At 37.7% G+C, this 67136-nt stretch overlaps 2 protein-coding genes and 1 non-coding gene across 3 annotated transcripts; 2 read left to right on the top strand and 1 right to left on the bottom strand.

Annotated features, from left to right (window-relative positions):
- Window positions 1-12804: 12804 nt before the first annotated feature.
- On the top strand, window positions 12805-14824 carry LOC104108257 (ethylene-responsive transcription factor RAP2-4-like). Its single transcript, XM_009617245.4, has one exon. The coding sequence runs from the start codon at window positions 13415-13417 to the stop codon at window positions 14480-14482; it is 1068 nt and encodes a 355-aa protein (XP_009615540.1). The 5' UTR covers window positions 12805-13414; the 3' UTR covers window positions 14483-14824.
- A 4979-nt stretch (window positions 14825-19803) lies between these two features.
- Window positions 19804-20625, bottom strand: LOC104108256 (NDR1/HIN1-like protein 13). Its single transcript, XM_009617244.4, has one exon. It carries the CDS (start codon window positions 20623-20625, stop codon window positions 19804-19806), a length of 822 nt encoding a protein of 273 aa, XP_009615539.1.
- Window positions 20626-29850: 9225 nt separating this feature from the next.
- TRNAM-CAU (transfer RNA methionine (anticodon CAU)) lies at window positions 29851-29935 on the top strand. The gene is given in 2 exon segments: window positions 29851-29888; window positions 29900-29935. It is a non-coding gene; the product is annotated as a tRNA-Met (tRNA).
- The last annotated feature ends 37201 nt before the right edge of the window (window positions 29936-67136 follow it).

A 67136-nucleotide genomic window follows, 5' to 3' on the forward strand; every position in this document is an offset into this window, starting at 1 on the left:
CTCCCTGGGTCCACCAAAACATATTTAATTTTAAAATCTAAGGCATTTAAAGAAATTACCAAGGCATCATTGTGCGGCAGCAGCAGTCCATCTGCGTCTTCCTCTGTGAAAGTAAAGTCATCCTCAGTGACTTACCGGAGTCTCTTACTGTGGGTTATTGATACCTTCATCTTTTTTGCCGCCGAAAATGTCATACCATTAATCTCGTTCCCCCCTCCTCCCGAAAATCATGTTAGTCGTCAAACGAGGAGGGTCTTCTCCTGCTTTCGAGGGTTCTGCGTTATCACGATTGCAGCCGTAGTTGTTTTTAGCCCGATCACTTAAGAATTCTCTGAAATTACCGTTTTTCAGCAATGTCGCCACCTCCTCGCGCAAATGTCATCATTCCCCTGTCCGATGGCCGTTAGTCCCATGGTATTCGCACCACAAATTAGGATCCCTTTGGCTGGGATCGGATCTCATTGTATTCGCTATTCGTGCTTCTTTAATGTTCCTCAGAGCCGACACTAGCTCCACTACGCTGACGTTGAAATTGTATTCGGAAAGCCTGGGGTGGGAGGAATCTCGGGAACCCGATATCTTTTTGTTTTGTAGTGATCTGTTATTCCGGCTGCGATCATCTCTCCTATCGATAACGAATCTATCCACCGACCGGAAACCTCTGTTGTGTCTTTCGGCCCGCTCTTAGGATGAAAACCGACCTCTTGAAGACCGTCGATCTGTGTCAAAATCTTCCTTTAATTTCTCCTTGTTCTTCTTCCGGTCCCGGCCCTTGGTTGATGCATCCTCAATTGTTATCTTTGACTCGTACCGGTTGTGAACATCCACCCATGTTGTTACATGAAACTCGAGCGAACTTTCTTTCAATTTTGGGGAAGCATCTGAACTTCTCGGATTCATCCCTTTAGTAAATGCTCCAGCTGTCCATTCGTCTGGTACGACCAGTAGCAACATCCTTTCTTTCTGGAATCTGGTCACAAACTACCGTAGCCATTCGGACTCTCCTTTTGCAATCCTAAATATATCGGCCTTTCGGGCCTGTACTTTTCTGATCCCGGCATGATCCTTTATAAAAGAATCTACGAGCATCTTGAAGGAATCTATTGAGTGCTCGGGCAAGAGCGAATACCATGTCAGGGCCCCCTTCATGAGGATCTCCCCGAATATTTTCAGTAAGACTGACTCAATCTCGTGGGAAGCTAAATCGTTCATTTTTACCGCCGTTGTATAGGTGGTGATGTGCTCCTGAGGATCCGAAGTCCCATCATACTTCGGCACGTCTGGCATCCTGAATCGCATCGGGATCAACTATAGTGTCGCGCTTGGTTTGAACGGCAATTGAGTGTATTTTCTTGAGTCTGGTCCTTTCAACACCGGTGGTGCGCCCAGAATCTGATCCATTCGGGCGTTTATTTCCCTTATAAACCGCATGAGTTTGGTTTTAAATGGATCACTCTTATTGTTATTACCGGATCTGCTACCGTTCCCCCCGACCTTGTCGAAGCCGACTTCGCCCCTCGGGTGTGTTGTTGTTCACCCTCTGAGTTTTTTGGTTTGCGGGAGCACCGGGAGGAACTGGACCTCGTCCATTCACGTTGTTGGAAGCATCAGACAACGCCTGCCTCAACTCTGTCATGACCTGATCTTGTCGTGAGAGGTGGCCTATAATGGCTTTTTGCTGCTCCCTCAGGATCCTTACTGTTTCAACGATGCGCTCTTCTTCAGCATCATCAGGAGTTGCTTCCCGAACATGACATGGATATTGCCCGCCATAGACCAACGTGACTTCATCTCCATCGTTGCGGGTATCACTGATCGAATCCTCGTGCTAAGGCTGATTTCCTTGGGCCTCAATATTGTATGCGATGTTGACATTGTTATCTGCCATTTTCACTTATTTTTCTAAGAACAAAGAATCAAACAAGTTAGTAATAGATGCAAGGATCAACTCAATTACACAACTGTCTAAGCCCCAGGGTGGGCGCCAAACTCTTTACCCGTAAAATGGTACAGTTGAATTTATATGTAGTTTATAGATAAGTGAATCGATTTGATCCCAAAAATGGTATATAAATTAAACAAGAATGTAAGACTTAGCGTTGAAATTCAGATGAGACAGCTGAAATACTGTTTGCGGGAGCAGAGCTTCCGGAGGTAGCAGTAACAATATCAATAAGCAAGAAGATAAAATATTATTAAGCTTTGAACAGTGTATAGCATAAGTTTGTCAGAAAAATCGTGTCTTTACAATGGTTGTTGAGCTCACTATTTATAGTTGCACCTAGGGAACAAGGTCCTAGGATCAAGCCCCTCTTAAATTACAATTATGAGGGTCATTGAAGAATGTGTAACGGTAGGCAGCGAATGTCTTATTCTCTCTAACGAACTACGTACTTAATGATATAGAATATTTTTCATTAAATGCTACCGGGTGGCAGACATTTATTTCGCCTTTATGAATATCATTCCCTTCGGGAACAAACGAGATTGTTGCCTTCGGACCTGATTGCCTTCTGCCTTCGGCTCCACGTATCGCTTTATTATGCGAGCATTTAATATGGACATATTAGGGTGGCAGACATTTATTTCGCCTTTATGAATATCATTCCCTTCGGGAACAAACGAGATTGTTGCCTTCGGACCTGATTGCCTTCTGCCTTCGGCTCCACGTATCGCTTTATTATGCGAGCATTTAATATGGACATTTTTACCCTATATATATATATATATATATATATATATATATATATATATATATATATATATATATATATATATATATATAAAGCAAATAGGATTCTTTCGCCCTTATTAATAGTAGTAATATCTGAAAACTTATGTTAATAATATCTTGAAAAGAATTACAATCGTGGGTTATAAATCAAAATGCAAAAGACTTTTAGAAACTTAAAACAGCTAAAACTTTATTTTATCACTTGCAGCAAAACTAAAACACGTATATTTATTCTGAAATTGTCCAAAAACTATTACTATAATGTTATGATTTTGACTGTTTGTAGTTTTTACTTATTCAAATCTTTTATGTTGAAATTCCTACATAAAGCTTCTTTAGTTTTATGCTACTTTTAGCCTCAGAATTTAAAATATCATTTACGTTTTACTAATGCTTGTTATTGTACAGTCAAATACTCTCTCCGTTTATTTTTACTTGTCCATAATAAATTTTAAACTCCCTTTAAGAAATAATAAATAAAATATATATTTTACGATAATACCCATAATAATAATAGCATTTTAAAAGGTCTTGAGAAATAATTTTAAGAATGAATGACTAATAATAAGGGTAAATCAGAAGAAAAAAAATTATCTTTCTCTCGATTGCTAAAATGGAAAAGTAAAAGTAAAAAATATTTTTAGTATAATAAACAGGTAAAAGTGAACGCATGGAGTATAATTATAAAATGCTTCTTTGACAAATAGGACTTTGCTTAGATGGTTTGGCACGCTTAGCTTTCGATCAAAGAAAGACTTTTTTGGATTCTTTCTCTTGTCTTACTACTGTTTATCAATAAATATCTAAGGATGAGGTTAGTTTTATCCTTCCTTTGTATCAAAAGACGGTTAAAACTCCATACAACCTAATAGAAATTTTTGAGTTGACTCCCGACATGTTCAATAGTGATCTTTTGGCCATTGAAAGGGCACCCAACGGTAAACCATGGTTTACTGATATCAGGGAATATATTTCGTATCTTGTTCGTGTTCGGTGACCTTCGCTGAAGTTTTTGATGTACCTCCGAAACCTAAATCCATCTTTTTAAATGGCTAATACCTAGATTAGGTCTTAAAAAAAAGGTTAGTCCATAGAAAGAATTAACTCCATGCTGGCATGGCTTTGAGGTTCACTCAAGATCCGGATTCCTTGGAAAACAAAACATCTTTTCTATATATGCACAACAAATTTAAACATATGGTGCAACGTGAAGATTGGTCTGTGTCTATTTGCATATCAAATTAATGGCTTAATTAGTAAGCATCTCAAAATAATTATGGCTTAAGTAACCTGATTTTATTAGCTATTCATTGCATCTACATCCATGACAAAAAGTTTCTGGGGAGAACAAATCTTCATTCACTCTCTCCATATTATTAAGTATCATTAAACCCTTTCTCACTCTATTTGTTGTTAATGTAAAAAGGAAAAAAAATAGAAGAAGATGGCAAAGAAAAAAATGAATTTTTTCGTCTTTCCTAGTAATTTTACTTTATTAAACTTTGTTCTCCTAAAAGAAGAAGTTTACTTTTAAAACCTTTTAAAAATGCAGGTGATATTTATATAAGAATGGCATTGAAGATTTGGATTCAAAGAAGCTAGGACTAGGAGGACTTTAATTTTAGAATTCCTTTAGTTATTGGAGAACAATAGCCAGTATGGAAGATAATACCGTAGTAATAGGCTAATTAAGTACTTTTCAACTTGCAAATGATATAGCAAGTCAAATTTCAGAAAAGGAAAGAATCAGCCAATCAGATAAAGCGTTAATTGATAATTAATTCGAATGATTACTTGGTATATAATTTTTAATGAGTCAATTATTACTAATATTCTTTTATATTTGGCAAACGAGCTACGTGCAAAAGTATGATGCACATCATTGACATTTTGATTGGTTTCTGAAATAATCAGCTTATCAGATACTAAGTAGAAGCCCATGAGACATGCCCCGAGTTTCATTCTCCTAAATAAAAAAGAAATTCAAGAATATTTTCGTTCCTATTTTCATTCAATTGGTCAACTAACTTAACCACACTTCAACTCCGGTTTTCGGCTGCACACTCGAAAAACCAAAACTACAACAACCCAAAAAGACACACACAATCAAAAAGAGTTTAAATTCTGTCCACTATAACTCAACCAGAGGAGGGATGACCCATGTTGAGCATGGGCCAACACTTTTACAAAAAATAAATTTCTTAATTTTATTTCTTTAGTTATTTCGTAAAGATTATTTATATTAATTTAAATAATATATTTAAAGATAGAAAATCTATAGCATCTTTATTTAATAAAAATATTATTTTTTTCGAGTTAACCATCTGATTTTAAACTTATTTTGTTGGAATTAAATTAGCGAAAAAGATATAAAAAGGTTTCCAATATTTCATTAGTTTTTTTTTTTTTGTGTGTGTATTATTTTTTCCTCATATTTTAATTTAAAATTTACAATATTTTTTTTTTTAGCAAAATAATAAGTAGGCTTGTTGGTAACACAAAACAATTCATAGGCAACACATGTTGATAATTTCTTAGTGAGTTAAATATAAGAGAAAAAAAATACCCTAATTTATTTAAATCTCGTCAACTTGTGAATAACTAAAGAGTTTGCACTTTTTCCATTGATAATTCATTTGCTAATAGTTTTAGATAAGATGAAATGTCCTCTTCTAGCATAAGGAAAACCATGTGTTACATTAAAAGTGGACCTGAAAATATAAAAACAAATATTTCTAAAAGAATACCAGCTCTACTCTTTCTTTTTAGAGACTTTTCTTATTAAGTGCTTGAATTAAAGATAATTATTTGAGCAATTGCACCTTAAATGTTTACTTGACCTTCAAAATAATCATGAAGATAGTAAAGTTATTATAGTTTGAATAGTAATATCGTGAGTTCTAATTTGAACCCATGTTATTTTCTAATCAGATTACTTTTTTCTTATTATATATACAAAAAACATAAATTTACTACTAATATTCTATTTTCATTTTCCTTTTTCACGTGAAATATCGTCATCGGGTTTTCCTAATACTGCAGTACTATGCTATTTTACAAATTTTAGTATATTCTCTATTATTATTACTTTATTATTGTGTTTCCAATTAAAATGAGAAGTTGAAATATAACTGTGTTGCAATGTCGCCAAAAGGAAAAACATGTGCACATGTTGATAATTTTTGACTTAACATCACATGCAAAACAAAAAGTGATGGATGACATTTTGTACACTTTTAAGGGCCTGCAAAGTTGCCTTAATTACCAAACTGTATTATGGTAACTCACGTAATAACGGACCATATCAGGGTATATTTTTGAGTGAACAACTGTCCTTTTTCAGCTACAGAAGCACGAAGCACTGTAATTTCCAAAGTACCCCTTTTGATCCAAAATATAACCGGATATACCTCAATTTGTATTAGGACAACTAAAACAATAAACTAAAATACTATTGTTTTTCCGTCATTTCACTTTGACCGGAAGCTCCTCCCGATTCTCTCTTATTAATAGTAGTAATAATGACAATATTTACCTAATCTCAAATTATAATTAAAACATATTCAGGATTTTACATTAATGAATGTGACCTACTACTACATACAATATTTCTTTGTATCAATCATGGACGAATTAGTATAGATATATATTTTTAAATAAGAGTTTAAGTTTTATATATACACACTGAAAATGCAAAAATATTTACATAATGGCAACTGTAAGTAAATTTATATAAATATTATGTAATTTAATAATAAAAATAATTAATCTGTTGTCACATATTAAACTACACTGTGTGTATAAAATCTTTATAAAACTGAAATCTTAAAATCAACTGCATGTAAAAGTTGGAATACACAACTCGATTACTATTCCGGCATAAAGTCACGTGAGAGAGGGGATCGAATCCATTTAGTGTCGCCGCAAATCAATGATTCTGTACCACGCGCAGCTGTCCACGTGGAACAAAAATCTCTTTTGCACGCCGCAGCCACCTGATCTCCGCCGTAACCTCCGCCGTAATCAATAACCTTACTTTATAGTTTATACTGTACACCATCGGATGCTGAGTTGTTGACTGTTGCAACTTGTTATAATTTAAAATTTTGTGTACTCTTTAATTAGTTTTTTGGTTCTTTTTGTGTGGAGACCGGATACAATTTGATCCTTCTAACATCAAAAAATCTCAATCTAACTTATAGAATGCCTTCGACGGCTTCCTTATGAAAACTCCTGCCATTAACCGTCTATGGAGATCTTGTATTCGGTATTGATCCAGATTCGCAGTAAAAATTTTATTATGAAGGATTTTAACGTTATTTATCAAAGAAGATTTTATTTCAAGTATTTAAATTTAAAACTTCTAATTAAGAATGAAAGAACATTTGTCATTGGTCGTCCCAGTGTCAAGGCACTTTAGTTTTTATTTTTAAAGTACAACATCAACGGTTTGCGTGGAGATTAGAAAAAGGCATACTAAATTCCCCTATAATAACAAAAGCATAACATGGCAAATGCAAGGTCCTCATTACATCAATTATCACATATTTTCTGAAAAAATAACTCATCGAAAAGCTAAATCATGACCAACACATGCATTTTAATTTCGTTAGGCTTGTGGTTAGGAGCTAATGAAGATGTTAATATTATCTCTAATCACTTCATTCATTAAAAATAATCACATCTTATGGTTGTGGTGGTTGGTGATTTCTCATTGAAAGACTCAATCAAACCCCATTTGTTTATAATTAAGTATAATATGCTTACAATCGTGCCACCAAAATGAAGCCAATGCTAAAAACAAAAGCTGAAATTCCAAATGGTTGCATCTTGAATTGGACCATTTCCATTTTCCACAAGCCCCTCCACTGCCCTCAAACACTATCATGTGACTACCCCATGATTGTTTGCAATTAAATTACTACAAAATGATTTTGACTATTGGTTATTTATTTATTGTATCATAAATTCATGTATATACATTATACTTGCCTCCTCTCCCCGTCTCATATTATCTGTTATGATTCTTTTATACACGCTTTTTAAAAAAAATTAGTTAGGATGAAATTTTGACTATTTTATCTTTATTCATGTCTTAATATTTAATCTTTCTTCATTAAATATTTTCTCAATTTATGTGTCAGATGGTAGAAGTTGTTAGAATTCCGGTGTTTATTAATTGCATTTGTGTAAAACATGATAAAGTGTTTAAGAAAACAAGGTTGACTTATTGGTATTTGAACAAAGTTATTCATAATTGAGATGTTTGTAGTTTTCAAAAATAATTATTACTAAGGATAAAAAAAGAAAAAAATAATCAATTTTGTCTTGAATTTCTAAAATGACAAATAATTTGAGACAACTATTTTAGTAACCACAACTGATAATATGAGACGGATTGAGTATTAAATTTAGAGTTTCTTGAAAAAATAATTAATTTTATCTTAAATTTCTGAAATGACAAATAATTTGAGACAACTATTTTAGTAAACATGACTAATAATATGAGACATATTAAATTTAAAGTTTCTAACTTCTTTCTTTTTCTAAATATAATATTCACGCATTCCAACTATACCTGTTAATCGGGCCGGGCTGACCCGTTTATAACACGGTTCAGCCCGGATCAGCTCGGTACTGTAGCGTGGGGGCGGGCTGGGACGGGTTGGGCGGGGAGCGGGTTTCAAATGAACAGTTTTTTGATACCGGTGCACCGGAACCCGCTAAGCCCGTTAACCCATTAACGGGTTGTTAACGGGGTTCAGCCCGATTTTTAACCTTTTTTTTTTTACCATTGCCAACGGTCAAATTCAAATATGACCGTTGGCCAACGGCCTTTTTTTTTTTTGCAGAAATGGCCATTTCGGCCTACCCTCTTAAGAAAATAGCCCCCACACCCCTAGTATTTGATAAATTACAATTTTAATCTTTTAAAAACTATAAATAGCCCCCTTCTTCTTCATTTTTCCTCACAATTCACTCTCTTACTACTCTAATTCTCTCTTGATATTATTGATTATTGTTCTTAAATTCTCAATTACTTATTATTTCAAGTTTCATCAAATATTTAGTTTAGCCATTACAAAATTATTATTATCAAATATCAAGTATTCAAGTGAAGTGTGGTATCAACTATCAAGTATCGATCTATTAATTGAAGTTTGATTTTTGATATCAAATTTAGTGCGGCATCCGGAATCTCGGTATACTCGTTCTATATCTTTCTCTTCTTTGGTGTACATTTATTTTATTACTTATAATTATTAATTTAATTTACATAATGGATATATTTAGAGCAGTCAAAAAAGCGTGCACTAGTAGAGGTGGTACTAAAAAAACTTCAAAAAGATCAAGAGGTGGTGCTTGTTCTTCTAGTAGCTTTACACATATTTCTGAAAGTTCACGTGAAAATTTAAATGTAGATTATGAGGGACTTCAAGAAAATTATGGTATAGATGATGATTTAGATGATAATTTAGATGATATTCCATTTCCATCACCTGATAATCTTGAAACACCACCAGCTACATCTGGTAATGCTAGTCAAACTCAAAATATTAGGGGTGGAAGTCGTGATAATACAAGTAGGCCTCCCCTCCCTATTAAGAAGAATCGAAAATTAAGAAGTAAGTGTTGGAATTTTTTTGACAGACTAGAAGAAGATAAAAATTATGTAAGATGTAGAATTTGTAAGGATATTTATAAACATGAGATCGGTAAGGGAGGAGAACGGATCAACTTCGTAGGCACATGGTAGACAACCACCCTCTTGATTGGGGAGTAGATGAGGAAGATGGGCAACAAAAACTTAACCCGGGTACTGGAGGGTTAATGGGTAAATACGATATTAAGAAAGATGAGGAAGAATTAGCTAAAATGATTGTTTTAGGTTGTTTACCTTTTAGTTTTGCTGCTTTACCATATCTTGTTACTTATATTCAAAGAATTTATAACCCTTTGTTTAAAGGTATTCCTAGAAGTACTCGTAGAGCTGATATCTTTAGACTTTTTGGACAATATCAGACATATATATGTTATTTGTTCGCCAGTCTTTCTTGTAGAATTTCTCTTACTTCTGATATTGGTCGTGCTGTAAATGATAATGATTATTTGACTGTTACATGCCATTGGATAGATGGTAATTTTTATATGCAAAAACGTATTATTGTTTTTAAATATGATGAAGATCAAAGTCATACTGGTGCATTTATAAGTAATACTATCCATGAAGTTGCTATATTTTATAAGCTTGCGGAAAAAGTTTTGTGTGTGTCATTTGATAATGCTTCTAACAACAATGTTGCTATTACAATATTAAAATTGCATCTACACCCACCACTTCCTGAAATATTTCATGTTAGATGTGCATGTCATATTTATAATTTGATTGTGAAGAGTGGCCTTGAATTATTTAGAGATGATATCACTTTAGTTAGAAGAGTTGTTGGTGTAATTCAAGAAAATAATAGAAGTGCTAGATTAAATGCATTTAAAGAAAAATGTCTACACTATGGACTAAAACCAAGACTCATGCCTGAAGAAATAGTTATTAGGTGGAATTATACTTATTTATTCTTAAAATATTGTTATAAATATAGAATGCCTATAACTGAAGTTGCTAATTCTCATTGTACTGATCCTAGCCGTTTGTTAACATCTAGAACTTGGGATGTCATTAAAGATGTTGTAAAGTTTTTACAAAAATTTTATGTGGCTACACTTGAGTTTTCTGGAGCTTCTTATCCTACTATTGCAAATGGTTTAGTTCATATTGCTGAAATTTCTCTTTTACTACATAATTTGAAGAGGAAAGAAGGATATACTTCTGTTGTTGAATCTATGCTAGATAAGTTTAAAAAATATTTTTACCTAATTCCCCCTATTTTATCTAATTGGTGCTATTTTAAACCCTTCTATCAAAATGGCCACTTGTCGCCAATTAATCACTACTTTATATTCTTATATGGATATTGGACCAACTGAAACTCCTGATATTGACACTTGTATTTCTGATCTACACAAACATTTAGAAACATTATATAATTATTATGCTAACATTGTTGATGCTTCTTCTGCTGTAGATGCAAATATTCCTTCAAGTTCAGTTTCAACATCTAGGACCAGTGCTTTGGATGATAATGATGGTGTTGAAGATTATTTGATTTGGTCTACAATAGGGGAGCATCAACAAACCAGTAACAGGAATATTGGTGAAGTTCAATTCTACTTGCAAAAGTCACCAGAGCCCCGCACAAAGGAATTTCTACCACTGGGCTGGTGGAGGAGCAACTCAAATCAATTTCCTGTTCTTTCGGCCATGGATCGAGACGTGCTAAATGTGCCGATTTCAACAGTCGCATCAGAGAGCGTATTTAGCCAAGCAAGACAGCAACTAGGAGATACCCGTCATTCATTGGGTAGCAATACTTTGGAAATTCTAGTGTGCTTCAGAGATTGGATAAGATCAGAACGACGAAATCAAGGGCGTGACGAGGTAGATGAAGCGGAGGACTAAGAAATTGGAGATATAATGATTTATGGTTCTGATTCAACCAATGCTGGAAACAAAGAACCTCATTTTGACATGGATGAACTTACAAAAATGATGCAAAGCATGTGATGTACTATTTGTTTTTTATAATGTTGTAAATTTTTAATTTGCAAGTTCAAAAATAACAAAATCAAAAAAGAACTTGCAACTTAATTTGAAGTATTATATATTATTTAATAAAACTATCAAATGAAAGTCTTCGGAGCTTTATCCTTACATATAGGTCTTATTAAATAATTTTTTATAACCACTTACTTTCAAATTTTAATTTTAACATTATAAAATTCAAATTTTAAATTTCAAATTTTAAACTTCAAAGTTTAACTCTAAGCCTTAAAAGTTTGCAAACACTTAAGTATCAATAATATTGAATAAGAAAAATAAAATTTAATTTAAAAAAAATAAAATCCACGGCCCGCTAATAAACCGCTAACAACCCGCTAAGCCCGAACCCGGACGGACAAAAAAAAAATTCGAAAAAATACAGCCCGCTAACAGCCCGCAACGTTAAACGGACGGGCTGATTTTTTTTGTGTCCAGCACGTCCCAGCCCGCCCGTTAAACACCCATAATTCCAACCTCATTGATACAGCCTTATATTATTGTCTTTGGCAAATTTCGTTCAAAATTTATCCTTCGCTGGCCTTTGGATAATTCTTACTGGTTTATTTTAATTTTCAATTTCCTTCTTGAAAAATGATTGCGACAGAGTGTGCAAGTTACACATATACCTGGGATGATAACACAAAATATAGTAGAACATAGTGGACCAAGGGGTCATTTGGTTACTCAAATAATGATACTTATCCCTAGAATATGAGATTGTATTTAATTTTATGTTTGGTTATAAAAATTAGCTAACGGCGAAATAAATTTTATAGCAAATGATGAGGATTAATTATCTCACATACAATGTGAGATAACTAATCTTATGAGATATTAAAATATATTTGTTTATTCCATAATTGAACCAAACGACCCCTACGGTTTTATTTAAGTAGTACCAATGGACGGGGATAAAATTTGTTATCGGTAAAATAAGTGTGAAACTTAAAAGAATATAACCGGAAAAGTGAAATGAAGGTAATGATGCACATACGTACTATTCGTATAATTTAAAATTGAGACGTAATTAATTGCAATTTAAGTTATTTTAAAACAAAAATAGTACTTTCTGAAAATTAAATAAAGAAAAGCCATAAATTTTGGCATGGAAATACAATGAAACAAAAGAATAAGAAAAGACAAACAAAATTAACGGCCATGCAGCAGCTAGTGTGAACTTATCTTGGTCAATAGAATCCTCGCGATAGAGAGAGTTGAACGAAAACTGACAGGTGTACGCTAGCAAATGACAGGTGTCAGTAGACTATCCAAATGTCATCTTCTTATTGGTTCCAAATCCTAGTCTGAAGAATTCTTAGCTAAGCAAAGACCGGTAGATAGAAAAGAATTAAACGCAGAAGGATGGTTAAAGGTGTAAAAACAATGGGCGAAAAGGCTATAAAAGGAGACATATGAGAAGATAAAGGCCACCAAAAAAAAAGAAAGAAAAGAGTGAGGCTGAGAGAGAGAGATATACACATCTATTTCTCACACCTGCACACACTACACACACCAAATTAAATTCTTCAAAAAAACTTCAGTTTTTCATTAGGGTAATCTTTGTTTTTTGTTTTCTTCCCCCTTCTGTATCATCCCGTTTCTTTAATCCCTTTCTGTAAACAATCTGTCTTTTCAAGAAGGTTTTATGGGTTTGTGTTTTTGAGGTTTTTGAATTTGTAACAAATTGGAGAAAATGCAAACTTAAAGGATTTTTTCTTAAAAGCTAGGTGTTTTCAGAAACGAGATTCAAGATTTTCAGTAAATTTGTAGAGTTCATTCATTCTTTCTTTTATATCTATTTTCACCAAAAATCAGCTTAGAGGGCTTATTAGTTGTCCCTTCTAAGGTTGATTTTTTTCTTAACCACCAGAAAAAAGGGGTTGTTATTTGAAGACCCTCTTTGAATCCACTTATTTGATTATATTTTCATTAGTTCTTTTTTTTCTTCTTTGCAATCAACCCTGTTCTTTTATTTGATAAGAAACAGGTTGGTCTTTTAATTAAATTTGTGTGAAGATTTAGGCATGGCAGCTACAATGGATTTTTGGACTAGTACACTTTTAGATCTTAACTCATCAAACTCTTTGCAGGGTGGTGGTGAGCTGATGGAAGCACTTGCACCTTTTATCAAAAGTGCTTCCCCTATCAATTATCCTCCTATTTCACCTCCTTCTTCTTTCTCTTTTCCCTCTACAAATTCTCAATCTTCTCCTATTACTACCACTACTTCTACTTCAACTTCATATCCCTATGATTCATTTTCTTTAATATCTCAGCCCAATATGATCTATGATGGTTGCTCTACTTCTACGACCATAAATCCTACTTTTTCACAAGGGTTTTCTGGCTTCGAAATGGAGCAACCGGGCTCAATTGGGCTGGATCAATTAACACAAGCCCAGGTTCACCAGATCCAAGCTCAAATCTACCTCCAAAACAACCACCAACAGCAACAAATAATGTCATCAGCTGCTACTTTCCAAGATTCTTTATCACGTCAGCATAACCATCATGCTTCTCTTTTGAGTCCAAAGCCGGTTTCGATGAAGCAATCAGGCTCGCCACCCAAACCCCCTAAGCTTTACCGCGGTGTTAGACAACGCCACTGGGGAAAATGGGTGGCAGAGATCCGATTGCCCAAGAACCGGACCCGGCTTTGGCTTGGTACCTTTGACACCGCTGAGGAGGCCGCCTTAGCTTATGACAAGGCGGCCTTTAAACTCCGGGGTGACTTTGCTCGCCTGAATTTCCCCCACCTCCGCCATAATGGCTCGCTCATCGGGGGTGAATTCGGCGAGTACAAGCCACTTCACTCCTCAGTGGATGCTAAGTTACAAGCCATTTGTCAAGACTTAGCTCAAGGGAAAAGCATTGACAGTACTAAAAAGAAGCGGAAAGTTTCTTCCAAGAAAGAGGAAAGCAAGATGGCAGAAGTCGGGTCAGAAAGTGATGGAACGGGCGGATCGTCCCCCATTTCTGATTTAACGTTCACGGAGTTTGCCGAGGAGGAATCTATTTGGGACATGTGTTCGGAGAATTTTATGTTGCAGAAGCATCCATCTCATGAGATTGATTGGGCTTCTCTGCTATAAATTTAGTCAAATTTAGAAATTGGGATAATGTAATCTTTATAATTCTTTGTTTAAAGATGTTTGTCAGTAGGATTAGGGGACAGGCCACTGCAATGAGTTTTTGGTAATTGCATGGCTAGTCCTTAGATTTATTGGGAAAATCCTGTTATTAAAGTTGTTTTTTTTAAAAAAATTTCCTTTAAGCTTTTATAGGAAGGATCCAAACAGGCCAGCTGGTGTTTTTTGTCTGAGCTAGGCCAGTGGATTTTGGTGCTTTTTTATATGTTGTAATTTTGCTTTGTATTCATTGTTTTCTGGTTGTATTCATGTCTTAGCCGTATATTCAGTGCTCATCCTTCCGTATTTGTGAAGTTTCATATTCTATTTTAACAAGTAAAATCTACTCACAAATTAAGCCAATTTGGAGATAGGACAACAGATAACTACAAAATTTTTAGCCAAGGCCTGTTAAAGTTAACCTTTTATGTTATTTTTGAGCTCCAAAATCTTAAAAAGTTGTGGTTTCACTTTTGGAAAAGTATTTTTTGGTCCGTTTCAAAAATAATGATTATTTTTTAAATTTGATAATAATTTAGTTTAAACTTATAATTATACCCTTAATGAGAAGTTTTTATAATCACACAAATACTCTGGATTCATTTTTGACTTATTTAGGACCAACAAATTTCAAAAGTCTTTCATTTTTTCTTAAATTCCGTGTCCAATCAAACAGGTTCACATAAATTGAAACGGAGAAGTAAGAAGCTTTTTTCCCAAATAAGAAGTGGCGTTTGGCTTTAGTTATTGAATTGAATAATTAACCCAAATAAGAAGTGAGCGTGAATATAAGTATAATATGTGTATTCTCTTATTATTCACGGGTTCATCCCCGTCCCAAAAAATTGAGAAAGGAAAAAGAAAGATAAAGGTGCTGATATTTCTCAAACCTTGAAGCAAAAATAGGTTGAATTTTGAATTTTGAAGGCTCTAAAACCTCAACAAATGGAAATGGGGAGACCAATCCAACTACCATATCTTCCCAGATCGTAAGGATAGAGATAACTTTCACTACTTGACAAGTGTTTGGGCCTTAGTTAAGATTGCAATTAGCTGTCAACTTTTCCTAGTAAAGCAATAAAATCAGCTGGCAACCATCTATTCTTAATTGCTTTCACAAGTTAGCTTAATTAACATTAAAAAGAAGAAGAAAAAGAACATAAACACAAATGTATACAAAAAGTTACAGCTTAGTTTTTATGACTATTTTGTATCCAAAGTTTATTGGTAAGGATTAATTTTAAGTTTATATTGAGTAAGCTCAATAAGAGAGCTAAGGCATTTCTTATCCCTGAATCTTAGTGAAAAATTCAGGGATCCAATAATTCTACCACAGCCTTCGATGGTAATTAAATTATAGTAATCGTTATTGTTACTTTATACTGCATTCAAGGCAATAAGGTATAAATATCACAAACTCCTTCTGCTTGCTTAGCTTTTCCTTCTCCTCTTTACTGATCCAATGTGTGTGTCTATTTCAATAATTGCATGGAGTTGTACTCATCGTTTTCACCATCATTTCAACAAGGGGCAGAGCTAGCATTCTGCTTACGAGTTCGGCCGAACCCAATAACTTTTGTGCAGACTCTGTATTTGTCTTAAAAAATTCATGGAATATCTATAAATTATTATTATAGAACCCAGTAATTTAAAAGAACTAAAATCCCGAAACCATAAGCTTCAAATCCTGGCTCCGTCTTTGAATTTTCAACGTCTTCCCTAGAGTTGGTTACTAAGATTACCAAACGAGTTTTTTCTATTAAAAATTACTATGTCTTACAAGTTTCGTATTAATGTATTTCGATACGTGTCAAATCGATAATCTTTCTTATCACATTATCGTTTTCTACTTGCGGTATATTAAGTCCCAACTTCGCGTATTATTCTCATTATAATATGACACTTCATAACTCAAGATGGAAGCTTAAGAATTTGATACATATTCTCTGTTTGGAAGTAGTAATGGGAAAAGCAGCTTATAAGTTCGTGTAAAAAATAATAATTGTTGTGATGTATTAATTGTACTGATAATGCTAAGAGCTTTTAGTGTTTGGACATGGTTATAATGGTTGCACTATGTCTGTTTAATTTACTCCCCCACACGAACTAGCATTATACTGCACGTCCCATGGGTCCTACATTTGTGCAATAATTTTAGCCTTTTTCGTTTTTAGCCAGAAACTATTTAAATTCGGTAGCAAAAAAAGTATATAATATTTGTATAGTTTTTGTATATAACATATAAAATGCATATATATACAAATAATTATACATTCTTTTGGCTATTATTTTAAGAGTGGCTATACAATGTCATTTTCCCAAAAATTTTACAGAGTTTCCAACAAAAATTAATGAGTAAAAAGATATTTATACATATAATTAGGTCATTTATAAGACTAAAAAATAAATTTTTTGATAAGTATTTATTGATAACTTGATAAAAATTGTTACCTAGTATGTTAGTGTAAACTTTTTATACTTTCTATGTATATAATTTAAACCAATACTAAATTAACATAAAGTTTGACTATTTCGCCACTTTTTACAAAAACATGTGCTCAAAATAATCATTCATAGAAGTGAATTTCTTTCTAACCCGATCAATAGTCTCATCGTTTATACTGAAAAAAATTTCCAAGTTCAACGCATAATAACACCAAATTAAATGAACAAAAAAAGGAAGGCATCCGAATCATAGAAAATATCTCTTTTCTTCATTTGCTTATACTTTATATATCTTGTTTTGTGCTTCACATTTGTAGGCTTGTTCCTTTGATATCCAATCAAATTAAGGCCTACTTCTTCATTCTGAGTGAGAGATGGAAAAAGTAGCCTTTATCCTAGAAGGCCTTGTATTCAATGTTGAAGAAAAGGATATGTCAAGTGGGATGATGCCTATCTTCTTTTGAAATATCAATGTAAAGGATATATATTCATCCTTTTACTAAGGGGCGGACCCACACTGTCGAAAAAAACGCCACTACTTTCATGTGAAAATTATTATGAATCTTTACGTAAATAGCCGTCCATATTGATAGTTTACTTCTTCTAGTGATATACATTATTTATACATTGATTATATATAATTATATATATAATATATAAATTATGCATATATTATATATCGATCGGTTATTTCAATTGGTTTTTGTTTTTAATATTTATGTTCAACAAAAATATTAGTTTATGTGGCGGATGTAGTTGCATAAATTATGAAACATGAGTATATACGGTAAAATTGTGTATAGTTTAATAAATAAATAAATAAATAATTATTAAAAAATAAAGATTCCTAAATTGAAAAGGATTTCAAAGTGCTCGTTTTTTTCCTAATATAAACGACTCCTAAATAATTAAATCATATTGATAAAACTACAAAGAAAATATGAATTTAAATTGGAATATGCATTTATGACATAAAGGTCACTAAAGAATCTAATAGGGAGAAGAATAACTATTAAATTTTATCAAGGTAGAGATTAATAGGATTAGAATTCAATGGAATTTTACACAATGATCTTTTGAAAATGATTAAAAGTTATCCATCATAGAGGGTGTTTGGCTAAGCTTATAAGCTGGTCAAACTAGCTTATAAGCACTTTTCGGCTTATCTACGCGTTTGGTAAAGTTAAAAGTGCTTATAAGCCAAGTGCTTATAAGTCAAAAATAAGCCAAAAGCCGTAAGTTGGTCACCCCCAGCTTATAAATTTTTAGCTTATAAGCACTTTAAGTTTGACCAAAATTTTTACTATTTTATCCTTAAAATATTCTTTTTAAGAACAAAACTCTTGCATTGATACTCACTACTTCAAGTACTATTTCAACCTAACCCCCCCTCTCTTTAAGTCTGCAATGTCCATTGACTATTTAAGATAAGCAAATTCTTTATTCCTTTGCATATTTATATCTATGTGATTGTGTATTAATCTTTGAACTGTATGTAATAAATGAGGACATATCAAATTTTTGGTGTGTTGCTTTTTAAATATTGTGGTGATAAAGATAGTGTTTGTTTCTCTTCAAATATTTTATCCTATTTAGGTTTATTTTTTACTGAGAAACTTTTATTAATTTATTAATTATTATAACTTATGATTTATGCTTATCATAAAATAAATAATATTTATCATAAAAATTATCTTATCTAAGCACAGTTGTATTTAAAATAAAATGACAAATAGAATATTTTGTATTTGGATCGATTTGGAATCTAAAATTTTGAATAAATTACGCCCTTATAAGTATAAACACTTCTAAGGTTATTTAAGTCATTTTAACAGAAAAAGAGCTTATCAGCACTTTTTTTTTAATCAAATACAGCAACAGCTTATTATCAATTTCAGCACTTGTATCCAAACACATAACTGCTTATTTATTAAATCAGTTTCAGCACTTAAAAGTGCTTTTCAGCACCTAATGCTTATCAGTTACTTCATATCAGCTAATCCAAACGGCCTCATAGTTCGCTTTAGGAAAAATAAAAGGAGTTTTAGATAACGTACGTCTTCTTAATATTTACTTTCTATTTTATTTTGTTTTTCTTCAGTTCTTTATAGAATTGAGATGAAGAAACAAAAATTTAATACTCCTAATTAAAAATGATGTTGAAAGTCAACAATTTTTTTGCGTGAATTGAAAGTGCTTGAAATTCTAGAACTAAAAGAAATTTAAAGATTAAAGTTCTAATACTAGGGGAATAATTAAATGACTATTCCTAAAGAGCAGAAAATTAATTATATGACTATTTCTAAATATTAAAAAAATAATCAAATAACTATTTTGTCTAGTTTGAACTCTATTTTATTTTTTAAAAAAAACACGAATAATATTTAGCTAAGGACCATCGTGCTTTTAATATAATTTAATATAGATAGATAAATAGATAGATATTATATATCTGTCGGTTATTTTTTGTTTAAGTAATTGGGTGTGTGGCTATTTAGATTAATAGTTCTAGCATTATTTCTCAATTTGAAAATACTTACGCGCATGGTCCGTTCACTAAACCAATGGTAGCAATAGCAGGGGCTAACCACTTTTAAGTGAAAAATAATCATTGTCATGGAATTTCAAATTACACAAGTAAAACTCAACCATATGGAAACTCAACTATAACTTAACTATGGAAGAATAATATATGTGTTTTTACTTCAATGTAATTCAACCATGGTAATAGTAAACTTGTTTTAAAACAAGAAGAAGGAAACTTTTGCTATATAAACAGAAATTTCTCTTGAGAAAATCTAATACCCAAGAATTTATCTTAAAGCTAGACAGCTAGCTAGCTACGACTTGCTAAGACATTTCTGGTTGTTTACATGACTATTTTTCGTCAAGGTATTCACAGTTAAACTGCAACACAACTCAATATTCTTACGCTTGGAACTTATCCCCCAAACTTTAAATTTGATAGGCACATCCATTGAGAGAGACAAAGACAAATGTTGATTTGAATTCGTGCTATTCATGTTCTTTTCAACTTCCTTAGGCAATTGATCGATTTTCCCGTTATGAAGAATAACCTTAATATCCGTCGAACTCTTGGGACCTTGGTCTAAATCAGGAAAATTCCCTTGAGCAATTTTTTTCTGCTTAAAATACAAAGAAACATCACCATCCTCTTCATAATACAAAATTCTTGACCTTTGATTCGGATTCTTGGCTTCAATTGTAATGTCATATTCATATTGATATTGAGGACGTTTATGCTGAAGTTGTAATTTCTTGAGTAAGACTTGTTTCACACTAAATTGTGGATCATCATGCTTGGTAAATAATTTGGTAAGACCTATTATCAATCCAATAATAACTCCAATAAAAACTAACATTACAACTATGTATATACAACGACGAGAATAACAACAAGAACGTCGAGGTTTTCGGTTCTGATTCCGGTGGCTTTCGACGATTAGAGCATTTTCAGGTGGTGGAATGCGATAGATTTGATCTTTTGGGACTTGAACAACGTAAGTTCCTGAAGCGAAAGGCGGTTGAGTATTACAAACTGATATAGCTAAAGGTTCATATTGTGTGGGGGAATTATTATTTGTTGTAATTTGATTTTGGGGAAATCCATCGCCTTTTTCAGATTGGGACCGCTCCTCCATGGAAAAAGGGAGAGCGGTGAAGATGGATGCCTAAGGTTGGTAAGGCTAATGATGGACAAAAGGCTAATGATGAACATATGTCTTTCAATTAATTTGTAATATTTCTAGTCTTTTGTACTAAATATGATTGGTACTCAAGCAATGACAAACAAGAAAAACAAAACTAGAAAAAGAAAGGTGTTTAAGTTCTGTGAGTTGATGGTGTAAAGTATATTATACAATTTATATATATATATATATATATATATATATATATATATATATATATATATATATATATATATCACTTATAAATTAAAGCAATAACAAATAAATCCTTATGATATTAAACTAATAAATATGATAACTAACGTATTGTCACAAATAAAAATTCATATACGCGTGCTCGAATACCAAGGAGTTGCTAGTAAAAATCAAATAAAAACCAAGTGCACAAAATGTCCGTTGTGTGAAACATATGCTTAAAACTATGAGATAGTATCGTTTTCTCAAAATAGATTTCTACTTGAAGACTTCAAAAACTTAGCAGCATAGACTCAAAATCAACGCTTTGCTAATCTTCATCTGGTAATTTATTCTTATTTCTAAATAATAGGAACTAAAAGTGAAAAGAACATTATTTCTATCAACAACAATGTTTCGAAATCCTGCTGTTGTTAGTGGAATGTTTGTGATCCAAAAAAATTCAAACAATAGACTACTTGAAGCTTCAAAGAAGAGACAACTTATTTTTAGGTGAGAATATTGTACATCATATTATTACTAATAAAGAAGTAAGGACAATCGGGGGATATTCAGTGCAGAGGCTATATATTCATTTGAACCCATAACTTTCGTTCATACCTTATATTTTTGCTCAAAAATTATTAATATGTACAAATAATAAATTTTGAACCTATTAAATTAGATGGGATGTGGTAGAATTGAGAACCCGAATGATGTTTGGCTTAATGTATGCATATTTTGATGTATATTGACTAACATTGTGCTCATGTCTCATAGATTTGAGATGTATAATATAATAATTTGTGCTAATTTGTGGTATTTCTATGTGTAGGAATCATTCGGATGCGATTTGCGACCAAAGTACGCGAATTGGAGCGAAAATGGGACGAAAAGGCAAAAGTGCACGTTTGAGGGCCACAGGCAGCGTGGGCCGCTGCTTGTGGCACACTTTACAGAAGCTTGGGAAGCCGAGCGCCAGGGCCAGCGCCCCACGCTGCCTTGGGCGCCCAAAACGCAAACATGTCCTAATTCGACTAGGACTCGGTTATTTCGACCCTAAGAAGCCCCCAACTCATATAAAAGCTAACCTAAACCTATTTTGAGGGGAAGGACGTGACTTTGAGAGAAGAACCAAAGTACGAAACACTCGGAAGCACGGATTTGATCACTTCTTCCATTCTTCGTCTAGTATTCATTGATTTTATGTTTGAAAATATTATTTTTGATGATTGTATGAGCATGAGTGGCTAAGAACCCTATTGTTCTGGGGTCATGGGTGCTACATGAATGTTGATGCTTGAAGTTTAATTTGACGTGTCTGAGTTTATCATATTGGGTTGTTTATTTAATTCTGTTTTTAATTATTTTGCTGAGTAGCTAACAGTGAAATACTATTTGCGAATCTAGAGTTGAACTCGAAAGTGGGAATTCTGGATTGCATATAGAATTAAATAGAGCAAGTTCTTGAACCTGGGCATCGGGGAATGGATTCACAATTAGGATAGACATATACCTAATTTCCTTGCTTGGTTGAAATGCAGGAATTATAAATGCATTCTTATTAGTCTTAATTCCATAGACATATAGGCATTAATTTAGCTTGAATACGCGAGTAAGAACTCGACAGATTCATATGAGTAATATCAACTCTATCAATTAATGATCCAGATAAATCAATTTGTCATTTTAAGCTAATAATGCAACATGATTGTTAGCTAGCCTATGACCCTGGAAAATCCTCTCCTACTGATTGTTAACCGAAATTGCTTAAGTGTTGTGGTTGATTTCTAGTTATTTCATTGCTTGATAGTTTCTTCGGTAGTAAATTAGTCAATTCTATATTTTTTGATAAATCTCTTGAATCGATAAGTTGTTTGAGCTTGAATCAGTCAAAAGTTACTTATAAGTCTTCATGGGAACGATACTCTACTCACTACTCTATTACTTGACAACCACGTATACTTACGTGAGTGTGTTTGGTCGCAACACCGGACCATAAAGATAAAATCATAGATTCGCCTGAGTCGACAACCCTGCATTGGAAATATTGGAGCAAAATACCAACACCAAAAATAAAAGCAATATAGCATAAATCTTCCTATAGATAACAACATGGTCGACAAATCGACATAATGAATAACATATTTTGAACTAGTTATGTATATTTGTGTCACGACCCAAAACTTAGCATGTCGTGACGGCGCCTAACGTGATACTAGGCAAGCCGACACCTAAAATATTTCCAAGATTTTTAAGTGAAAAATAAAATAACACAAGTTTAAATAATTAAAGCTTCCATAAACTAGATAGAAAGTCAAAACTCAATACGAAAGTTCCCAAAACGAGGGTGTTACTGAGTATAAGAGCGTCTATACAACACAAGTCTGAAAATACTGTCTATGAAAAACTGAAACTAAATACATAAATCTGAAAGATAGGGAGAGAGAGTCAAGGTCTGCGAACGCCGGGCAACTACCTCGAAATCTCCGAATGATCAAGCTGCTTAAATGATTAGCACCCACCATGTCCGGAAACACTTGAATCTATACACGAAGTGCAGGGTGTAGCATGAGTACAACCAACTTTGTAAGTAACAAGACTAACTATTGGACTGAAAGTAGTGACAATCTTCACGAAGGCAGTACAGAAAAATAGGCATGCTTTCAAGTTCGACATTTGAAGCCAAAACTGTTAATTCATGTCAAAATCTATTGAAACAGGATATAGTATCTCTCAAAAACTACATGATAGTCATATATGCCAGCTAAAGTACACAGTAATGAAATCAAGCGCATAATCTAAGCGTAACAGTCACTCAGTCCTCCCATCCACTCCAACCGCACAATCACTCATTCCTCACAGTCACTCGGCTCGTGTGCGCTCGGCACTGGCACTCGCACTTAGTAGGTACCTTCGCTCACTGTGGGTGTGCAAACTCCGGAGGGGCTTCTTCAGCCCAAGCGCCATAATAAGCCAATCATGGCATAAATCAAATAAACATGATGTGGCGTATAACCCGATTCCATAAATATCCTCATAATCAGGCCCTCGGCCTCACTCAGTCATCAATCTCTTCAGTCTCTCGGGCTCTCAATAATTATGATAAACAGCCCAAACAGGGATGATATAATGCATCAATAAAGAACAACAGAGATCGAGATATAATATGCGAGTAAAAACTGTGACTGAGTACAGAGTGGCAATTGAACAGATAATTCAACATGTAACACGACTTTTGGGGGTCCCTACAGTATCAACACATAGCCTAAGCATGATTTCTAACATGATTTGCAGTTTAATTTCTATAACACATGGAGAATATACAGATAACAACAAATTATTCAACTATACAATTCCATAAAATTGACTGAGTCACAATTACTATGGTGCACGCCTACACACCCGTCACCTAGAATATGTGTCACCTCAACACCAATCACATGACATAACATTCGGGATTTCATACCCTGAGAACCAAGTTTAGAACTATTACTTACCTAAAACCGTGCAAATCCCTACTCCAACACACCCTTGCCTCGCGAATCGGCCTCCAAATTCCTCGAATCTCGCCACAAACAGTTCGATACAATCAATACGAGCTAAAGGAATAATTTTCATAAGAAATAACTAAGTTATTAATCAAAAGTCAAAAAGTTGACTCAAAAGCAGCCCCGGGGCCCACGTCTCGGAATCCAACAAAATTCACAAAAATCGGAAGCCCATTCCGCCACGAGTCCAACAATACCAAACTTACCAAAATCCAACACCAAATCGACACCCAAATCCTAAATTTAAACTCACCAAATCCTTAGTCTCAAACTCCCAAATTACACCTCAAAACTACACAATCTAGGTGGGAAAATCAATGGGGATACATAATTATTGCATCAATTTAACTACAAGTGACTTACCTCAAGAACCCCCCTCGAAAATACTTTCACAAATCGCCTAATCCTGAGCTTGAAATGTTCAAAATGAAGAAAACCACGGAACCCTCGTTTTTAATACACTGCCCAGGGCTTCTCGCACCTGCGACAACTTACCCGTTTTTGCGGTGTCGCAGAAGCGACCCTTCTCCCACTTCTGCGTGTTCCTCCTCTCATGCGGACCATGATTCCGCTCCCGCGGACTCGCTTCTACGAGCCACACTACCGCTTTTGCAAACCCAACCCCCATTTCCATTTTTGCTTCTGTGCTCCAGTCGCCGCATCTGCGGCCATGCAAGTGCGAAAAGTTCCCTCCACCTGCAACCAATGCACCTTATCCCTTTAAAATCGCTTCTACGCCCCCAGCCCACACCTGCGACCAAAGCTCCACGGGTGCGTTTACACCAGAAGGTTTCAGTTACAACACCTCTTTTAACTCCAAACTTGATTCGAAAATATCCGAACTCAATCCGAGGCCCCCAGGATCTCCTCCAAGCATACCAACAAGTCCTAAAATACGATACAAACTTAGTTGAGCCCTCGAATCACATCAAACAACATCAAAAACACGAATCATACCACAATTCAAGCCTAATGAACTTTTGAACTTCTAACTACTACATTCGATGTCGAAACCTATCAAATCACGTCCGATTGACCTCCAATTTTGCACATAAGTCAAAAATGACATCACGGACCTACTCCAATTCCTGGAACTCCATTCCGAGCATGGTAACTACAAAGTCCACTCTTGGTCAAACTTCTAAATTTCCAACTCTCACCATTTCAAGTCTAATTCAACTACGGACCTCTAATTCACAATTCAGACACATCCTGAGCCCAAAATCACCCAACGGAGCTAACAGAACCATCAAAACTCTATTACGGAGTCGTTTACACATAAATCAACATCTGGTTAACCTTTTTAACTTAAGGTTTAAACCTTGAGACTAAGTGTCTCAATTCATTCCGAAATCTCTCTGGACCCGAACCAACTACCCCGGCAAGTCACTTAACAAAAATTAAGTAGGAAATGAACAGTAAATGGAGGAACGAGGCTACAAATCTCAAAATGACCGGCCGGGTCATTACATCCTCCCTATCTTAAACAAATGTTCGTCCTCGAACGGGTCTAGACGCGTACCTAGAGTCTCAAATAGGCGTGGATATATGCTCCGCATCTCCCACTGGGTCTCCCACGTAACCTCCTCAACTGGTTGACCTCTCTACTGCACCTTCACTGAAGCTATGTCCTTTGACCTCAACTTTCGAACCTGCCGATCCAAAATGGTCACCGGCTCCATATCATATGTCAAGTCACCATCCAACTAAACAGTGCTGAAATCCAAAACATGAGATGGATAGGTGACATACTTTCGGAGCATAGAAACATAAAATACTGGAGGCATACTTGACAAACTAGGTGGCAAGTCAAGCTTGTAAGCAACCTCTCAAATACTTTGAAGTACCTCAAACAACCCAATATACCGAGAGCTCAACTTGCCCTTTTTCCCAAACCTCATAAAACTCTTCATGGGTGACACCTTAAGTAGTACCTTCTCCTCAACCATAAAGGCAACATCACGAACCTTCCTATCAGCGTAACTCTTCTGTCTAGACTGCGCCATGTAAAGAGGATCCGAAATCAATTTAACCTTGTCCAAAGCATCCTGAACCAAGTCAGTACGCAATAGTCTAGCCTCACCTGATTCAAACAAACCTACCGAAGATCGACACCGTCTCCCATACAAAGCCTCATACAGAGCCATCTGAATACTCGACTGGTAGTTGTTGTTGTAGGCAAACTCCGCGAATGGTAGAAACTGATCCCAAGAATTCTCAAAATTTATGACACAAACGCGTAGCATATCCTAGCATACCCAAAACTTAGTCTATCGTGATGGCACCTAACGTGGTACTAGGCAAGCCGACACCTCAAAATATTTCCAATATTTTTATGTGAAAAATGAAATAACACAGATTTAAATAATTAAAGCTTTTATAAACTGGATAGAAAGTCAAAACTCAATACGAAAGTTCCCAAAACCAGGGTGACACCGAGTACATGGGCGTCTATATAACACAAGTCTAAAAATACTGTCTATGAAAAACTGAAACTAAATACATAAAGCTGAAAGATATGGAGGGAGAGTCAAGGTCTGCGAACACCGGCAACTTCCTCGAAATCTGTGAATGCTCAAGCTACTCAGATAATCAGCACCCACCGTATTTGAAAACACCTGGATATGCACATTAAGTGCAGGGTGTAGCATGAGTACAACCAACTCAGTAAGTAACAAAACTAACTATTAGATTGAAGGTAGTGACGAACTTTACGGAGGTAGTTCAATTACAGAAAATACAATACAGGAAAATAAGCATGCATTCAAGTTCGACATTTGAAGCCAAAACAGTTAATTCATGTCAAGTTCAATTAAAACAGGATATAATATCTCTCAGAAACTACATGAAAGTGATATATGGCAGCAGAAGTACACAGTAATGAAATCAAGTGCATAATCTCAGAATAACAGTCACTCAGTCCTCCCATCCACTCCAACCTCACAGTCACCCAATCCTCACAGTCACTCGGCACTCGCGCTCGACACTCGCACTCGCACTCAGTAGGTACCTACTCTCTCGGTAGGTGTGCAGACTCCGGAAGGGCTCCTTCACCCCAAGCACCATAATAAGCCAATCATGGCATGAATTAAATAAACATGCTACGGCATGCAGCCCGATTAATTAAATATTCTTACAATCAGGCCCTCGGCCTCACTCAGACATAAATCTCTCCAGTCTCTCGGGATCTCAATAATCATGATAAACATCCCAAACATGATGATATAATGCATCAATAAAGAACAACAGAGACCGAGATATAATATGCAAGTAAAAACTATGACCGAGTACAAAGTGGCAATTTAATAGATAATTCAACATGTAACACAACATATGGGGGTCCCTACAGTATCAACACATAGCCTAAGCATGATTTCTAACATGATTTGCAGTTTAATTTCCATAACACATGGAGAATACATGGATAACAACAGATTATTTAACTATACAGTTCCATGGAATTGACCGAGTCATAATTACTATGGTGCATGCCCACACGCCCATCACCTAGCATGTGCGTCACCTTAACACCAATCGCATGACACAAAATTCAGGGTTTCATACCCTGAGAACCAAGTTTAGAAACTGTTACTTACCTCAAATCGCAAATCCCTACTCTAACACGCCCTTACCTTGCGAATCGACCTCCAAATGCCTCTAATCTAGCCACAAACAGTTCGATACAATCAACACGAGCTAAAGGAATCATTTACATAAGAAAATACTAAGTTATTAATCAAAAGTCAAAAAGTGGACTCAAAAGCTGGCCCCCGGACCCACGTCTCGGAATCTAACAAAAGTCACAAAATCCGGAAGTCCATTCTGCCACGAGTCCAGCTATACCAAACTTACCAAAATCCAACACCGAATCGACACCCAAATTCCCAATTTAAACTCTCCAAATCCCTAGCCTCACACTCTCAAATTACACCTCAAAACCATACAATCTAAGTGAAAAAATGGGAAACATAATATCTCAAGAAACCCCCTAGAAAATCCTCTCAAAAATCCCATAATCCCGAGCTTGAAATGTTCAAAACGAAGAAAACCACGGAACCCTCATTTTTAATACACTGCCCAGGCTATCTCGCACCTGCGACAACTTACTAGCTTCTGCGGTGTCGCAGAAGTGACCCTTCTCCCGCTTCTGAGTGTTCCTCCACTCCTGCAGACCATGATTCCGCTCCTACGGGCTCGCTTCTGCGAGCCACACTGCCGCTTCTACGGATCTAGCCCCCATTTCCATTTTCGCTTCTGCGCTCCAGTCGTCGCATCTGCGGCCACGCAGGTGCGGAAAGTTCCCTCGCACCTGCGACCAATGTACCCTCTCCCTTCAAAATCTCACATGCGCTTTCCCAGCCCGCACTTGCAACCAAAGCTTCGCAGGTGCGTTTACACCAGAAGGTTTCATCTACAGCACCCCATTTAACTCCAAACTTGATCCAAAAATCATTTAAAATCCACCCGAGGCTCCCGGGACCTCCACCAAGCATACCAACAAGTCCTAAAACACGATACGAACTTAGTCGAGCCCTCGAATCTCATCAAACAATATCAAAAATATGAATCGTACCACAATTCAAGCCTAATGAACTTTTGAACTTCTAACTTCGACATTCGATGCCGAAACCTATCAAATCACGTCTGATTGACCCCAAATCTTGTACACAAGTCACAAATGACATCGCGGGTCTACTCCAACTCCCGGAACTCCATTCCGAGTCCCGGTAATCATAAAGTCCACTCTCGGTCAAACTTCTAAATTTTTAATTTTTGCCATTTCAATCCTAATTCAACTACGGACCGCCAATTCACAATCCGGACACACTCCTAAGTACAAAATTACCCAACGGAGCTAATGGAACCATTGAAACTCTATTCCAGTATCGTTTACACATAAGTCAACATCCTGTCAACCTTTTCAACTTAAGCTTTCAACCTTGAGACTAAGTGTCTCAATTTATTTCGAAACTTCTCCGGATCCGAACCAACTACCCCGACAAGTCACATAACAACAATTAAGCAGGGAATGAATATTATAGGAGCACAAAGCTACAACTCTCAAAACGACCGATTGGGTCGTTACAATTTGAAAAGAAAACGTATTGCACATCAACAACCAATATAAGAAGGGTCGCTGGAAAACTCCAAGCTCCAACAATAAGCCAAAGAATTCTGGCCTCCCTACACATCAGCCAAAAAATATTATACCAAAAATCGAAAGACCATTCTTTTCAGCTATCTCTCTACTCTCTTAAGAGAAAATGAAAAACAATAAGCATATGAGAGAAAAGCTTAAAGTTGTTTGATTGTTAAGCCTATAACTAGGCATATAAAAAACTGTTTTCAGCTCTCTCTCTACTCTATTAACCTTTATTCTTATTATTCATCTTCTACTTAAATTTCCATGAGATTTAATATATGATAATTCTGGAGGTGAGGATGTAACATTGGGGTGGTGGCGCAGTTGGCTAGCGCGTAGGTCTCATAGCTTCTGAGTAATCCTGAGGTCGAGAGTTCGAGCCTCTCTCACCCCATTTCAATATCTTTTTTGTATCAACAGTTTACAGCTCTGTGCTCCAGCTTGTTTGGTGTATAAGAAATAGTATTAAAAATAACATACATGTATTAGTTATAAATATGTTAAAAATACTACTAAATAAGGGATTAATAATACCAAATCTAATACATATATTATTTTCCCTTAATATATACTACTAAATGACCCCCAAGAGAAGAGATATGAAATGATTGTATGGGATAAAAAGGAGCAAGATTAATTTCTCGAACGCCAATCTTTCATAGTGGATAAAAGTAGTTTAGTGAAGCAAACAGCAAATGTGTAATTTATGATCTATTAAAAATGTTTAGGGGTCGTTTGGTAGGGTGTATAAGAATAGTGCGGAATAAGTTGTATTAGTAATGCATGAGTTAGTATTGCAAGCATTAGTTATGCAGATATTATTTTTTATCTACTGTTTGGTGTGGTGTATTAAAATTATAATGCATTGCATAATGTTTAAGAAAAATAATTGTTTACAAAAATGTACTCCATATTCTCAAGCTTTAAGAGACTTTAAGGATAATTTTGTCTTTAACCAACCTAATGCATGCATTAGTAGCCTTGGTATTACTAATGCCATGATTTTCTATGCATTACTTATACATATGATAATACCAAGTATGATGTAGTATTAGTTATACACAGGTTGAAAAAATGTATCAAACAAGGTATTAGTAATGCACAAAGCTAATGCTTACATTATTTTTTCTAATACCTCTTACCAAACGACCCCCAAGTGTATTGGTTAATTAAAAGGTGTAAGCCATCCTTAAACCCCACATAAGATACGGTTACCTATCGTGATTAGAAGATAAAAAAAGTGCTTAAGTCATTCGGAAAAGAAGAAAAAACAAGAAATAACTATTGCAACTTAATCAAATATTTTTTCTTGTCCATTTTAATTGATTTTAATCATTTTTTACGCATATTAAGGAATCAATCTTTTATTATTAATTAACATCGTTGGAAATATAACACATGCTTCTAGGCTCTTTACTCCAATGACAACTTTGGGAAAAAAAATTACTTCCTTATTAATTTCTGAAATATTAAATATTATGAACCATAGAAAAAATTATAAAGGTTGTTTTGCATAAAAAGATGTCATAACCACACTACGCAAGTGAATGCGCAATCGAGACAAAATTTATTAATTTCGCTATAACAGCGTTACGCAAGCGAATCCACTACCATGACGAAGGATTATTAGCACATTATTAGTTTTTGGAAAAACATTACTACATTTATGAAAATAAATTTTGGAAATTAATAAATATCGACTAACATGCTACACAAGCGAATCCGCGATTTATAACAACAGATTGACTAATTTAGGAATTAATTAAAGATAATGAATATGCTATGAGATTATTGAATTAGTTGAATGTTAAATATCACGCGCTGTGCAAGCGAGTCCGTGAAGTAAAAGCGCGACTACTAATTGCCTGACGTTTAAATTAATTACTAAAGAAATGAGTTAATTAACTAGTAACAAAAATCTAATTTTTATTGGAATTAATTAGTGGAGACATGACACTTTAAAGTCTGGTCTAACTTATGATTTTAAGGAATGGGCAGCTTTGTTATCAAAAGAGAACGTATCAACTCTTAATTGTATTGGCCAATAAAAAATGAAATGGGCCATCCATTTGAGTATTTAAACTGGTGGCCAGTTTTAGACAATCTTAGCATTGGGCCTAATCAAGAAGAGAAATCTTTTAGCCCACACTTGTTCATTTTGAGGCAAAGGTTAAAAGGCCCAACAACCTCTTTAAACCCCAGATTTGCAATAACAGCCTGTTACTATGCTGAAGATCTGGCCTCTTTATTTTACAGCCATAGCCCATTTTTAACAAAACATAATGGCAGGCACAATCACTTTACAAAATAGCCACTTTAAACTCAAGTTAATAACTTAAACAAAGATGAGTTGCACCTTGTAAACCAACACCTTAAAACCTCTCACATACATCCGCTAAACCTGTTTTTTTGTTGTTGCAAATAATAACTCCTCTTTCATCAACTCAACGTCACATACAAGAAACAAAAATCTTAAGTTTGCATGTTTCGAATCCATAACTTATTAATAATTAAACAACCTTTAACGGACTAAACATGAAATATTTATAACTTCAAATCCTCAACCAGATACACCGGAATACAACCTCAACTATAAACGTAATGGAAAATATGATGTTCCAACTAACTTTAACATATTTACATCCTCAAACAAATGCAACATTCATTTTTAGGAAAACTTCAAATGTGTCATGCTCCAACAGTTCAAAAACGAGTTCACATCTTCATTAATGTGAAAGAATCTGCAATACAAGGTTAAAGAGTTACCTGAGTCGCAGAATTATAAAAAATACAGGAGTGAAATGAACAGAAACAACAGCAGAAACAACACATAAAACCAATAAGGATGCTTGAAACTAGTAGCTAAACAACTTCACAAATTTTCAGCTTACTATTAGTATTCAACTGCTGATTTTTCTCAAGGATATGTGTTTTTTTAGAGTGTAAAAGATGTCTTGTAAGTGTCAAAGAATGTGTCTATCAAGTGTGGGAAGAGCATCCCCTTAAGTAGGCAAAGAAAGTCATTTTTAGACTGATTTTGGTTCCCCCAAAATCTATCCAAAAAGGAATGACTTTGTATGCTAAATACTGTTCAAAGGTTGTCCAAAATGTGAAAAGACAGCCTGAAAATCTGTTGTAGCAGAAGCAAGAAAGAAAAGAGTCATTTCAGCTACCCTACTAAAGGCTACTAGTACCCTATTTTATGATAAAATTACCTAAACTTCAGCTTTTACAATATTAGTACCAACCTGTGTAACTCAAAACAAATCAAGAAACAAGTAACTAGAATTGATTGAATTGATAAGGCAAACATACTTGGATTGCAACTAAAATGAGAATTCAAACGAACTAGATTAAAACCACTTCAACTTATGCAAATTAATGTAGAGGGACTGAAACTATAGCCTATTGCACTAAACAGATTCAAACATAGCACCGCTGCACTATTGGACAACAATTAATAGCAAGAAACGACTAGACAATACGACTATTTCAAAATACACTAATGCAACCAAACGAATCAGCAATGACCAAAACGAGCGATGAAATCAAACGAAACCTAAACCTAAATCGCAAAAACAAAAACAAAAACAAAAGAGGAACAAAAGAAAATAAAAAGTAAGGGAGGTAGGGTTTTACTACATGAGGGAAAGTTGATGCCAAATCGAGCAACAAAGAGATACCGGGGACCTCGAAGAATAACTGTCCACCTTGGAACACTCGTTTCATTTTGGTAGACGCTAAATTCAATGAATTCGGCATCATACCAAAAGGAAATGGGTTTCCTTAGGTCGAATGTATTTTAAAACAGAGGGCTAAGGTGGTTTAGGGGCAACAATGGTAGTGGTGGCCGGAGGTCGGCAGTGGGGTGGCGGAGCGGCGATGTTTATGGGTGAAGTTAGGGGGGAAGTATAGGTATCGTGGAGCTCTATACATTCATGTATGTGTTATGATATAGTAGTGGCCGGAGTTCTTTGATTTTCGGAAAATAAGGGCGGCTAGGGTTTCAGTTGGGGTTAGATCTATGAATATTGGTAGAGATTTGGAGGATATGAGGCTTGGATTCATGGATAGGAGATTGAGAGGAAGAAATTGTAAAATTTTGGGGTGGTTTGGACGACGAACGCTGCCGTGGGTAATTTCTGGCGGCGGAGCAGGCCGACAACGGGGAGAGTGTGGAGAGGGAGAAGAGAGAGTGAATAAAGAAAGATTAAAGGGGAAATGAGGGTCAAAATTTGGGATTTAAGGCTTTAAATACTGGGGATGGGGAGTGAATGAGAGCCGTTGGATCATGAGGGAATAGATGGGTGAGATTGAGTCTTTGACAACTTATCCACAACGACGTAGTTTTAGGTTAAACTATGACGTTTTGAATCCTCCCCTGGTAGGCCCTCTACTAGATCGGGTTCACGGTGCTTTGGGCTCAGAATTTGTGGCCAATTTTGGCCCAATTCAGCTAAAAAAACAATTTAGCCCACACTTTTATTCTATTTTAATTAAACTATAAAAAAAACTTCTAAAACCTACACATACAAATAATAAACATAAGAAAAGAAAAGAAAGTGCAAAATTCAGCATTTACAGCTACCCCTCTTTGCTCGAGAGCATGAAGAGTTTTCGTGCAAAGATAGTGAATGTCATGACTAATTTTGCTCACATATGACTATAATGAAAGTATTTTCTTGAAAAAGATGACCGAACCTTGCTTCTAAGGTTACCTACATATCCTTGGTTATAAAGGAATCAGGTCAGTGTAGTTCTAGAAAAATTTGGTAGTGGGACTACCAGATACTAGATTTAAGACGGTTGTTGTTGTTGTTGTTACTGTTACTTGCTGCTTACATAAAAAAGAAACGAGAAAAGAACTATATATGCATGCAAGCTAAGAGTTATAAAATTCCTATCTATGTGTCTTGTGTAGCTAGTCAAATCTTGATTCTTGACCTGCTCCCTTGTGTTGACCTTAGATTGGCTCTTGATGCTCTTTGAAGAAAAGATTATGTCTCAATCTCAGTTGCTTACTTTCCTGATCCGAAATTGAGAAGTTGAATCTTGAGACGCTGAGTTGTTGATACATTATCGAAACTAACTCCAACTATCTTGTGATAAAAAAATTTCTTTCTTCTAATGAGAACTGAAAACTGCAAGCTTTAATCGCCACAATCTTTGCTTTATGGCAGGGTCCTGCAAAGCCATCAGAGACGAGCAAAACGAACAAATATTTTGCCCTAGTTTGGCACTGGAAAATTTTTGTGAGTTTGTTAGAGAAAAGCTATAAACTATCTAATATGTTGAAAGGAAGACAAAGACAGTAGTATAAACTAGCTATGTGAGGATATTCAACCACGGGGTAGTACCCTATGTTACTAAAAGGAAATGAAATTAGAGGATGGTAACCTATATTACTAAAAGGAAACATAAATTAGGGGATGGTACCTTGTATTACTGAAGGAAAACGTAACTAGAGGTTAACGCCATGTATCACTGAGAGGAATATAACCAGGGGTTGGCACCTTGTATCATTGAGAAATATATATAACCAAGGGTTGGCACCCTGTATCACCATGAGAGAATGTAACCAGAGGTTAACACCCTGTATTACTGAAAGAAAATGTAACCAGGGATTGGTACCATGTATTACTAGGAAGGAATGTAAAGGTCGGTACCCTGTATTACTGAAAGAAAAATATGACCAGGGGTTGACACCCTGTATTATTGATAAACTGCTGAATCTCTCTAGGTAAAAATGCCCTGCCTGAGTTAAGCTACGTAAAACAGCCTGCACGAAGAGTACGTTTACCCAAAAATATGAGCTGGATCCCCCTAGGCAAAAAGGTTCTACCTGAGTTAAGCTACATAAAACAGCATGTGCAAAGAGTACTTCTACCCAGTAAATATGAGATAGATCCTCCCAGGTGAAAAGGTTTTACCCAAGTTAAGCTACAAAAACAACTTGAGCGAAGAGTACTTCAGTCCAGAAATATGAGCTGGATCCCCATAGGCGAAAAGGTTCTACCCGAGTTAAGCTACAAAATAGGCTTGTGCAAAGAGTACTTCTACCCGGAATTATGAGCTGGATCCCCCTTAGCAAAAAGGTTCTACCCGAGCTAAGCTACAAAACGAACCTGAGCGAAGAGTACTTATACCTGGAAATACGAGTTGGATCCCCCTAGGCAAAAAGGTTCTACCTATGTTAATCTACGTAAAATAGTCTGAGCGAAGAATACTTCTACCCGGAAATAGGAGCTGGATCCCCCTAGGCGAAACGGTTCTACCTGAGTTAAGCTACGTAAAACAGCCTGAGCGAAGAGTACTTCTACCCCAAAATATGAGCTAGATCCCCCTAAGTGAAAAGGTTCTACCCGAGTTAAGCTACGTAAAACAGCCTGAAGGAGGAGTACTTTTACCCGTAAATATGAGCTGGATCCCCTTAGGCGAAATGCTTCTACCCGAGTTAAGCTACGAAAATAGGAGGTGTGAACATTAGTGATGCATGCTGAAAATAATAGAAAATAGAGATTTTGAGGAACTTACCTTTGGTCATTCGTCCTTTGAGAATTGCCATTTTGCATCGCTTTGTTCCTGCTTCAAACAAAGAAAATTTTGTGAGTTTTCAAAGTGGTGGTCAGTTTGTGGCCTTGATGCCTTGAGTAGTTTGAATTCACGGCCACTCCTTTGTCGAAGAACTAATTCTATCAGTGTGGTACCCAATTGCTCGGATACTTTGTATTGCTTTTTGGAGACCTTGACTTTCTAACGTTGCCCTCGACTGTATCATACCCGGATGTCCATGGTACCGCTAACCCTTGTCCCTAAGGCAGGGCAATTTTTCCTTTAAAATCAAACTTAGTTGTATTGCACCTAGTACCAGTTTGTGTCCGTAATACTTATCAACTTTCCCATCAAGCAAATTTTGTTTAGGCGACTTTTTTGGTTTCTTTGAGACACTTGTTGATACCCAAGTTTGCCCTCATATATTTAATATAGTATATATATATACTTTCAAAATATCATTCTTACATCATTACCTAATTTATAAGAATTATACAAGTATTTTCTATAATTTTCCACATCTTTAGAGCTTCAAAATTGATTTCTTCGCATTTAAATTACTTGATTATTTATTAATTATCCCTTAAATTATTCTGTAGTGGTTTAATTATCTAAAGTTATTATATTCATCAACATATATGTTTCAAAATATTTTATTGTATTTTATGTAAGCATATTTGTGTTTTCTTAAACTATTTACATAATTTTGCAATAATGACCTATATTCATGCATAATTGTATTTTATTACATTATTTGTGCTAAAATAGCATTTTTATATTTTTATAATATTAAGTTATTATTTTCAATCACTTTATTGCACAATTAATATTTTATTATATATTAAATAGTTTTATAAATTATTTATTAACAATTTTCGTGTATTTTAATTTATAGCCCTATTTTGAGTTACTTTTGGCCCAAATCTTTAGCCCAACCTTCCAGCCCAAACCAAATAACCCCTTTAAAATCCAGGTATGCCCCCTTTGAAACAACTCGCCCCGCCTTCTTTAAAATCCTGGCCGTTGATCTTAAGAGATCAATGACCCACGATTAACCCCTCACTTTTAATTACCCAGCCCCCAACCCTAATCCTCACTCTCCTGAGACACCCCCTCTATTCTCTCTGTTCCTCTCTTCTTCTTCACAAACCCTAGCCACCACACCCTCTAATTCTCACCGATTCCGACCCTGATATGGAATCCTCCTACGATTTGCCTTCCATATATGCTTCATCTCCGTGTTACTTATACGATTATGGTATCACTTAGTACTTTCCTATTTTTGGCAAGTACCAGGCCTGGAATCATGTGAAAACCGTCTTTAATCTTCAAGATCTAGATGGTATTCCGTCTGTATACATTTATGGCGAGGTGATATGAGGCCGATTCAACAAGGTCTTTGGTCGATTCTTTGAAATTCTGTCGAACTAGGGTTTGAAATTTATACCTTTTCCTTTTACTAGTTCCATTACTGATTGCATTTGGTATTTTCTTCCCTTATTTATGTTTGATTAAATGTTTTCCTTGTTCGTTTGTTCAATTTCTACTACTATATAAACCCCTTCCCTAACCCCCTAAACGGACCGAAGTTTTCACTACTATTGCACTCAATATACCTTCCTCACTCGTTCATATTCTTTGAAACTCTTGGCTCTTTGGCCGGCTGAAAGCCAAGGCCATAATATTATCAACCTCCTCCCATGCAAGCACTGCTCGGGGCACTTACGAGGCTCTTGTGAACTCTGAAGCATCAGAGATCTGGGGTTCTTGCTACCAGTATTCTAAAATCCTTATTCTGTTGCTCGTCTAATTTTGCTACTGGTTAGTGCCTTTAACTCTTGCAATGTTCAATATTTTTCCTTATGTATATCTCTATGTGTTCCAGATATTAAGGAAGTTTAAAATTCTGTGAGCATGATTTAGTTCTTTTGTTAGTTGTGAATCCTTGATACTGCACTGCGATGAAACCCTTGGCTCTTTGGCCGGATGAAAGCCAAGGCCATAATATTATCAACCTCCTCCGGTGCAAGCACTGCTCGGGGCACTTACGAGGCTCTTGTGAACTCTGAAGCATCAGAGATCTGGGGTTCTTGCTACCAGTATTCTAAAATCCTTATTCTGTTGCTCGTCTAATTTTGCTATTGGTTAGTGTCTTTAACTCTTGCAATATTCAATATTTTTCCTTCTGTATATCTCTATGTGTTCCAGATATTAAGGAAGTTTAAAATTCTGTAAGCATGATTTAGTTCTTTTGTTAGTTGTGAATCCTTGATACTGCACTGCGATGATACTCCCTTGTCATTCTGTATTCTTTTATAGTTGAATGCATTTTAGTACATGTGATAGATTCCAGTTTTCTCTTAGTTTCCATTAGGCTAATATGTGTTCTTCACTATATCCTGCACTTCTATGTTGGATTTCCTTGTTTTCCTCTGGAATCAGTTCCATACCTCTGTGTTTTCTTAGTATCTGAGCATGCTTGAGTTTTGAGTTTCAATGCATGCCTATTGTAGGTGTTCTTTTAATGAAACTGACTACCTGTTATTAGTTATAGAATCCTTTTCATGCCTTGCTTTGGGTACTATACTAAAACTCTTATGAAACCATTCCTTTGCTTTGAATGAATTACCGAGTCTTGTGTTTAATCGACTGTTCTTTGCAAACTGGTCACAACTATATGGATCTCATACTGTCTTAAAATCTAGCCTAAACATGTTTCCTTGCTATTTGTGATCCTGATCTTTAGCATCATCTAAGACTTAGGGTAAATTTCATATTTCCTCTCTTATGTATGGTCAACTGACATGTTAATATGTAGCTAATTTGCCCTTTCACATGTCATAAGTTTCTGTAGAGCCTTTGTACTATGATCTATTCCCACCATGTTAAGTTTCATGATATTGGCCAAGTTGTGCCACTAGTATGTTGATATGCTATTTGTAACCTAATTAGAACTATCATGTTGGAACTTTCATGAAAAACTTGTACTCTACTTGTCTCCTGCCTATGATTATATCAAATTGACGTTTGAAATCGTTTAGGACAATGCCCTATTCCGAACCCGTTTGGCATTGTGCACCCTTATATGTTTTTCCTATAATCTCAAAGAACCTGGTCTCCCCTAACTCTCTCTCTATATGTTGTGCTATCTCCTACTAATTGATCGAGTCTGGAATGTCAGTATTTTTATATCAACTTGCCATGAGGAATCTAAGCCTTATTGATTCTCTTAACTTGCATGTTATTTGTTTAATCAACCATGCTATGTATGCTTCTAAAGTACAAATGCATTTCTTCAAATTCCATCACTTAGTCACTATTAGTAGGTCCAAAATCCTTTAAGTAATTGCTATGTGTATTTGTCAAATTGTCAACTCCCAATTGCTTGGTAAGTGAGACTCCATTTGGGTTTAATATGGGTCCAAATATGGACTTGGGCTGTGCAATTGACACCCTCCAGTACTTGAGCTGGATTTGCATCCGGGCCTGCTATTCGTAGAAGGTTGAGCATGTGGAAGGCCCAGGCAGTGCTGGGTTATCTTCATTTTTCTTTTGGGGCCTGCTCTTGGGCCTGCCGTTTCTCGTGTATAATATTTACTTATGTTCATTAATTGGGCATTGTAATAATTTGTAAACAAACAATTGGGGTGTTAGTGAAATTGGAGAAATGAGTATATTCTAATATTTGCATAAAAGGGTAGAAACATGCCTATAGGGTTTATGTGACCTACTTGTTATTCTATCCAACCTTCCATATATGCTATTTTATTTTTCATGTGCACTAGTAGAAACAATGCCTATAGGGAATCACACACTCACTCAACCTGTTTTACTATGCCTACTGCTATGCGTTATTAGACAACATGCCTATAGAAAATCGGTATCAATAACTGTTCATTAAATTTGCACAACTGAAGCGTATTCACTAGATACCATGCTTACAAGATCGTATTAATTTATATTCTGTTAGATATCATGTCTATAGGGCTTTAATTGATTAACTAATCAAATGTTTCCATTGTCTTATTACGCTGCTCACCTAGACAACAAGCCTATAGGAATAAATGATAAATCTACCAATCATTAGAACTTATCTATAAAACACTACTACTTGTTTACAAAGCATGCCAAACAGGATTAAACCAGAGTAATTCTGAGTTTTTTCAATAGCTATCACTGCCCCCCTTTGCGTAACTCACTTAGAGATTATGACTATAGATCACAATAATCTGAATAGCAGCATTGCCATGAGACTTTCTTAAACTGTGTGGTCACTTAGAAACCATGTCTATAGGATTGAAGCGATATCTCGAACCTGAAACTGCCTATACATAATACGAAATATGATTGCATGCATCAGTTGTTTTGTGTGGAGGCTAACTTGGGGCTTTAGCTATCTCTACATGAAGATCTATTTGTTTTGACTGTCGCCTAGTTTTATCATTTTTGAGCAGCCTAAGTAAGTCTAGAACCACCCCAAATAGAGGTCCAAAGCCTCATGGACTATAGGCATGGGACGAGTAGTGCACGCATAGGGTACGATTTAGAATTGAATTAGAGCGCCTTTAAGTAAACAACTTTAATATAGTAATTGGGTAGCAGGAGATGATAGTCTGTGCCCGCTGAATAATACGAGCAATCTCTATCTTAAGGGAGTTGCGAAGTATTATTTATGTTGCACGGGGTGACCCTTTAGGCTAAAAAACTTAGGATCCCCCTCTCCTTCCCTTTATGAATTTGTTATCCATACTTAGTCATTCGATATAGACCAATGTAGTTATATCATGATAGTCATTAAAATTTGTACCAATTCTCGTATGTCATAATAAACTCTCCGACCTTTTTATTCTCTTTGTTTATTTGATCATCTCGCCTAATTATAATCCACATAGTCTTAAGTTCGGTTGGGACCCATAGTTGTGGACCTCGAACAGTGGCTAACACCTTCTCTTTGAGGTAATTTGAGACCTTATCTGATCTTTAGTGGCATTGACTAGTCAAACAGAGTTATCTGCATAATAGGTGCCCTAACGCACCTTAAAAACCATTAGGTGGTGACTCTTCTCTTTAACGCTATATATTCCATTGAAAAAAGTTATCACACGTCGAGGCCCGCTTTTGCTAGAAAATGGGGCGTGACAACACTTTGTTCTGCTTATCAAAAGAGATCACAGATAGAGTTGTGCCTTTGTCAATGCCGCGTATGACCCAAACCCTTGTGCTCTGTATATTGTGGAAATTGTAACCAGGTTTGCAGCCATTCTTTGCTTTGATTTTGATGCAAGATTTAGACCGAAAGGGACTTGAATAAATATTATGGGAAAACCAGACGAGAAATTGAAAGTGAAAAAGAATTGTGTTTAAACAAAAGTGTCCCTTTTGGGGAAAGGAATATGGAGACTTATCTGGAGGTACGTGACGACTTCAATGAATCATGACATGCATTTTGGACTGGACGCCTGAACCGTCTTAGCTATCTTATTCTCAAAATCTGTCACAAACGTTTATCTTGAAACTATCTTGGTTGTGCTCATGCCGGAGTATCCAAGACCCTCATTCGGCCAGTAGCTCCCTTTGCGGGTTTTAACTAACTAACCTCTCTCATTTCTCTACTCACCTTTGCCTTATGGTGCCCATATGGGTTTTCACCGATAAGACTCTCATTTTTATTTTTTTGGACCACCTTTGACCAAGATACTGCATGCGGCAGGTTGTCCAACGTCCTTGGCATAGTGACTTCAAACATTCTCAAAGATCGATTAGAAGGTCTTAACGGGGAAATGGTGAAAAGAACCTTGAACTGAATTACAATTTTTGTAAACGTTTTTACAGAAAGACCATAAAAAATAAAACAAACTTCTACCCTAGTTTTGGAGTATTGGGGATATGGATTTTTGTTGTGATGGGACCGAACCCAGGGTAAGGCTGCCTACGTATCCTTTTAGAATCAGGTCGAAAGTAATTCACTAACTCAGAAGATTTGTTGTTTGATTTTTATTTATTTTTTATTTTTATTTTTTGTTTTTGTTTTTACAAGTACACGGGTTCCAAAAGTAGGGAAAATGAGGAAGACAAATACGGCTCAAAGGGGTTAACAATAGGGTGACACCTATTTGGGATAATGCGCAATGATAGCCTTCGTCATCTCGATCTGAGAAAATCATGCGTGAAAGTTCTGTAGTGAGTATATATCAAACATAATATCTTTTAACTACATCTACATTAATAGTCATATCTAGTACCCTTCCTTGATGATGTAGGGTACCCGATATGACTATTAATGGGGATATGCATTAATAGTCATATCTGCATTAGTAACACTTTCTTGATGATGTAGGGTCCTTGCCCGTTCGGGGCGAACTTTCCTTTAGCTTCTACCTGGTGCGGAAGAATGCGTTTCAAAATGAGCTGGCCTACCTCAAACTGCCTTGGGCACACTTTCTTGTTATAAACGCGTGCCATTCTTTGCTGGTATAGCTGGCCGAAACATACTATCGCTAGCCGTTTTTCATTAATCAACATTAGCTGTTCCAAATGGATCTTTACCTATTATGTGTCTTCAATCTCTGATTCCACAATGATTCGAAGAGAAGGAATTTTAACTTCAACCAGTATTACAACTTCAGTTCCATATACCATCAGATAATGAGTTGCACCAACAGATGTGCGAGGAATCTTGCTATATACCAAAATAGCAAAAGGCAACTTTTCATGCCATTGCCTAGACCCTTGGATCATTGATCTTGCGAAAATCACACCTCAGTTTGGGGTTGTGAAGTGGCCGATTGCAATAATAATACCCAACTAGGAGTCGGGATCAAATCCACATGGAGCGTAGATGGGATTAGGTATATATTTGGACAAAGCACTTGTAAAGTGTCTAAGATGCACTTCCAAAAACTGTGTTTTGATTCTACTTCTAAATAATGCTACGGTTTGCAAATGTAAAGCTAGAGAATAATATTTTTGGTGTTGTTTTTCAAGTATGTAAAAGATCTAGGGATGTGACTTCCACCTAGGTGTTTGCCTAACGGGTTGTGGGATTTAGGGTAGGTTTGGTAGGTCGGGGTGTAATATAACAATCAACACGCAATTACCCATTCAATACCTCTTGGTAATAGAGTGGTTTTGCTCAATTTGGCTTTCTCAAGTGCAAATGGGTAATTCACAAAACAGTTGATAGATGCTCAAGTCAGGTTTTACTATCTCTAGATTTAGCCCTTTAATTGGGACTATCAATTTCTTGAGTTCACCCCAATTTCTTGTTAGCCAAGTTTTTCTAGAGACTAAGTCAAATAGGCTTGAATCAAGGTTTGCAACCATTAGCTCTACAATTAAAGCAAGAACTAGGCTAGATATTACACACCCAACTATAAACAAGCCCTAAATCAAACACCCATTAGGTACCCATACTAGGTTTGGGTCAGAACCCTAGTTAGAAATTTAGCTACTCATAGATGAAAATGAAGAAATTAAAGAAGAATAGAAGATTAAACTCATATTCAATGATAAAGACATAAAAATCCAATGTAAAATAAACAAACTATCATAAAATTTCCTAAAGCAGTAAATAAAAATGGCTCCCAACTTTGAGATGTTCCAAAACATTTTACCTAATTTTGTCAAAAAAGACTATTTATTCACAGCTGAAATTTTCGGAAAAAATTTCCCTTTTGGAGGTTCTGCGGCCGCACAATTATGTGTACGGGTCGAACTTTGATGCAGAGCTTGATAGGAGGGACTTCTGCGGCTGCACAATTCTGAATTGCGGCCACACTTCTTCAGGTTCTGCGGACCGCACATTTCTGAGTGCGGCCACACTCTTGAGTTTTGCGGCCGCACAATAATAGTCCGGTCCGCACTTATTGATAAAATTAAAGTTTTGACTCTTTGATCTTCCTATTTTGCGATCGCACAATTATTGTACGGTCTGCACTTTTCAAAGGAGCTCTGACAGATATCCCTTCATGATCTGCGTCCGCAGACAAAATTCTGTGCCGCACTTTACCCATTTTGCTTGGTTTTAGTCCTTGTCCAAAAGTACTCCTTCTTGAGTTGAATTTCATCGATTTGGCTCATTTTTCGATATTCCTGCAAGAAAGCATATTTTATCAGTTTTCGGGAATACCTTTAAGCATTTTTGAGCTAAAACGAAAGTAAAAATGACGCAAATAAGTAGTCAAAATCCTCACTTATCAACTCCCCCAAACTTAAGCTTTTGCTTGTCCTCAAGAAAATAAGGTAATTCCCACCTCCACAAGAAAAAATCTATTTCATCTAGCCTAAGGTGAATCAAACACACATCAATTGGGACCAACAATTACCCATACACTCATGAATTATCAACAAGGCATTGTTTTGAAGGTTAAAGCACGAATATCTCTAATGTAGCACATGAGCATCAAGAGTTGACTTTACTCATCAAGGAAGTTCGCACTTTCATGTAGGTCACTGTAGATCCCAAACTCCTCCTCCTATACTCTCCGTTAGCTCATCTGACTTATGAATGTAGCACTCAATTCAATGACTTGTGAAAAGTTCACTCATCACTCTCAAAAGAATGTCACAAGTACGGTTCTAAGTACCATATGCTTTCCCCTCATGTAGATCACCACTAATGTAAGCTTACTCAGCTTGAAATCACGTAGGGACTTTTCGGCATGTAATGAAGGCTTTTGGACTAAGATGGGAAATGTTGGAATAGAATGTGTTCATCTTTCCTTAAGCACTCCATTTTCTCTTTTTGGCTCACACTTTTGCCGACTCTTTGAGTCACTTTATTTTTCCTTAGGGGAACTAGAGATACTTGAAATCACTCTTTCTTGATCATGATATTCACTTTATCCTTCTTTGTTTTCACCATGCTTTGTACTTTTGCTATTCTTTGAATCCCATCAACTCTTCACTTTATTCACTTTGTTTTTGTGTTTTTCTTTCTTTCGTTCTTTTTTTTTTTTTGCCTTTCATTTTCTTCATTTCTTTTCTATTTTTGTACCTTGATACCACTTTCAAACTCCTCATCTCTCCACCAAACTTATCTTTTCGCCATTTGTTTCTCATGAGTGCTAAGGAAAGCTCGAGTGCCAAGAGGGTCACTATCAAATGGGCAAAGACTTGTAACATGGTTATCAAATGAAAAAGGCTTTAGGATCAAATGGGTTGACTAGAGATAACATCATTGGTGGGCCATGGAAAGTTTTAAAATGGGTCAAGGAGATCCTACAATCACTTCTTAAGCCAAGCAAAACTTAGAATTTCGCCTAGAAACACATTCGGGGCAAGTTCTAGACCATTCTCACGGGTACTTGGACTTGTAACAAAATATCTCACCTTTCACACAACTGGATTGTTAAAGAGGATAGAGTCGAGGGCCCACAACAACCATATTCAAGATTGAAAATTGCTAATAGTTCAACTAAACCACTCGATGATTGCCTAAGTCAACACAAGGGTTACAAGGTCACTAACTATAGCCATTTCTTTTTAAGAGCTTGTTTTTAACCAGGTACCAAGTGAAACATGCTTGACCCTTTTATTCATTATTAATACTGTTTTTACCTAAACTTCAAAAACGGACCCAATCCCTTACGAAGGCTGTCAGACCATCCATCGTTGGGAAGAGCCACCCGGTTCACACAAAACCCACATTTGTAAAGAACCGTTGCATTAAGAAAACCAAAGGCTTATTGATCACTTAAACGTAAAAAGAAGCTACCAAATCAAAAAGAAGATATTAAAGTAAATAAGAAGCTACCAAATCAAAAAGAAGTTATTAAAGTAAATAAGAAGCTAGACTACTAAGAAAGCAAAATAAAGAAGCTATGAAATAAACTACTGAAAGCAAGAAAAATGAATATACAAACCGAGAATGGGGAATATAATATATACATCAAAAGAGAGGGAGGAATATATACATAATGAAAAAGGAAATAAAGATAAAAAGAAAGTATTATAGTTATTACATGCCAATGTCATATCAAATCAACCAAAATAGACCACCCCCTGAATAAGAATAAGCATTGTCCTCAATGCTTAATAAAAATCAAAATAAGGAAGGGTAGAGAGTGAAGAAAACTCTCTATGTGGTCTCAGTGTGCATGGCAGCATCTGTCACGACCCAATTTCACTTGTAGGTCGTGATGGCGCCCAACACTACAGCTAGGCAAGCCAACTAATAAATTAAGCATACATTGATAAAATTTAAATTTAAGAAAATATAAACACAAACTCTACCAATGTGTGTGCCAAGACCCGGTGTCACAAGTTCATGAGCATCTAGTAGATTATACAAAACTCCAAATACTGTCTGAAATGAAATAGACAGAATGTAAATATAAGAAGAGACACTGGTAGTTGTAGAACGACTCAGAAAGGCAGCTCACCACTATGCCTCGGGATGACGTGGGTAAGTGATGATAGGTCCTCCACTAGTACCTATCTCAGATCCTGCACAAAAAGTGCAGCAAGTGTAGTATGAGTACGTAAACAACATGTACCCAGTAAGTATCAAGCCTAATCTCGAAGTGGTAGAGACGAGATGGCCGACTTAGACACTCACTATGGATCAATAATAATAACTGAAATAAAACTAGGATATTTAAATCAGCATGATTTCTAGAATTTACAATAATTTATTTAATTAGCAGAAATAATCAAATTCCTTCAAATGTAACAATTCTAAATATATTAATTAAATTCCTTCAATTCAAATAAATTCTAATTTATCAATTAAATCTCATTTACAGGAGTAACAATTAATTCCTAAACAAGCAAGAATAATAATTTATTAAATTCCAAGAATTTTTCAATTTATTAATTAGCTTCACAAGCTGAAATAAAATTTTAAAGTATCATGTAATTATTATTATTAAGCACGATTTCTGCCGAGGACATACGACCCGATCCAGAGTGTTGTGTACACTGCCGAAGGACGTGCGGCGCGATCCATAGATGCATCTATCCTGCCGAGGCGTTTGGCCCGCTCCACAAGAAAGGAGGACATTTTCTTATGTGCCTCCGGAAGGAGAGTATATTTATTATAAGATAAATTCGAGAGGAGAACAATTGCTTTTAACAATTAATTGATTTAAACAGAAAATCAAGCCTATGAGATTTCCATCCTTTAATATCTTTATCTAACAATTCACAATATATTCATATAGATATAAATTAATATTAATTAATCAAAGAATACAATTTACACAAGTAAGGCATGCTTTGAGTCCTAAACTACCCGGACTTTAGCATTAATAGTAGCTACGCACAGACTCTCTTCATTTCGTGCGTACGTAACCCCCGCAATTAGCAACAATTATTCAATTTAATCCCTATGAGATAATTTCCCCCCTCACAAGATTAGACAAGAGACTTACCTCGTCTTGCTCCAATTTAATCCACTATAAGGCCTTTTCCACGATTATCCAACTCTGTCTGGCTCGAATATAGTCAAAATAATTCGATACAATAACTAAAAATTATAGGAATCAATTCTATATCAAAATACTACATTTGTTTTTATAAAAATCCCGAAATTAATTAAAAATTTGTCCGTGGGGCCCACATCTCGGAATCCGGTGAAAGTTACAAAATCCGATAACCCATTAAATTACGAGTCCAACCATACCAGTTTTACTCAAATCCGACTCCGAATCGATACTGAAATCTCAAAAATTCGTTTCTATGAGATTTCTAAAAATTTCCCAAATTTAAATCTCAAAACACTAATTTATGGTGAAAACAATGATATACTTGTATATGTAGACCAAATCCGAGTTAGAATCACTTACCCCAATGTTTTTCCCTTGAAAATCTGTCAAAAGTCGCCTCTGCTCAAGCTCAAGTTCGTCAAAAATGGCAAATGAGACGAATGTCCTCTGTTTTTATAACTTACAACTATGTCCAGTTCGATCAAGGAGCTCGATCTTGGGAGCTCGATCTTGGGAGTTCGATCATGGGAGCTCGATCTTGGGAGCTGGTCATGGCCTCGATCAGGCCTCAAGCCTGGGACATGGTCATGGCCTCAATCAAGTTCGATCTTGGGTCTTGATCCTGGCCTTCGAGCCTTGCCTTCGATCATGGCCCTCGAGCCTTGACTTTGATCGTGGCTTCGATACTGAGACTCGTCCCTAGCTTCGACTCATGCCTCGATCGTGGGCTCGGTATCTGGGTTTGATCTGGGGCTCGATCATAGCGCAAAATATACAGCAGAAGGGAAAATTTGCAGCAGCTTTTTAAGTCCAAGTTTTGATTCGTTAACCATTCGAAACTCACCCGAGGCCCTCAGGACCTCAACCAAATATACCAACAAGTCCTAAAATATCATACGAACTTAGTCGAACATCTAAATCACATCAAACATCGCTAAAACCATGAATCATACCCCAATTCAAGCTTAATGAAAATAAGAGTTTTCAACTTCTACATTCGATGTCGGAACCTATCAAATCAACTCCGATTGACCTCAAATTTTACACACAAGTCATAAATGACATAAAGGAGCTATGAAAATTTTTGAAACTGGATTCCAACTCCGGTATCAAAAAGTCAACTCATATGTCAAACTTCCAAACTTAAATTCTTGTTTTTAGCCATTTCAAGCCTAATTTAACTACGGACTTCCAAATAAAATTCAAAATACACTCCTAAGTCCAAAATCACCATACGGAGCTGTTGGAATCATCAAAATTCTATCCCCGGGTCGTTTTCAGATAATTAGACATCCGGTCACTATTCGAACTTAAACATTTTAATATTTCTTCAAAATTCCATATCTCGGGCTAGGGACCTCGAAATTTGATTCCGGGCATACGCCCAAGTCCCAAATCACGATACGGACCCACCGGAACTGTCAAAACACTGATCCGAGTCCGTTTGCTCAAAATATTGACCAAAGTCAACTCAATTGAGTTTTAAAGCTCTAATCCACATTTTAAATCCATTTTTCACATAAAAACTTTCTATAAAATTTTACGGATTGCGCACGCAAGTCGAGGAATGATAAATAGTACTTTTTGAGGTCTTAGAACACATAATTAATTATTAAATTTAAAGATGACATTTTGGGTCATCACATTCTCCACCTCTTAAACAAACGTTCGTCCTCGAACGGGTTTAGAATTGTACCTGGAGTGCTGAATAAGTGTGGATATCTGCTCCGCATGTCTTCCTCGGCCTCCCAAGTCGCTTCCTTGACTGGTTGACCCCTCCACTGGACTTTTACTGTAGAAATCCTCTTGGACCTCAACTAGCGAACCTGTTTATCAACAATGGCAATTTGCTCATCTCCATAACCCAAGCTATTACCTAGCTGAACTGTGATAAAGTCTAACACATGTGATAGGTCGGCATGATACTTTCGGAGCATAGATACGTGAAAAATTGGATGAACTCCCGATAGGCTGGGAGGCAATGCAAGCTCATAAGCAACCTCCCCAACTCGTTTCAACACCTCAAATGGGCCTATAAACCTTGGGCTCAACTTGCCCTTTTTTCCGAATCTCATAACTCCCTTCATCGGCGAAACCTTCAAGAGAACTTTTTCACCTACCATAAATGATATATCACGCGCTTTCTGATCCGCGTAACTCTTTTGTCTGGACTGTGCTGTACGAAGTCGCTCTTGAATCAACTTTACCTTTTTCAAGGCATCCCTTACCAAATCAGTACCATATAACTTAGCCTCACCTGGCTCAAACCATCTGATAGGTGAACGACATCGCCGACCATATAAAGCCTCAAATGGAGCCATCTCGATGCTGGATTGGTAACTGTTATTATAAGCAAACTCGGTCAAAGGCAGGAATCTATCCCACTGACCTCCAAAGTCAATCACACATGCCCTGAGCATATCCTCCAAAATATGAATCGTCCTCTCTGACTGTCCATCGGTCTGCGGATGAAAGGCTGTGCTGAGCTCTACACGGGTCCCCAACTCATTCTGTGCTTCTCTCCAGAAATGTGAAGTAAACTGAGGGCCTCTATCTGATATGATGGAAATTGGCACACTGTGCAACCGAACTATCTCCTGAATATAAATCTTGGCCAACCTCTCTGAATTATACGTAGTCACAACAGGAATAAAATGTGCCGACTTAGTCAACCTGTCAATAATCACCCAAACTTCATCAAACTTCCTCAAGGTCCGCGGCAACCCAACTACAAAGTCTATAGTAATTCGTTCCCATTTCCACTATGGTATAGTCATCTACTGAAGTAGGCCACCTGGCCTCTGGTGCTCGTATTTCACTTATTGGCAATTTAGACATCCAGATACATACTCAACTATGTCCTTTTTCATTCGTCGCCACCAATAATGTTGCCTCAAGTCACGATACATCTTAGTAGCACCCAGATTAATAGAATACCGAGAATTGTGTGCCTCTTCGAGGATCTTTTTCCTCAGTCCATCCACATTAGGAACACATAGACGATCCTGGAGTCGCAGAACACCATCCGCTCTAATAGTAACTTCCTTGGCACCACCTCGTAGTACCATTTCACGAAGAACCATCAAGTATGGGTCATCATACTGGCGAGCCTTGATCTGCTCAAATAGTGAAGATTGGGCCACCACACATGCAAGAACTCGGCTGGGCTCTGAAATATTCAGCCTCAAAAGTTTGTTAGCCAAGGACTGAATAGCCGAGGCTAATGGCCTTTCCTCTGCTGAAATGAAAGCCAAACTACCCATACTCTCCGCCTTCCTGCTCAAGGCATCTGCAACCACATTTGCTTTGCTCGGATGATACAAGATAGTAATATCATAATCTTTTAGTAACTCCAGCCATCTGCACTGCCTCAAATTTAGATCTCTCTACTTGAACAAATGCTGCAAACTGCGATGATCAGTGTAAACTTCACAAGACACCCCATAAAGATAATGCCTCCAAATCTTTAGAGCGTGAACAATCGCAGCTAACTCCAAATCATGTACTGGATAATTCTTCTCGTGGGGCTTCAGCTGACGTGAAGCATATGCAATAACTCGCCTTTCCTGCATCAATACACAACCCAAGCCAACGCGTGACGCATCGCAATACACTGTATATATTCCCGAACCAGATGGTAACATTAACATGAGTGCTGTAGTCAGTGCTGAGCTTCTGAAAGCTTGACTCACAATCATCGGACCATCGGAACTGAACACCCTTCTGTGTTAATTTGGTCAAAGGTGCTGCAATAGATGAAAAACCGTCCACGAACCGACGATAATAACCCGCTAAACCCAGAAAACTCCTGATCTCAGTCGCCGAAGTGGGACGATGTCAATTCTGAACTGCCTCAATCTTTTTGGGATCAACTTTAATACCTTCGCCCGATATAATATGTCCCAAAAATGCTACAGACTCTAGCCAAAACTCACATTTAGAGAAATTAGCATATAGCCTTTGTTCCCGCAATGTCTGAAGCACTACTCTCATATGCTGATCATGTTCCTCCTTACTGCGCGAATAGATTAATGTGTCATCAATGAAGACAATGACAAACGAATCAATATATGGCATGAATACCCTGTTCATCAGATCCATAAACGCTACCGGGGCATTAGTTAAACCGAAGGACATCACCAGAAACTCATAATGACCATATCTAGTCCGAAAAGCAGTCTTCGGAACATCCAAATCCCGAATCTTTAACTGATGGTACCCCGACCTCAAGTCGATCTTAGAGAATACCCTAGCACCCTGCAACTAGTCAAATAGATCATCAATACACGGCAACGGGTACTTGTTCTTAATAGTGACTTTATTCAATTGGCCGCACATCCGCATTGTTCCATCCTTATTTTTCACAAATAATACTGGTGCACCCCAAGGCAATACACTCGGCCTGACGAACCCTTTGGCTAGTAACTCTTCAAGATGTTCTTTCAATTCTTTCGGAGCCATGCGATACAGTGGGATAGATATAGGCTGGGTATCTGAAGCCAAGTCAATACAGAAATCAATATCACGATCAGGTGGCATACCTGGAAGATCTGACGGAAATACATCGGGGAACTCCTGAACTACATGCACTGAATCAATAGCCGGAGTCTCTACAGTAGTATCCCGAACATAGGCTAGATAAGCCAAACAACCCTTCTCAACAATGTGTTGAGCCTTTATAAAAGAAATAACTCGATTAAATGAATTAACAGGCGAACCCTTCCACTCCAGCTTAGGCAATGCTAGAATAGCCAAGGTAACAGTCTTGGCATGACAATCTAGAATAACATGATATGGAGATAACCAGTCCATACCTAGAATAATTATAAAATCGGTCATCTCAAGAAATAAGAGATTTGCTCTAGTTTCATAACCACAGAATGTAATAATACAGGACCGGTAGATCAGGTTCACAACAACAGAATCGCCCACAGGAGTGGATACATAAACAAGAGTACTCAAGGACTCACGAGAAACACCCAGGAATGGAGCAAATAGGGATGACACATATGAATACGTAGATCCTGGATCAAATAATACTGAGGCATCTTTTCCACAAACAGAAATAATACCTGTAATCACGGCATCTGAGGCCTCTGTATTTGGTCTAGCTGGAAATGCATAGAACTGAGCTGGAGCGCCAACTGTTTGGCCTCCGCCTGGCTGACCTCCACCTCTAGGACGGCCCCTACCCACCTGTCCTCCACCTCTTGGTGGTCGGACTACTGGTGGAGCAACTGGTCTGGTAAGCATAGGCTGCTGACCCTGCTATACTGGTCTACCCCGAAGCCTGGGGCAAAACCTCTGCATGTGACTGGGATCCCCGCACTCGTAATAACTCTTCGGTGCAATGGGCTACTGACTAAGTGTTTGGCCTTGGGGACATGAATATCCACTGAGAGGACCCTGAATAGCTGGTGGGCAGTAAGAAGTCTCTGGGATAGCACTGAGATAAGGTTGCACTGGAGCACCTCAAGGAGGTGGTGGTGCTGGATATGGGGGTCTGCTGGACTGCCCCCTCACGAACTGACCTCTACCCCCGGACGGAGCACTTCTGAACTCTCTAGAGTACCTGAACCGCTTATCTCTCATAATCTGCTCTCGGCTCCGCTGACATACACCCTCAATCCTCCGGGCTATCTCCACAACTCGCTCATAAGAAGTACCCATCTCAACCTCTCGAGCCATAGTGGCCTGAATAACAGTATGTAAACCTGCTACAAACCTTCGCACTCTCTCCGCCTCAGTAGGGAGTATCATTAGTGCATGGTGAGATAATTCGGAAAACCTCGCCTCATAATCAGTCATTGACATCTGACCCTACTGGAGCTGGTCAAACTGAAACCGCAACTCTTCCCTCTGGGAGGGTGGAATATATCTGTCCAAGATGATACGGGTGAACTTGTCCCAAGTCATGGGAGGAGAATCTGCTGGTATGCCAAGAGCATAAGACTGCCACCATCTACGGGCTCTACCCTCTAGCTGAAAAGTAGCGAAATCAACCCCATGGGATTCCAATATCCTCATGTTGTACAGTCTATCCTTGCAACGATCAATGAAATCTTGTGGATCCTCATGTCGCTCACCCCCGAATACAGGAGGATGTAGTCTAGTCCATCTATCCAATATTTTCTGAGGATCGGTGGCTACAACTGGCCTGGGCTCGGGTGTAGCTGCTGCCACTAGTTGGGCCTCACCCACGGGTAGTGCACCCTAGGTCTGATATACAGCAGCTGCCTGTTCATGAGCCTGCGCGGTAGGGGTCTGTGCTCCCCCGCCCGCCTGAGATGTGGCTGGGTCTGCCGAAAATAAACCGGCCTGAGTCATATTGTCCATGAATCGCAGCATACGACCCATGACATCCTGAAATCCTATTGCATATGTGAAGTCCACCGGAGCTAGCTCTGCCACATGCACCTCACCCTGCTCCTCAATAATGGGATTCTTTGCTGGATCCACTGGCGGCATAACCGGAATAGTCCTGGGATGTCCTCGCCCTCTACCACGGGCTGGAGCCCTCCCTCTGCCTCTGCCTCGGCCTCTAGCAACTGGGGGAGTAGCTCTTCCCTAGTCTGGAACTTCATTCGAGCGCGTTCTCACCATCTGTGAGAAAATAAGAGAAGGATTTTTAGTGCTACATTAATTGCACGATGGAATGTGAAGAAAGGTGATTTCCTAACACCCTATAGCCTCTCGAAGATAAGTACAGACGTCTCCGTACCGATCCACAAGACTCTATTAGGTCTGCTCATAACTTATGAGACCTACGTGAACCTAGTGCTTTGATACCATGTTGTTACGACCCAATTTCACCTGTAGGTCGTGATGGAGCCCAACACTACAACTAGGCAAGCCAACTAATAAATTAAGCATACATTGATAAAATTTAAAACCAAGAAAAGATAAACACAAAATCTACCAATGTGTGTGCCAAGACCTGGTGTCACAAGTGCATGGGCATCTAGTAGATTATACAAAACTCCAAATACTGTCTGAAATGAAACAGACAGAATGTAAATATAAGAAGAGACACTGGTAGCTGCAGAACGGCTCAGAAAGGCAGCTCACCACTATGCCTCGGGATGACGTGGGTATGTGATGATAGGTCCTCCACTAGTACCTATCTCAGATCCTACACAAAAAGTGCAGCAAGTGTAATATGAATACGTAAACAACGTGTACCCAGTAAGTATCAAGCCTAATTTCGAAGTGGTAGAGACGAGATGGCCGATTTAGACACTCACTATGGATCAATAATAATAACTGAAATAAAACTAGGATATTTAAATCAGCATGATTTACAGAATTTACAATAATTTATTTAATCAGTAGAAATAATCAAATTCCTTCAAATGTAACAATTCTCAATATATTAATTAAGTTCCTTCAATTCAAATAAATTCCAATTTATCAATTAAATCTCATTTACAGGAGTAACAATAAATTCCTAAACAAGCAAGAATAATAATTCATTAAATTCCATGGATTTTTCAATTTATTAATTAGCTTCACAAGCTGAAATAAATTATTAAAGTATCGTGTAATTATTATTATTAAGCACGATTTCTACCGAGGATGTACGACCCGATCCAGAGTGTCGTGTACACTGCCAAAGGACGTGCGACGCGATCTATAGATGTATCTATCCTGCCGAGGCGTTTGGCCCGCTCCACAAGAAAGGAGGATATTTTCTTATGTGCCTCCGGAAGGAGAGTATATTTATCATAAGATAAATTCGGGAGGAGAACAATTTCTTTTAACAATTAATTGATTTAAACAGAAAATCAAGCCTATGAGATTTCCATCCTTTAATATCTTTATCTAACAATTCACAATATATTCATATAGTTATTAATTAATATTAATTAATCAAAGAATACAATTTACACAAGTAAGGCATGCTTTGAGTCCTAAACTACCCGGACTTTAGCATTAATAGTAGCTATGTACGGACTCTCGTCACCTCGTGCGTACGTAGCCCCCGCAATTAGCAACAATTATTCAATTTAATCCCTATGAGGTAATTTGCCCCTCACAAGATTAGACAAGAGACTTACCTCGTCTTGCTCCAATTTAATCCGCTATAAGGCATTTTCCACGATTATCCAACTCTGTCTGGCTCGAATCTAGCCAAAATAATTAGATACAATCACTAAAAATTACAGGAATCAATTCTATAAGAAAATACTACTTTTTAAATAAAAATCCCAAAATTAATTAAAAATTCGTCCGAGGGGCCCACGGCTCGGAATCTGACAAAAGTTATGAAATCCGACAACCCATTCAATTACGAGTCCAACCATACCAGTTTCACTCAAATCCGACTCCGAATCGATGTCGAAATCTCAAAAATTCGTTTCTATGAGATTTCTAAAAACTTTCCAAATTTAAATCTCAAAACACTAATTTATGGTGAAAACAATGATATACTTGTATATGTAGACCAAATCCGAGTTAGAATCACTTACTCCAATGTTTTTTCCTTGAAAATCTGTCAAAAGTCGCCTCTCCTCAAGCTCAAATTCGTCAAAAATGGAAAATGGGACGAATGTCCTCTGTTTTTATAACTTACAGCTATGTCCAGTTCGATCAAGGAGCTCGATCTCAGGGAGATCGATCTTGGGAGCTCGATCAAGGAGCTCGATCTTGGGAGTTCGATCATGGGAGTTCGATCATGGGAGATCGATCTTGGGAGCTCGATCTTGGGAGCTGGTCATGGCCTCGATTAGGCCTCGAGCCTGGGACATGGTCATGGCCTCGATTAAATTCGATCTTGGGTCTTGATCCTGGCCCTCGAGCCTTGCCTTCGATCATGGCCCTCGAGCCTTGCCTTTGATCGTGGCTTCGATACTGAACCTCGTCCCTGGCTTCGACTCAGGCCTCGATCGTGAACTCGATATCTGGGTTCGATCTAGGGCTCGATCACAGCGCAGAATATACAGCAGAAGGGAAAATGTGCAGTGGCTTTTTAAGTCCAAGTTTTGATCAGTTAACCATCTGAAACTCACCCGATGCCCTCGGGACCTCAACCAAATATACCAATAAGTGCTAAAACATCATACGAACTTAGTCGAACCACTAAATCACATCAAACAACGCTAAAACCATGAATCATACCCCAATTCAAGCTTAATGAAACTAAGAGTTTTCAACTTCTACATTCGATGTCGGAACCTATCAAATCAACTCCGATTGACCTCAAATTTTACACACAAGTCATAAATGACATAAAGGAGCTATGAAAATTTTTGAAACTGGATTCCGACTCCTGTATCAAAAAGTCAACTCATCGGTCAAACTTCCAAACTTAAATTTTTGTTTTTAGCCATTTCAAGCCTAATTTAACTACGGACTTCCAAATAAAATTCCAAATACTCTCCTAAGTCCAAAATCACCATACGGAGCTGTTGGAATCATCAAAATTCTATTCTGGGGTCATTTTCAGATAATTAGACATCTGGTCACTATTCGAACTTAAACATTTTAATTTTTCTTCAAAATTCCATATCTCGGGCTAGGGACCTCGGAATTTGATTCCGGGCATACGCCCAAGTCCAAAACACGATACGGACCCAACGAAACTGTCAAAACATTGATCCGAGTCCGTTTGCTCAAAATATTGACCAAAGTCAACTCAATTGAGTTTTAAAGCTCTAATCCATATTTTAAATCCATTTTTCACATAAAAACTTTCCATAAAATTTTACGAATTGTGCACGCCTGTCGAGTAATGATAAATAGTACTTTTTGAGGTCTTAGAACATATAATTAATTATTAAATTTAAAGATGACATTTTGGGTCATCACAACATCACCACCCTCGGGCTCCTCCAACTGGATCTCATCATCCTATGCTTGGGGAGTAACGGGGTTGGTGAACATCTGACGCACTTCCTTTGCAGTATGTGCAACAAGGTTTGGCTCGTCAGACTGGCCAACTAGTGCGTCTACTGATGGTGCTACTGGGTCTTCAGGTACTGATGGTGCTACTAGGTCTTCAGGTACTGATGGATCTGTCTCCATCAGTAGGTCAAATGGAAGATCACCAGCTGCTGCAATCTTGGTCACTTCTTTCGTCAATCTGTCCACTGATTTCTTCGAGGCCTGAGATTTCCTCATCTTCTTCACATGTTTACCCAACTCCTCAATAGCTTCCCTATGCGCTACCAATGTATCCATAATGGTCTTCTGATAGTCCAAGATCTTCTTCAATGTTTCCTCCACTAATGGAGGAACCTATCGTACTACTGGGGTGGAAGACTATGCTGCAACAACACTAGATATATCAGACAGCTTTGCAGAAGCTGTCTGCATCCAGTTGTTGAGACTCGCCAGCATCTGGGAGACTCGCAGCGCAGAGAGTGGATAAGTTGAGAAGGAAGGCACTGATACCGATGCTGATGGCCCTAAAGATGGACATGGTAGCATGGAAGTTGTCTCGGTAGAAGGCCCGACCGTTGTGGAAGGCATGGAAGTTGTAGAAGGCATAGCAGCAGAATCTTCCACTACCACCGACGGCTCATTAGACTGGCCTAGGTAGTAGTCGGCTTACCCTTATTTTTCGGGTTACTTGTGTCATTCAGAGAGTACCAGTTGAAGGGCTGCTTAGCCCTTACCTTCGTATCAAAGATCTTGGGCTCCACCCCGGCATCCGCGAGATACTCCGTGATAGTGTTGGGATACGGATAGTAGATTTCACCCTACCTGACAACCATAGACATGTTGGCTGACATGATGGTACCCACATTAATTGGGAACCCGGCCATGATAGATGCAAGTAAGACTGCCTGGGGGATTGGAAGGTTGTTTTCATTCCGACTTGGGTCTATGCGACTGTATACAAATGTTTGCCATCCTTTTGCTAGGAACCCCTATTGTGATCCATATTGGTGGTGGTCCCGGAGCTGCCAGTATCTCAACTAGCCAAGGGCGAGGTGCGTCACCAAGTGCGAACTTCTGTAAATACTTCACCAACTCCAAATCCTCGAACCCTAAATAAGTGTTCAGGGTGCTCTAATCAAATCGTACTTTCAAGTTCCGCACCTTAGTCACCTTAGTCCCCTTCTTATGTGCGCCACATTGGCGTAGAACTCCCGAACTAAGTGTTCCTTGGCATCCAATACGCTTTTCGTGAACCATTTCCACCCTTTTCTTTCCCGAAATTGTCTTAACACATTCGAGTTGTATCTATCCAGATCTTTCAATACAAACTGCCGGTCAAGAGTGAGCGATCTCTGCAGCCACCACTCACGGAACCTATTGAATGTAGTCAGGTTCACAAACCTATCTTCCTATGCCTCCTTCTTCTTCGACCTCTCTAGGCCGCCCACTCTAGTGTCACCTTCTCTACCATCATCAGGAACATCATCATCATCTTTTACTACAACTGGTGCAGGGGGAGTGTGTGTAGTGGAGGGATCTGAACCTTGGCTGCCTGCATCTGAACCCTTTGAAGAACTTGTTGTGGTGGAGGGTTCGTTACGGAGTTGGTATGTCCCAGTGAATTGTGGTGGGTGGGATTAGGCCTCAGGTTGTACCTCCACTGAGTAACCCTCAGAGGCTTCCCTAGACGGGACATAAGAGCTTGATTCTGAGGGTTCTGTGGCCCTACCTCTCCCAGTGGTTTGCTTCTTGGCTATTGCTTTCGTCTGTACTACGAGAGGTTATGTACCCTTTAGAAGTATCACCTCTACCTCTTGATTGAACCATTGTCTGCAATACAAAGCAACATGAGCAAGTTATAAAGTCCAGAAGAGGTGTGTTAACAATTGCAGGAAAAATAATGTGCATATGTGAAAGTGCGGCCACAGACTGCCTTGTGCAGACCGCACAATTGTGAAGTGCGGTCGCACAACTAAAATGCGGACCCCACAATTTTGAGTTTGGCCGCACAAGACCAGGCTTAGACTACTGGTTCTCTGAAGTTGAATCTGCGGTCGCACACATTTTTTTGCGAACCGCACAATTTTGAGTGCGGTCCGCACATTGCATGCATACATTGTTGCCCTAACATCGGATCTGCGAAGCGAACAATTCCATGTGCGGATGCACAATTCAAAACAATACGGCACTCAACTTAGGGTTTGCAATTGTTTTGCACAGTTTAGACATAGTATTGGCAAATTAAACACGATATATGATTTACCCAGCCCCCAATGAGTGCATATGAGATTTCCCACACAATTCTAAGCACACATGATGAACATTTCACATTTTAGGCCTAAAAATAACTATACAACTTAAAAACAAAAATTAAGAAAACTTGAAAAATCTAAACATGAATTGAACATACCAGTGATGAAGGATGCAGGCTAGAATCTAGGCTAATGAAATGAGTGTGGAGTGTGAAACAATTATTGTGCACTGTGCTTGCCTTAGTCTCAAGAGTTCAGAGTGCGTAAAGTTTGAAACAGTGCTATGAGAACCTATTTATAGGTTGACCAAATTAGGTCATAAAATGAAGGTGAGTGTAGCCGCGCATTTTTTAGCATGGTTTGCACTCTTTACTCGAACCCTTGTGATGATCTGTGGTCCGCACAAAATTGAGTGTGGTCCGCACAATTTCATGTGTGGCCGCAGAATGGCCATTTCTTTGCAATTCCAAACTTCAGAGAGTTGCATTTTCTTTGGTCTCCAGTTGTGCGGCCGCACAAAGAATTATGCGGCAGCAGACTCCTTTCTGTTGTGGCATGCAAGATTATGCGGTTCGCACTTTTTCAACACTTAGCCATTTTTTCGAGCACAGTTCCTGCAAAGCACACTCATTCTCGCAATTCACTTCAAACCCAGTTAGCACAAAACATAACCTATCTAAAAGAAGAAAAAGAGAAATAAAAAGAAACATGGGTTGCCTCCTAAGAAGCACCTGATTTAACGTTGCGGCACGATGAAGATTACTATCAATCACTTGAAATGAATTAATGCCACGATGTGGCCATCATCAACTTTTCCAAGATAATGCTTCACCCGGTGACCATTGACTCTAAACACTTTATCATTTTAATTCTTCAAGTCTAATGCACCAAAGGGTGTCACCTTCATAACCTCAAACGGACCACTCCACTTAGACTTCAACTTTCCCAGAAACATCCGTAACCGAGAATTGAACAATAACACAAGATCACCTTCTTTGAACTCCTTGTTCCGGAAGTACTTGTCATGGAGGTACTTCATCTTCTCCTTGTATAAGGAAGAACTTGTATATGCATGGTATCGGAATTCATCAAGCTCATTCAATTGTACCACCCTCGGGTTAGCTGCCACATCCCACTCAATATTAAGCTTCTTCAATGCCCACATAGCGTTGTACTCAAGTTCCACCGGAAGGTGACAAGCTTTCCCGAACCCCAAGCGGTATGGAGACATCCCAATCGGTGTTTTGTAAGCCCTCCTATAAGCCCATAGAGCATCATCAAGTTTCTTCGACCAATCCATCCGGTTGACATTCACGGTCTTTGATAAAATACTCTTGATCTCCCGGTTAGAGACTTTCACTTGTATGCTTGGTTGAGGATGATAGGGGGTCGAGACTTTGTGAGTGACATCATACTTGGTGAGTAAGGTATCAAAAGTTTTGTTGCAAAAGTGCGATCCCCCATCACTTATAGTGGCCCTTGGAGTGCCAAATCTTGTAAAGATATTCTTTTTCAAAAATGCCACGACACTTCAAGGTTCATTTTTGGGAAGAGCAATGGCCTCAACCCACTTTGACACATAGTCCACAACTACCAAAATATATGTGTTTCCACATGAGCTTACGAACGGTCCCATGAAATCAATCCCCCACACATAAAAAATGTCAATTTCCAAGATGGTGGTGAGGGGCATCTCATATTTCTTAGAAATCCCACCAGCCCTTTGACATTCATCACAATGCTTGACTAGATCACTAGCATCCTTGTATAGGGTAGGCCAATAGAATCGACAACTCAACTCTTTTGTCGTCGTTCTCACTCCACCATGGTGACCACCATATGGTGAAAAGTGGTAAGCCTCAAGAATTTCCACTTGTTCTTCCTCTGGCACATATCGTCGAATCACACCATCGGTGCAAATCCGGAAGAGATACTGTTCATCCCAATAATAGTCAAGGTAATTCCATTTGAGATTCTTCCTTTGGTTTAAAGAGAACTCATTTGATACAATACCACTCACAAGATAATTTGCTAAGTTGACGAACCATGGCATCTCGGTCATTGAAATGGCTAGAAGTTGATCGTCGGGGAAGGAGTCATTAATCTCAAGGCCGTCATGTGGCCTCCCCTCCTACTCCAATCGAGACAAGTGGTCCGCCACTTGGTTTTCACTGCCTTTGCGGTCTTGAATTTCAAGATCGAACTCTTGCAATAAAAGCACTCACCGCGTAAACCTCACCTTTGAATCCTTTTTGCTCATTAGGTACCAAAGCGCCACATGATCGGTGTGGACAATCACCTTTGTACCTATCAAGTACAGGCAAAACTTCTCCATAGCAAAGACAATAGCAAGGAGCTCTTTTTCGGTCACTGCGTAATTGACTTGGGCATCATTCATGGTCTTACTATCATAGTAGACCGGATGGAAGATTTTGTTGATACGTTGCCCCAAAACTACTCCGACCGCCGTATCACTTGCGTCACACATGAGCTCAAAAGGCAAACTCTAATCTGGTGCGGTGATAATAGGAGTAGTAGTCAATTTGAACTTGAGCAATTCGAATGCCTTCTTGCAATCCTCGTTGAAATGGAATTTGGCATCCTTCTCCAAAAGCTTACACAAGGGGTTCACCACTTTAGAAAAATTCTTGATGAAATGGCGATATAACCCAAGAAGATCCTCACTCCCTTCACGGATGTAAGGGTGGGAGTTTAGAAATCACCTATATTTTAGCCTTATCGACCTCAATACCATTCTTTGAAATTTTGTGGCCAAGGACAATGCCTTCCTCGACCATGAAGTGACACTTCTCCCAATTGAGCACCAAATATTTCTTCTCACATCTTGCCAAGATCTTATCCAAGTTTGTCAAGCAATCATTAAAGGAATTCCCAACCACAGAAAAATCATCCATGAAGACCTGAAGAAAATCCTCCACCATATCGGTGAAGATAGCCATCATACACCATTGAAAAGTCGCCGGTGCATTGCACAACCCAAATGGCATCCACGAGAATGTGAAAGTACCATAGGTACATGTGAAAGTAGTTTTCTTTTGGTCCTTCGGAGCAATAAGAATTTGATTGTAGCCAGAATATTCATAAAGAAAACAATAGAAAGCACGACCAGCCAACCTATCAAGCATCTAATCAAGGAAGGGAAGTGGGAAATGATATTTCCTTGTGACTTTGTTGAGATTGAGATAGACCATACACACTCTCCACCTGGTCACCATTCTTGTAGAAATCAACTCTTTCTTTTCATTGGTGACCAGAGTCATGCCCCCTTTCTTTGGGACACATTGCACCGGAGAGGTCCACGAGCTATGAGAAATGGGGTAAACAACTCCGGCATCCAACCACTTTATGATCTCCTTCTTCATCACCTCTTGCATTGCTTCATTTCGTCTTCTTTGATGTTCAACAGAGGGTTTGGCATCCTCCTCCAAAGTAATCTTGTGCATACAAAAGGCGGGGCTTATACCTTGAATATCTGCCAATGTCCATCCGGTAGCTTTCTTCCTCTTTTGTAGCACTGCCAAAGTAGAGTCTACCTGCACGTTAGTTAAGCAAGAGGAAAGAATAACCAGTAAAGTAGAACACATGCCAAGGAATTCATACCTGAGATGTGGAGGCAATGGCTTTAACTCCAAAGTGGGAGGCTCCTCGATTGAGGACTTTGTTGGAGGAGTCTTCCGGTTTTCAAGATCTAAGGACAATTTGCAGGGTTCATAAGTGTACGACCCTATTCCTTGCAATGCATTCACACATTCCACATAGACATCCTTCTCATCATCATCATAATTAAGCAATACGGCCTCCAAAGTATCATCAACATTCATCATGGAACTAGCATCATCAACAATTACCTCGGTCACAAACTCCACAAACGAACAAACTTCATTGCTATTCAGTTGCCTCATAGATTTGCACACATGGAAAACCACCTTTCCATCACCCACCCGGAAGGTGAGCTCACCGGCTTCCATATAAACAAGTGACTTACCCGTAGGAAGGAAAGGTCTACCCAAAATAATAGGCACCACATAGTCCTCTTCACAATCAAGAATCACAAAGTCCATCGGGAGGATGAACTTATCAACTCAAACCAACACATCATCAATAATACCCAATGGTCTCTTCATAGTACGATCCGCCATTAGTAGCCTCATAGAAGTGGGTCTTGGTTGCCCAATCCCCAACGTTTTGAAAACCGAGTAGGGCATCAAGTTGATACTTGCCCCTAGATCACAAAGAGCTTTGGCAAAGTTGACGCTTCCAATGGTGCAAGGGATTGTGAAAGTGCCGTGATCTTCCAATTTGGGAGCCATTGAGTGCACAAATGCGCTCACTTGATGTGTCATCTTTATAGTCTAACAATTCATCGACCTCTTCTTTATCACCAAATCCTTCATGAACTTTGCATATCCGGGCATTTTCTCCAAAGCCTAAACCAATGGCATATTAATATATAAGCTCTTCATCATGTCAATAAACCTTTTGAATTGGTTCTCGCCATTTTGCTTGGCAAGCCTTTGAGGGTATGGAGGAGGAGTCCTTGGCACTGGTGCCTTAGCCTTTGACACTACCGGTTCCAGTATGTCAACAATGTGTTCCCTATGCGGGTTCACTTCTTCTTGAGTCTCCTCCACATTTTCATCAATATAAATTCTCCCTTTGTCATTTGCTTGCACCACACTGTTTGGAATCTCATCTTCTTGAATCACTTGTTCATCATCCACAATTTTTCTTTGACTTGAGGTGGTTACATCCCCACCTTTTCCACTCTTTGTAGTCACGACCATGGCATGTCCCGTGTTGGTCCCACCCTTTGGGTTCACCACTGTGTCACTTGGTAGTGCCCCCATAGGACGAGTGTTTAAAGCTTGCGAGATTTGCCCCAATTGAACTTCCAAATTGCGAATTGAAGTGTTGTGAGAGGCTAGTTGAGCATCGGAGTCGGCATTATTCTCCATCATTTGTTTAAACATGTTCTCAATTCTCCCCATCTCATTGTTGGAAGAGCTAGTACCATGGGAAGGGTAAGGAGGCGGGTTGCTTGGTTGTTGATACATCGGGGGCCTTTGAAAACGCGACACCCAATTCCCTTGATTATTGTTCCATCCCCCTTGGTTGTTGCCTCCCCAATATCCTTGACTATTGCCACCCCAATTGCTTTGGTTGTTTTGATTGTTCTAATTCCTTGATTGGTTTGACCATTCCAATTAGCTTGGTTGTTTTGATTGTTCCAATTCCCTTGATTACCTTGAGATTACCATTGTTGTTGATTCGGGCCTTGAGAGTTGTTTCTTTTCCCTTGGAAGTTGTTCACATATTGTACTTCCTCCTCTTGTTAATTGTAAGATTCATCTTGGTCAAACCCACTATCTTCTTGCACATATTGTTCCGCACGGTTTTGCACTTGTTGACCTTTTTGCCTTCGCTTGTTCACCATCATATTTACTCCTTCCATTGCATTTACTTGCTTAACCATCATATTTACTCCTTCCATTGTATTTACTTGCTTAGGGTCTTGAACTTGTTGAACTTGGGCTATGGCTAATTGATTCATTGTGGTGGTCAACTCGGCAATTGCTTGCCCATGATCATGTAATTCTTTATGTAGGTGAATCATATTTGGATGACCTTGAGGAACATTTGCTCTACTTTGCCATGACGATGAAGTATCCTCCATTTCATCTAAGATCTCACAAGCTTTGGCATATGGTGTTGTCATGAAATTTCCACCGGCAAGTTGGTTGACCATGCATTGATTGGTAGTATTGATCCCCCTATAGAAAGTTTGTTGAATCATAGCCTTAGTCATGTCATTGTTCGGGTACTCTTTCACCATAGTTCGGTACCTCTCCCATATCTAATGCAAAGGCTCATTGGGTTCTTGTTTGAATGCTAGAATCTCATCTCTAAGAGTAGCCATATGCATGAGAAAAAAGAACTTAGCAATGAATTTCTCCGCCAATTCATCCCATGTATGGATGGAATGGTTTGGCAACCTTGCTAACCAACCCAAGGCTTTCCCCTGTAGTGAAAAAGGAAATAACCTCAACCTTAAAGTATCCTTAGAGACGTTTTTCTGTTTACTCCCCCAGCAAGTGTCTACAAATCCTTTAAGTGTTTGTACGAAATTTTGATTCGGAGCCCCGGTGAAGAATCCACGTTGCTCTAGCAATGTGAGCATAATATTTGTGATTTGAAAGTTGGCCGCCCTAATGCGGGGCGGGACTATGGAACTTGCATACCGTTCATTCGGCAACACTCGGTATGGAGCCGCTCTTGGTGGAGGTGGGGGTGAAACGGGAACGTTGTCTTGAGGCGGTCAGCCTCATCTATTTGCTTGAGGTTCAGGAGGAACCTCTTCAACTTGGTCATCTTCCACATCCACATCCCCCAAAGGCATGTTTCCGAGAGGATCATTATTGTTGAGATCCATTGTTTCACTTACAATTGTTTCACCAAAACGATTAATAATATTGAAGGAAATGAAGCCAATTCACACACAAAACCAAATATATAGCTAAATCCGTTTTTATGCTCCCCGGCAACAGCGCCAAAAATTGATCTCGCCCAAATCACACCTCAATTTGGGGTTGTGAAGCGATCGGTTGTAATAATAATAGCCAACCAGGACAAGAGTGGGTTGCTCTAGTGGTAAGCACCCTCCATTTCCAACTAAGAGGTTGTGAGATCGAGTCACCCCAAGATCAAGGTGGGGAGATCTTAGAGGGAGGGAGCCGAGGGTCTATTTGAAACAGCCTCTCTACCCCAGGGTAGGGGTAAGTTCTGCGTACACACTACCCTCCCTAGACCCCACTAGTGGGATTATACTAGGTTGTTGTTGTTGTTGTTGTTTTTGTTGAGCGTAGATGGGATTAAATATATATTTGTACTAAGCACGTAGAGTGTCTAAGATATATTTCCACAAACTATGTTTTGATTCTACTTCTAAATTATGCTACGGTTTGCAAATGTAAAGCTAGAAAATAATATTTTTGGTGTTGTTTTTCAAGCTTGTAAAAGATCTAGGGTTGTGACTTCCACCTAGGTGTTTGCCTAATGGGTTGTGGGCTTTAGGGCAGGTTTGGTAGGTCGGGGTGTAATATAACAATCAACACGCAATTACACAGTCAATACCTCTCGATAATAGAGTGGTTTTTCCCAATTTGGCTTTCTCAAGTCCAAATGGGTAATTCACAAAACAATTGATATATGCCCAAGTCGAGTTTTACTATCTCTATATTAAAACCTTTAATTGGGACTATCAATTTCTTGAGTTCACTCTAATTTCTTGTTAGCCAAGTTTTCCTAGATTCAGTCTCTCTTTCTCAAGTAGAGACTAAGTCAAATAGGCTTGAATCAATGTTTGCAACCATTAATTCTACAACTAAAGCAAGAACTATGCTAAATATTACACGCCCAACCATAAAGAAGCCCTAAATCAAACACCCATTAGGTACCCACACTA

This window comes from Nicotiana tomentosiformis, chromosome 12 (assembly GCF_000390325.3).
Source record: "Nicotiana tomentosiformis chromosome 12, ASM39032v3, whole genome shotgun sequence".
Classification (NCBI taxonomy): domain Eukaryota; kingdom Viridiplantae; phylum Streptophyta; class Magnoliopsida; order Solanales; family Solanaceae; genus Nicotiana; species Nicotiana tomentosiformis.

Coding starts and splice junctions, on each gene's coding strand:
- LOC104108257 (XM_009617245.4), top strand. CDS start 13,415: ATGGCAGCTACAATGGATTTTTGGACTAGTACACTTTTAGATCTTAAC.
- LOC104108256 (XM_009617244.4), bottom strand. CDS start 20,625: ATGGAGGAGCGGTCCCAATCTGAAAAAGGCGATGGATTTCCCCAAAAT.